Source organism: Diceros bicornis, chromosome 13, assembly GCF_020826845.1.
Source record: "Diceros bicornis minor isolate mBicDic1 chromosome 13, mDicBic1.mat.cur, whole genome shotgun sequence".
Classification (NCBI taxonomy): Eukaryota; Metazoa; Chordata; class Mammalia; order Perissodactyla; family Rhinocerotidae; genus Diceros; species Diceros bicornis.
In genome coordinates this window covers 52,395,850-52,467,938 of record NC_080752.1, presented here as the reverse complement: position 1 = coordinate 52,467,938, position 72,089 = coordinate 52,395,850, and positions in this window count along the sequence as shown.

Genomic DNA, 72,089 nt, shown 5'->3' with positions numbered 1-72,089 from the left:
CTCCCCACTCCGCAGCTCCTCCCTCCCTTTCCCCTGGAACCTGCTGACAGAGGCGTGTTCAGGCTGGGCAGGCCCAGGGCAGAGGCAGGGATGGAGGCAACGGATACTCCCTGAGCCTGCTGGCAGTGGCATCCTCCGAGGAGCTCACCTGGAAGTGACCTTCACCTGTCCTTCAGCACCAGATCACACGTGGGTTGCACTGGATTGCACACAGCATCTTTCTGATGTGCCACAGGCAGCTTCCAAACACACCAAAACAAAGGGGACAATATTTCAGGGTTTAGAGAACAAACACATATTTTTCCGCTTTCAAAACTGCTTTTCTGCTGAGTTTCTGGTGATGATGGTGCAGAAGTTGGACTCTGCAAAGAGGCTCTGCTAACTCCGGGCTCCCTGCACCTCCCCCGTGGAACCCTGGCTGGAGTTGGGCCGCGCAGAGCAGACCCCAGAGGAGATGTGCACTCCTGGGCACACGGACACCAGTGCGTAAATAAGCTGGTGCCCTTGCTTTCAAAACCACATCCTTCTGCAAGGGCAATCCTCAAGGTCACACACACCTGCACGCTCACACACACACACTGAGAAGGCGTACCTGCACCCCTGACACACACGTGTGGGTAGGCACAGCTACACTAACAAACCCATCCATATGCATGGACACATGTAAGCACACGCACCACTGCCTGCGTGCGCCTCTGCACGTATGAGAGGACACGCCTAAAGCCACAGCTGGATGCTCCTGTGTGCATATGTACACAAAAAGGAGATGCAAAGGCACTCAACAAAAGCCTCCCGAAAGGCAGACCTGCACACACACCTAAGTGTGTCCAAGCACACTGGTGCGCCTGCATGTCCACACCTACACACAGCCAGATACACAAATATACACGTGGTGCACTGTGTTCATGCACCTCTCTGCCTCTGCTTCCTTCCTTCCCTCCCTCCCTCCCTTCCACAAATGAGTGTCAGATGCAGCCAGGAGTACTGGTAAAGACCGTCTGGTTCAGATCTTGGGCCTGCCACTTTCTAGCTCTGTGTGACCTTGAGCAAGTTATTTAATGTCTCTATGTGTCAGTTTCTCATCTATAAAATGGAGATAATCATAGTATCTACCTCACCGGATTTTTATGTTACTATCCACAAAGCCCTGAGACAGTGCCCGGCATGTGCTCAGTTCTCTGGGGTTGGCTGTGACTGCTGTGCAAGCTGAGACAGAGGTGAGAGAGCACAGAGTTTGTGGCAAGAAGTCTCTTGTTTGATTCCTGGCATTGTCAGTTAGGCCTCTGTGACTCTGACCTCAAATTGTATTTCTCTGTGCCTCGGTTTCCTCCGTTGTGAATGGGGATGGCAGCCTCGCCCTGGCTGCCTCCCAGACTCAGGTGAGACACAGCTCTTCAGGACCTGTAAAGTAGTGGGGATGCTTGAGAGAATTTCACCTGGTAGAGACTCACAGGATCCAAGAGACTCTACTGGAGCCTGGCGATGGCTTAGGGGCGGCTGACATGCGTGGGCTGGAGCCACAGTGCCTGGTGATTTCGCCATCTGAATCATCCATGCAGATTTAGATCATTGTGTGTGCTGGAGGCCAGTGCTTTTGGAAGGAAAAACACTGCGGCTTCTATTGCACATGGAAGCCTGGGTTCTAGCAGGGAAGCCAGGACCACAGGGCCTCTTCCTCTTCTTTGGAGGATCCTCTTCTCTTCCCCCAAAAGTGCACCTTGGGGGAGGTGCCATGGTAAATGGGAAGGAGAGACTCATGTCCAGTCAGCCAGAGGAGCCAGCTCTACTTGGTGGTCACTGGGGCCATCAGAGAGACGACGTCGGATCATGTCACTCCCCTGAGGAAGATTCTAGAGTCTTCCAGTGTTCTTAGAGGAAGCTCCCAACCTCTTCCAGGCTGTCAAGCCCCTCCATAGCTGTCCCTTTCCACCTCTTCTCATCTGCCACCACCTCCCCTTTACTGCTCCTGTCAGGCAGCCTTCCTTCTGTTCCAAGCCTGCTCTTGTTTCTGGGTTTGTTCCTGCAGCTCTCTGCCTAGACTGCTCTTCTTCCAGAGGTGCACGGTCGACTCCTTGCCTTTAAGACTCAGCTCCAATCAACCTCCTCCAAGGGGTCTGCCCTGACGTGCCTCATACCGCTCTATCCCACTACTATGCTTTATTTTCCTCAAATGTATTGTACTTATCGCCTACTGAAATTATCTTTTAAAAGTGTATTTGTCTCCCGCTCCACTAGAATGTGGCCCTATGGGCCTGGCACACAAGAGATGGTCAACTAATACATGATGCCCAAATGACCAAGTAGCCAAATGACTTATCATCCTTACACCTGCCGTGAAATTCAGCTGTTCTCAGTGGCAGGACTGTGACATCATACCACGAGTGATTTGTGGTGAATAAGAAAGTAGCAGGGCTGTGAGTGATTCAGTTCTCACCATCATGACAGCAGTCTCACTTTCTCAAATTCCAACATGGTTTCTGAGTGAAAGAGACAGAGGTGTTGCAACCAGGAAAATGGGAATTGTGTCCTTAATCCCATCTCTGCCTCAGCTTTTCAGGAACAACAGCTACTGATGTACTGTTAACAAGGTTACAAACTCACATAATGTGTCAATATATTGAAAATGCTTTTGGTATCATCAGAACCCTGGTTTGCCTATGAGGTTTTAGTATCCAGGTGTTATAAGCTGATCCAGTATCCAGCTGTTATAAGCCATTGAAATGTTGGGGTTGTCTGTTATGCAGCATTATCATAGCAATAGCTGACTAACACTAGGCATGTGAGTCAGTGTTGTGTTAATAAGAAAGCTCTTGGCCAAATGTCTGTGATGTAACGTCTATGGGACAATTTTGGGTGGTATGACACTGATGGTCTTGGTGGTGTTGGACTCCTCTAATTTATCTGTCCTTTTGTTTATAGTTAAGTTCTAGTCCTAGTACAGGGTCTGGCACACTGTTGGTGCTAGAAAATGATTGCTGATATAATGAGTGATGAAATGAATGAGTAGCAGGCCTGAATCTTCATCCGTAAAGTCAGCTAAACAAGAAATACTATATTTTTTATTTTTTTAGAGGCAGATTAATTTCCAATCTGAGCCCCTCTCTTGTGAGTGTGCCTGGGAGGAGCCTTGGAGAAAGCCAAGCTCTATGAGAGAAACCTACGTTCACTTTCATTTAATTTCCTGCCTCCGAGGAGATAGGATGGCCCACTGGAAGGAACATGAAACTTGGGTAAGGATGATCTGAGTTCAGATCCTATTTCCGCACCTCCCAGTCATGTGACCTAGGGTACTTATCTGTTTGAATCTCAGTGGTCTCATCTGTAAGATGGGACTAATGATTCCCTCCTCCAAGGGTGGTTGTAAGGTTCAATGGGATGATACGAGCCTCCCAGAGCAGTGCCTATCATAGGAAAGGGGTCAGGAAATGGCTGCCCTGTGATCCCCTAAGGTGTCAACCAGGTCACATCATCTTACAAAAGCAGAAAGAGCTTCCAACTACAATGATCATCAGCTCATGGCCACTCTCGTTGGACATATGACCTCCCTTCCCCACCCCCCAATAATCCCATGATTATCTTCAAGCAAATCCCAGAATCAATATGTTTATTTTCTTCTGTGTATGTTTGAAACTTTACGTAACCAAAAAATAACAAAGTGGGGATAGCAGGAGATAATTTATGCAACGTGCCTGGTACTCAGCAGGGTCCTAACCCCATCCTGGGATGGGGAAGGACTTCCTAAAACAAAACAACAACATCAACAACCATAGAGAGAGCTAAAAATTTATATATTTCAAGAAGCAACATAAACACAATTAAAGGCAAACAAACTAAAAAACAAAGATTTTCAACAAGTATAACGAAAAGAGTTAATATCCCAATTATATACCAAAAGCTCTGAAAATTCATGAAGATAACACTAACACTTCAATTACAAAATGGGAAAATAAACAATTCACAGAAGATGAAATACAAGTAGTCAATAAATACGTGAAAAGATGTTCCACTTTATCAATAATCAAAGAAATGTAAATTAAGACAAAATAGCATTTTTATCTACCAAATCAGCAAAGATTTAGGAAATGGTAATGCCTAGTGCCAGGAAGGGTGAAGCGACATCGCACTGTCACAATCTATCATTGGTCATTTAAATTAGCATCTCTCTTCTGGAAAACAAGTTGGGACTATGTACTGAAAACTTAAAATACAAGTTTGGACTATGTATTAAAAACCTTAAAAAAAACACATATCCTTCAGGGCTTGGATTCCACCTCTAGGAAATACTCAGATATTCAGGCAAAAATTTACATACAATGACATTCATTATTTATAAATTGAAGTTAAAAAAAAAAGACAACATAAATCGTCCAGAGTAAGAGAGTGGTTAAATAAACTATGGTACCCTTATATGGTACCCTTATATGATATAACATTCCATAGCCATTAATAATTATATTTTCCAAGAATTTTTAATGACATGGAAAGATACTCTATAATGTTGAAGGAGAGAAACAGGATACTGAACTATATGTTGTCATGCTGTAAAATCTCAATTATGTGAATAAATAAATATACATGAAGAAGGGTGATCAGTGAGGCAGAACAGAAATATTGTAGAGAGATGCTGCGGTTTTTAAAAGTTGCTGGCAGATTTAAGTTCATCCCAGTCTCTGGTGTTAAAGGCAGAAGTCACCTTGGAAAAATGGTTCTTTGTTTCGGAGGTTCTTTAGTTACACAAATGTACGACAAATATCCATTCACTGTTCTTGGGTGTAACACTGAGTGTTGGTGAAATACGCAAAGGCAAATGATGAAACTGAGAAATAAAATATTCTATTATTATTCTTAATTTTTGGAAGAAAAGACTGTTTCGTGGTAGAGTAGTTACATCTCTAAGAGAGATCTTTTTGATAGTAAAGGATTTTTCCTTTTTGGGGCAGGAAGAACAGGGGAAAGAAGGGAAGGAGAGTTTGTTAGGAAGGGTCTCATTCATTCCTTCAATCAGGAATTCCTTCAGTCAATCATAGGGCACTGTTCTAGCCCTCAAAGTACTGTCAGTCCAGACTGAGTCCCAGTGCTCATGAGGCTTCCTCTAGTCGGGGGACAGACAGCAGACAGATACAAGTATAAGGTGTCAGGATATGATCAGTGTTAAGGAAAATAAAGAGGGCTAGGGAACTGTGGGATGGGAGTTATTTGGGGGGTGGGGGGCAGAGAAGGCCACTCTGGTAGGTTTTGAACAGAGATCTGAAGGAGGCGAAGGAGTGAGTCATGTGGACATCTGCAAGGAGAGCATTGCAGGCAATGGGGACAGCAAGGGACAGCCCTAGAGACGGGTATGTGCTTGGATGATGTGAAGAAGAACAGGGAGGCCCGTGTGGCCAGAATGGAGGGCAAGGGGGAGCATGGGAGGAGATAGAGGGTCGGATCATACAGGCATGATAAGCACTTTGGAATTTTTCTAAAGCAACCTTAACGAGATATAATTTCTATACCATAAAATCCACCCGTTTTAAGTGTCCATTTGATGGGTTTTGACAAATGTCTTCACCCATGTAACTGCCTTCGCAATCAAGATATAGAGCATTTCCATCATCCATGTTCTCCTTTGCCCTCAAGCCCTGCTCACCCCAGCCCTGGGCAGCCACTAATCTGCCGTCACTGTCATCACACAGTATGCCATCTTGTGTCTGGCTTCTTTTGCTCAGCATACTGGTTTTGAGCTTTACCCACATTGTGTGTATTAGTATTTTGCTCCTTTTTATTGCTGAGCAATTTCCCCTTGTAGTATATACCCAAGGTATTTATCCATTCACCTGCTGATGGACATTTGGAGTATTCTAGTTTGGGGCTCTAATGAATAAAGCTGCTATGAACATTCTTGTCCACTTGTTGTGGACATAGGTACTCATTTCTCTTGGGTAAAAACCTACGAGCGGAATAGTGGGTGGTAGGGTAAGTGTATGCCTAAATTATTTAGAAACTGCCAGTTTTCCAAAGTTCTTGTGTTATTTTACACTTTCACCAGCAGTGTATGAGAGTGCCAGTTGCCCAACACCCTCGCCAACACTTGGTATGGTGAGTCTTTCTAATTATACCATTCAGTGGGTGCATAACGGTTTATTGTGTTTTACTTTGCTAGCAGCGTGATCTCAGGCAACTTACTTGAGCTCCCTGAACTTTGGCTTCTTTGTCTGTAAAAAGAGAATAATAATAGTTCCCACCTCATAGTGGTGCTGTGAGGATTAAATGTGATCACACAGGTAAACCATTAGCTCAGTACCGGGTACATGGCCAGTGCTCAAGAGAGAGGAGCTAGTTATGTTGTCATCCCTTGGCAGAAGGGATGCTCTTTATGCCCCCAACCATAGGCCACCTCTCTTTTGTCATCAATCTCTTGTCATGTTGCCGGATCCACTGGTGCCCCTTGGTGAAGGTTCTTTCTCTTGTATCTCTTAATCCTTGTCCCCTGACCTCTAATCCCTGAAACAGGAAGCCTCTAAGTCACTTAACATCCTAATAATGTCTGTGCTGGGTCTCACCTTCTACACCAAGTACCTCTTCAAGGCATTTTCCCAATGAACCTGGTTTTTGCCTGAGAAGAATTCTGGAGACGGCCATTAGGATAATAAATAATTTTCAATTATCACCTCAAGCCCTGCCAGGGCTAATTCTTATGGGAGTGAGGGCTCTCCCGGGGACAGGTTGGGTAGCCAGTAGCTGAGGCCAGTTTCCAGGCAGGCCTCAAAGGAGAAAGACCTCTGTATGCCCCGCTGGCTGCCTCCACCCAGCAGCCGTGACGATCTCACCTCCCAGCTCTCTGTTCGTGCTTCCTCAAGGAGATCTTGAATATTTATTACGTATTAGGTGAAAAAGAAGTGGAACAGGAGGAAATTGTGTTACTGCATATGCAATTTGCCTGAAAAGTTTCCACTTTCCTCTAGTTGGAAAATAGTTTTGATTTGAAATAGGAAGCTTCTCTCCAACTTATTATCTCAGAGACAAGAATGGAAAATGATGCTCCTTGGGCTTCAGGTGGAGCCGCTGGAGGTGGTGGGCGTGTATGGGCACCAAGATTTGTCTGTAGAAATTGCCCCTTATGCATCAAAATTGCAAATTTCTTTTTGCTTCTCTTCCTGCTTCCCTCCACCCCCGCCCAAAATTTGCCTATGGCTAACAGATGGGAGGGAGCAGAGAGGAGAATCTAGCAGGAGGCAGCAGGGTCCCTGCATCAAACAGAACACCCAGGCTCATTTCATCCTGGACACACATTTGAATGCAGCAGGCTTTGCTCCATCGCATTCAGTTCCAGGCTGGAAGGGATCTCTGAGGCCACAGAGTCCAATTCCCTCTACAGCCCGTATTCTGCGCTTTTCTGGGTCACTGCTCCCTGTGAGACTCAGAAGACAGCTGTAGATCCACGCTCCAGAAAAGCACGTATTACACACCAACTTGTGCACACACTTTGAGGGGGTTTGTGGATTCCCTAAATTTAATCCATCAGACATCTCCAGGTCAAGAACACTCTACCTCGACGTTAGAAACACAACAAAATCATGACAGGAGCATTTATTGAGCACTTGGGTGCCAGTCACTACACTGAGCCACTTTAAAAGAGTTAACACAAGTAGTGGCGTTTAGCATGGCGCCTGGCACCTAGGAAGTACCCATACCATTGTCGTTCTCACGTAATCCTCACAACGTCCCTCAGTGCTGTTATTCTCCCCATATTATAGATGAGATTCCCGAGGCCCAGGAACTTGAAGTAATTGGCCAGTGGCACCAGCAGTGAGCAGCAGGGATAAGGTCTCTGACTCTGGGTTTGTGCTCTTAACGCTCACGTTGCACGTGGTCCCCGCCTCTCCTTGCACGCCGCCAGGGTCAGGGCCCCTGCAATCCCTCAAGCTGGGCACCTTTCCGTGTCTGGGTTGTTCTGACTCTTAGACTTTCCTGTACCTGAGGCCTCAATCTTAGCCCTGGCCTCTGTGCTGACACACAGTGAAGGTTCTGCTGCTGTCCTACAAAGACCCCGCAAAGATTTGACTCCCGTCACACTGTCTTCCGGCTCAGTTCCTTCCGCTGCATCCCAGAGACTTGCTCAAGGTCACGCCCCTCGAAACCGGTGGAGGCAGGATGCAAACTGAGTGTGCTTGTTTCCAAATGACCGTAAACTAGCTGGCTTAAAACAACAGAAACGCATTCTCTCACGGTTCTGGAAACCAGAACTCTGAGATCAAGGTGTTGGCAGGGTTAGTTCCTTCTAGAGACTCTAGGGGAAATTTGCCTCCTTGCCTTTTCCGGTTTCTGGTGACTGACAACGTTCCTTAGCTTATAGATGCATCAGTCCAATCCCTGCCTCTGTCTTCACATGGCCTTCCCTTCTGTGTGTCTAATTCTCTTCTTTTAAGGACACTTGTTACTAGATTTAGGGCCCACTCATATAATCCAGGATGATCTCATCTCTAGATCCTTAACTTAATTAAATCTGCAAAGACCCTTTTGCCAGCTTAGGTCACGTTCGTAAGTTCCGGGTGGACATGTCGTTTTTTTTTTTTTGGTGGGGGGCACCGTTCAATCTACTACACTGGGCTGGCTCTCTCCAAAGCTTTGTGCTTGATGACTGTGCCCTAATGAAGAAGTACTAGGCTGCCATACCATGGGCTGAATGTGACCCACAAATATATTTGATTTGGTCTAACAATCTTTAAAGAGAAATTTGAATTGATCACTATTATTTAGAAATTGGAAAAGACTTCTGATATGTGGCTATGAAAAACAGCACTTTCCCCTTCTCCTCCTGAAAAGCATTTCAAAACAACAACAAGACAAAGAACTCTGTAAATTTTCTTTTTAGTGAAATTAGAAGGCAGGTTTAATCCCCAGACTCTAATTTATGTGAAATCGGGGATTCTAAAGCCAGCTGAGACCAAGCAGGATCTCAATGAGGGAAGAGGAGACAAAAACTGAAAGGAAAAATCTTAGCAAGGAGAGGACTCATTGCTGGGGGATCTCAAAAAGTCTTCTGAAAAGAGGTCATTCTGGTGGGCCCTAATCCAATATGGCTGGTGTCCTTACAAAAGGGGGAAATCTGGACGCAGAGAGAGACACATACACAGGGAGGAAGATGCGAAGACACACAGGGAGAAGACAGCCATGTGACTGGAGTGATGCTTCTACAAGCCAAAGAAGCAAGGATTGCTAGTGAACACCAGAGACGAAGAGGCGAGCAAGGATTCTCCCCTGGAGCTGTCAGAGAGAGCATGGCGCTGCCAACATCTTGATTTCAGAGTTCTAGCCTCCAGAACCATAAGAGAATAAATTTCTGTTGTTTTAAGCCACTCAGGTTGGGGAACTTTGTTACTGCAGCCCTAGAAAACCAACATAGGTGGTAAGGCCTAGGTCCTGAGATTGCCATCTTATTATCAGCTAACGTGGAATTCAGGGTAAAAGTCATTAAAGAAGAGACCTTTCTCATTCTAATAATATAATACATGTTTATGTATATACTACTAATATTATATGTATGTTATTCACTTAATTACAATGAAAATATACTGGTTATGAACTATCTATGTACCCAATGAGGTAGCAGCCACATGCAAAACAACAACACTTATGAGAAATACAAGGAGACAGAGAAACATATTAATAGTAGAAGATTTTACTTTCTTTTCTATTTGACAGATTAAGTGGATAAAAAGTAAATATGAATAAATAACACCTCATTAGTATAATTAACAAGGTATGTCGTACATACGACAGGGAAAGATAGAGCGGGCTCCTCTTCTACAGCTTTCCTTTACGTGCCCAGGGGACATTTCCAAAAATCGACCATATATCAGGCAGCAAATTAAATTTCAATAAATCTCCCCCTCAAATAAAAATAACACAGACATCATTTTCAGATCGTAATTCAAAAAGGGGGAAAGGAACAACAAAATCAGAAAATCCTGCTGCATGGATGTGGAGGGCAGTGGGAACAGGCTAGAAGCACCAGAGGAAAATGCTGAGTCTTAAATGCTCCACCTTAAACTCAATAAACAAGAATGAGAGGGGCCGGTCCTGTGGAGTAGCAGTTAAGTGCTCGCGCTCCGCTGCTGGCGGCCCGGGGTTGGGATCCCGCGCGCACACTGATGCACTGCTTGTCAGGCCATGCTGTGGTGGCGTCCCACATAAAGTGGAGGAAGATGGGCACAGATGTTAGCCCAGGGCCAGTCTTCCTCAGCAAAACGAAGAGGATTGGCATGGAGTTTGCTCAGCGCTGATCTTCCTCACAAAAAAAAAAAAAAAGAGAGAGAAAAGAATGAGAACAAAGCATCCAACCCAGGAAGTTAGGAAAAGAATAACAAACTTAAGGAAAGCAAAAGGAAAAGGTAATAAAGTAACTTGAAAGCATAATTTCATGAGTTAGAAAATAGAAAAGCAGTAGAAATAAATAAAATACAAAAAAGGTTTAAAAGACAACAGTAAGATAGATAAATGTATAGCTCTAATAAGAAAAAATTTAGAAGGCAAATATACATAGAATAAGAAATAATAAAGAGGGAGTAACACAGAGACAAAATGAATCATAAAAACCATTTGCTCAACTCTATGAAAACAAATTTGAAAACCAGAATGACTAAGGAATTTTCTAAGAAAATGTAATTTACCCAAATGATTCTGGGAGACATAAAACATTTTAAATGTACTGAGATCCACGGAAAAATGGAGAATGCTGTCAAAGAGCTATATCTCAAAAGGCACTAGGCCAAATGGTTTCACAGAAGAATTTTTTCTGCTTTAAAAACAAATAATTCCAGTATTAATTATTCTGCTCTCGAAATCAGAAAAAAAGGAAAAAACCCGAACTATTTAAATGAATTAAGCAATACATTGATACCAAATCTCAGAGAAGATTGAACACAAAAAGGAAATGCCAGACTAGTTTCACTTATGAATATCAATTTTAAAATCTGAAATAAAACATTAGCAAACAGAATTTACCTATGTTGATACCTATTATTATACATCATTCATTCTAAATGCTTCATGATGCTTTTCCATTGTATGAAGACACTATAATTTATTAGTTCTCCTGTTGATGGATATTCATGTTGTTTCCTGGGTTGTGGAATGTCCTTAATGGTTTAAATCATCAAATCACCCTGTGTGCGTGTGTGTGAGAGAGAGCGAGAGAGATAGGGACAGAGACAGAGAGACAGAGGGAGACAGACAGCCTGGGGATACTGTACCTCCTACGGAATATAAATTCAGACCTACACACGACAGTCACCTGGGATTTTGAATTCTTGCAGATGGCTTAGTATTTGTTTCCTTCCATGGCTCTAGCAATTTGCCTGATGCTCCCTTGGGCTGAAGGAAAAAGTTTTTCTTGACCCTTTGTGAGAGCTTAATGCTCTCACCCTGCACAGGATGGAGGCCACAGCGCTGCCCCTGTGAGATTAAAATCTCAGCTCCCAAGTCATTAGGTCCTAGACCTGTGGGTCACCATAGTATCTGTTTCTGCTTACTGCTTCTGCTTTGAGGTCCCTTGTTTAATCTGACTGCTGGGAATTCCAGTTCCTTCTTTTAAGCTTGACTATGTATTTGTAATCTTTATGGTGTATTTTATTTAGAATTTCCATGTGGCTGTGGGTGGTGGGAGGCCCTTTGGTGTCAGCTCTGTTCACTGCGTTGCTGGAAGTCCAGGGCCCACCGTGGATCCCCAGTACATTCCATTTTGTCTGGTCGCTCCAGCCAGTGAGTTCTGTTTGTGTTACGATTCTGGCTTCTGGCCTTCTACTCTGTCAGCCCCAGACGTCTTTTCTAGGTCAAAGAGGGACGGAATCTGTGAAAGCGCTGTGCATAGCACCCAGCACAGAGGCTGCCCCAAAAAAGTGTACACTGATTTAGGATATTAAAAACAGACATTAGGAGAAGTCTTTAAACTATTCTCCAGGTTGACACTAACCCATTAGTCAGTATAGACAGTTGACTATTTCCAAAGCCCTGGGGTTATATTACCAACCAGTCCATCTGTGTGGTATCTACCCTGGGCATCTAGAACCTCAGTGTTGGGAGAGGGGGATAGAGGGTGTAGGGATAGGAGAGAAAACCTGAACAAGGCCTGTCCAAGGCTGGGGAAATTAACTCCCCTGTGGGTTTGCCCTGTAGGAGTCATAACTCACCAGCCAGAGGGAAAGCAGGTTTGATGTGACCCGACTTCTAAGGGCTCTAATTTGGAGTTCGGCCCACAGCCAGCGAGGTCCCTAGGCCAGTGTCCTTCCTATCACAAAAGATTTTGTAGAACAAGGTTCAGGGTGATCTATGTAAGTGAAGGACCTGTGGAGGTGACCTGTCCACCAGGCAGAGACTCAAGACAGGGCTCCACTCCCAGGGACCTGGGAGGAGAGTGCAGCTCAGTGGGCCCCTGGGGGCTGGCACAGGCCAAGCTCAGAGTGGTACAGTGACTTGCATCTTCTATCCACTGGCAGGTGGGGTGGGTGGGGCTCCTGGTGCCCAGCCAGGCAGTTCCCCAGGGCCTAGCAGTGGGCGGGATCAGGGCAAAATCTGTGAGTGATGGAGGTGGTTCTCTGCCCAAGGCCAGACCACTTCAGGCCCAAGGAATCATAAGTTCAAATCTGCCTATGACCCAAGCCCTCCCATTGAAGCCACCATTCTGCAATTCCAGACCTTTCTCTCTGAGGCCAGTGGAACCTCAGGCAAAGGTGTCCAGGCGAATGGACAGGTATATCAAACATAGAAATAACTATTATTTTTCAGTCATTCTGTGACCATTACTTGGCCATGTTCCTTTACAAATTCTGCAGCAGTGAGATCTCTGTGGCCCAAGTACAGAGAGTGACCGTGCCTGGGGTACATGGTGAGAGCCTAGGATTTCCCAAGGGGGTGGTGGGGGTCGAGGCGTTGTGACACCACTGTGGTGAAGCATCATCTCAGCACCTCTGGACAGAGTGGCCACCCACGGGGACCAAATCTCCCCTCAGTCTGGTGTTAACCTGCCCTTGCCAGTAACAGACAGGTAGCAGTGTCTTGCAGCCTCTCCACACATCCCCATTGCACCACATTTAGCAATGGGCAGATGAGGGGTAGGTCATCATTCAGTGGACAATGTGACCTTTCTTCTGGTGTTTACCATTACATAGAGGCTGGGAGGCAAGAGGACAACCTCTGACATGTTTCAGCTAACAGTCTCCTAGGGAATGAACCCGTTTTGACCTTGGATGACCCCACCACTTGAGGAATGGACAGAGAAGTTGAAGGGGAAGCCTCAAGCCAGGAGGAAGGGCGCGTTCTCTTCAAGAGCGGGCTGTGAAAGAAAGAACCCTTAGAAGAGAGTTACACGACCCTCTGAGAAAGCATTCTAGGAGGATCCCTTTGCGAACAAAAGGTGATTTAAGGGAGCATATTAAGGAACTGTTAGTTCATGGTATTATCTCCAAGTCCCAGAGTTCATCCGTGACTCCATCTATGGCTGTACATAAGAAATTTGGGGAGATAAAAATGTGTGTGCATTACAGGACACCGAACAAACCAAGAGTGAGGGAGACAGCGTGCCCTGAGTGTGGGATGCCTTAGACAGCTTGGCAGGAATCCAGGGATGTTCAGTTATTTATGAGGACTAGAATTACCAGACACTCCTGGTAGAAAAGGATAAAGAGAAAGTACCCTCCAACTGTCCAGTAGGATTTACCGGGTGGAAAGGACGCCTCTGGGATCTCTGGAGCCCAGCCACCTGCCAGCGGCTGTGGGGAAGTACTGATGTATTTGGATAACGTCACTTGCTCATAAGGACTCAGTGGAGCCGGAGATTCTGTAAAGGACTGGATCATCTTGAGGAGGCGGGGTTGGAATATCACTCACTCAGCAGTGTTAGTTCTCTTATTCTCAGTAGAGCACTACCTTCTGACAATGAGGGAGCAGAGATCCAGCAAAGATGTCAGTCTCTGTCAGAAGGTGCAGTATTGGAGGACTAAAGACATTTAGGGGATTCAGAGGATGTTTTAGGCAGTTTGTGAAAAGTTAAAAACCTAGTGTTAATCACCAAACTTCCCCCAGATATGATCTGAGGGAGTCTGGCTGCAGTAGGGCCTCCTGACAGCAAGGGGGCAGCCAAGAGCAGCTCCGGGCAGGGAGGGAGGAAAGGGATCTCCGTCCATGAATCCAGGCAGGGAAGATGGGGAAGCATGGAAGCAGGCATTCTGGACAGAGTGCGACTGAGGCGGCGACACCACAAATGCCTTCGGGGACTCCAAGACTCCCTTCCTTCTGCACACTGATGTCCCCTTGGGAGGCCTGGGGGCGATGCTACACCAGGAGGATGCTGGGAGAGGAGACCTATGGTTGTTACTGGTTGTGGCCTTTTGGCACAACAGGAAGGAGGAGGCAAGTGTTCCCTGCGGCTCATGAGACCTTGAAACATCCCCCCTTCCCAGCCTGGGGGAAGCTATCCACCCCCCAAGTTTGGCAATTTCCACAGGGCCCCTCCTTTATCTTCTTTAGCGGATAATCTAGAATAGTGATTCTCAGCCAGGGGCGATTTTGCCCCCCAGGGGACATTCGGCAATGTCTGGAGACATCTGGTCGTCACGACTTGTGGGGGTAGAGGGTGGGTAGTGCTACTGGCATCTACAGGCAAAGGATGCTGCTAAACACCCAAAATGTAACTGATGCTGAGGTTGAGAAACCCTGATCTAGGATAATCTTGCTGAGTTTATGTTTTCAAAGGCAAGTGCCAAGCTTCAGGCTACTTTTGCTTTCAGTCTAGCCGACGCCAACATGCCTGAGGCAAGAAGTCCTGGGTATTTTCTTAGAATTGGTGAGGAAAAATTACAGAGAATAAAATACACATAGTTCTCTGATTCTGCATCAGGGGAAACAAAATGTAAATTAAAATTTCAATCCATTATTCTGCCACACCTTCAACCTGCCAAGCTTTGAGGTGCCTAAGGACTTCCAACTCGACAATTTTACTTTTCTTCCATTTTTTTTTTTTTTCCACTTTTGGCTTCATGCATCAGTGTGGGGATGGAAGTTGAAAGTGTGGGAGTGGGTGAGATCACTCATGGAGCATTTTCTCTGCAGAGTGGGAAGAGCAGGGAACAAGGACAGAAGAAGCCCAAGGAATGCAAACATTTAATGGGGGGCCAAAGGGAGGAGGCAGAGAATGGACTTCAGTCAGGGGGCAGGGCAAGGAGCAATGAGAGAGGTGGGAGGAGAATTTAATTCAAACACATCATACATTTTAAAGCACTGACTATGTGCCAGGCACTGTGCTGGAATTCAGAGATGCTGGTGTGATTGTGATCCAAAGACTTTCAAGAAAATGAGCGATTCATTCATTCATTCATTCATTCAATAGCTATTTATTGAGTATCTGTTATGTGCCAGGCACTGTTCTGGATGCTGAGGTCAGTGGTGATCAAAACAGAGTCTCCCCACATGCAGCTCATGAGGAAGACACCCGGGTGAGGAAGACACATGAGAAAAGGGTGAAGAAATGTTGCCAAAGAGATGAATCTGGATGGGAATTGAAAGGGGGCCACTCAATCTGGCTTCCATGGGGGACCACAGAGAGTGGACTGATGGGTGCAAACCCTGACCACAAATGGTCCAGTGCAGGGGCCCAGGGCAGGGACAGCAGAAGGCCTGGCACATAGTAGCCTCACCAAATGTTGGACAGACAAGCCAGTTTCTGGGTCACTGCCTAGAAATAGTCTCAAACTCCTTCCCCAGTGATTTACTGAAGCTGCGGGTACAGCCTATGCGCTTTTTCTGAAAAGTTTTGCATTAAACAGGAAATAAAAAGTGTTGGAGTCCTAGATTTAGAAAGGAGGAAGGAGGTATTTATTATTCCTTTAGTATAAGACAAGGCACAGTACCAGGAAAGGAATAATCAAAGTTGACAGCTCAGAGGAGATGACAGGAAATGGTTTGGAGGAGTCTCCTTTGGTCACGGATGCTAAGAGAATTTGTGCCAAACCAGGGAGTTAACTGTGAGAGATTTTGCCTCAAAAACATGTCTAATTTCATTTTTTAAACCCTTCTAGTAGAGGTGAAGCGGGCTCGTATCTGTGGATTATACCACCCCGGGAGGGCTTCATAATAGACATGAAAATAAATGAGTTATGACAGTCACTTCCTGAAGTTGGCAATGCTAGTTCTCACTTGAGATCCAGTGGCCATCAGAGTTGTGGTGAAAGGAGTTTATGAAGGCTTTATGGGTGTGTTTTAAGGCCTGGAATCAGAGACTGTTGTAGAAAGTCCACAGCGATGCCAAGCCCTCCAAATATGATGAGAACAAGAATTGTTCCTCGAGCGCTTGCTTGAAGAAAAAGGATCTGGATACCAAACCCTAGTGAGACTTGACGTTCACACCAAATCTGGAGCCAGGAGGCCTGTGTCTGGTCCTTTGTGACCACAGGTGGAGCACTGGCCCTTTCTGAGCTTCTGCGACACCAGCGGATTGGACCTGCCATCTGTGAGGGTCTGAAGTGGCCTGTTCTTGTCTTTCCCTGTGCAGTATGCATTCTCCACTTGTCTGGGAATAGCGTGTCCTTTTCCCTGGGGCAGCCCCATCTCCCATCACGCACAGTGTTTGCGAGCTTGTCGGCTAAACTCTCCTCACTTCCCCTGGCCAAGGGGAGTCAGGCTGCTTCCCATCTTTTCTGAAGTCTGGTTCTTCATGTTTTCCTCCATCCTGTACACTGTCCCATTCCTTCCATTGAATTCCGTTTTTGTTTCCATTAGCACGCGTTGTTTCTGTTGCTTGCAACCAATGAATCCTAATGTAAAATGGCCCTTTGGGCCTTGAAATTTGAGGGGAATAATCCCACCTTGCAGCCTTGTTGTCGAGATTAAGTGAAACGACGTATATGAAGCCCCTGGCCCAGTGCTTGGCCAGCAGGTGCCCAGTCAGGGTGACTCCCCTCCCCTCCATGTCTCCATGCCTTGTCCATGAAACATGCCATTGTGATGGATCTTTCTCCACTATATCCTTCCATGAGAAGCCTTTGTAGGAATTAAATTGAGCAAGGGTTATTGTGGAGAATGAATGAGATAATTCATTTCCTCATGTGGCAAATATTTAACAAGCACCATGTGCCAGGCCCTTTGAGGCACTGGAGACGCAGCAGTGACTAAGACCAGGGTTCTGCTCACAAGGAGCTTACATTAGAGTGGGAGAGGCAGACAAAAACAAATAGACAGACATTAGGTTTAGATGGCTGGTCAGGGAATGTGCCTCTCTGGAGATGACAGATGGGCAGAAATATGATTGACGTGAGGGAGGGAGACCTGTCAATATCTAGCAGAAGAGCTTTCCAGGCAAAGGGGACAGCGAGTGCAAAGGCCCTGAGGTGGGGAGGTGCTTGGTGTGGCTGGGAAACAGCAAAGAGGCCAGCGTGGCTGAAGCACCGTGAGGAGGGAAGGGAATGGTAGAAAAGGAGGCTGGAGAAGTGGCAAGGCTCTACGGCATCCCTGCCAATTGGTCAGTCCTGCCTCTGCTTGCACGCTTCCAGGGGTGGGGAGCTTACTTCCACCTGAGACCATATCACCCATATTAGGACAGGCTTGACTTTCAGTATCTCTTCCTTACTATGAACTTCCAACCATCAGCCCTATTTTGCCCAGTGAAGTCACACAGAACCCAACTGTCCTTACGTGTCTCGGCCAAGCCCTTGGAGATCTGAAGCCGGCTCTTCTTCGTGTCTCATTCTTTTCCCTTGAAATGTTTCTCATATGATATCATTTGGAATTTCTTTGGAATTCATCAGGATATTTCCCCCCTTGTTCTAGGTACCATACCTCTAGTAATTCTGCCTAAGATGACTGTGGCTTTTCTGGCAGCTTGTCGAATACCTGTCAGCACCCATCGCACAGGCTTTTCTTTTACAGAAGGGGCTGCTCCAGCTGCTCTCTCACTGTCTCCTCTCCCCCGCTCCTATTCTGAGGTGTTTGGTTTGAAATATAAATGCAGGATATGACATTTATTCCTGTTACATGTCCTCTTGTTGGATTAAGCCCACTGATTTAGCAAGTCAGCCCTTCCGAGATCCCGATTCTGTCACCCAACATGTTTACTATTTTCCTACTTTGTGTCACCCAGCAGTCTCCCCCTAAAGCCACTCGTGTCTCATTGTGCATTTACAAGCCGGGCTTGGCCTCGGCTCTGTGCCGGCTTCTGGCCAACTGCGGCAGACACAGAGATTCCCCTGGGGAACCTACAGCTAGATTGGTGGAGGACATAAAACCAGGTGATTACAGCCCAGTGTGTAAGTTCTGTGGGAACCTGGTAGGACTGGGTGTCGGGAAATGCAAGCAGAGGTGACAGGGAGCAGGTACTTGCCAGGAGTCCGATTGGGAGGAAGGGCATTCCGGGAAGAAAGCACAACAGATGCAAAGGCGAGGAGACAGGAAAGTTAGTGTCATGTTCAGGATGCCACTCGTCGTGCGGTGTGTCTAGTGCGCACGGAAGCTCTGGCTGCCTGGAAAAGTGGGTGAAAGAGAACAGCAGTGTCTTGAGTGTTTCTCCAGGGCCAGCTGAATCCAGGGACCTCTCAGTGTAAACACAACCTGCGGGATTTCTGTGGGGCACTTGTGGGCGTACAACACTCATTCAGCAGGGCTACCATCTGAGATGTCCAGGAATCAGATGCTCCTCTCCTGGGGGTGTCCCTATGAGCCCCACCAGGGCCAGGACTGGCGTGGCCTCTGGGCTTGTGAGAGCCAGTCAGGAACACTCAATTCTCACCCAACACCCTGCCTGGTCTTGATCCAGACTTTCCTGAGTCCTTCCACCTTCCCCGTGGTGCTGGGCCTGTCTCTCTGAAGATCCTTGAAATTCCGGGGGGCCCAGAATGACTTATGTTCTGAATATAGCACCTTAGCCCAGCAGCGTTCTGCCTTGCAAACCACCACTCTGCCAGCTTTCTGTGAAGGGGCCATTTAATATGCAGCTGAGAAACAGCCCTACAAAGCAAAGAAGATAAGGTGGAAATGTTGAATATTCATTTTTGTGGCTAGAGGGTGTTTTTCCTATGATTCTGTTATTCAAATGAGCTTGGATTGTAACTTCCATTTCAACAACAAATGCTTAAAGAAACACAACAGGATACTCCCCAGTTTGGTCTCCTGAGAGCTCCTCCAGAGTGACTGGCTCCCCAGAAAACTCTGCCTTGAAGGCAGGGCCCACGGCGGATCATTTCTTCCATGCTCACAGACCTAACACAGCACAGCGGAGGATGAATGAGAGCTAGCTGGTCTCTGGTCCTGGGGTCAGTGCCCACAGTCCCAAGATGTGCCAGTTGATCTATAGCCTTTGACAGGGCTGTGGGCCAGCCTGACCCCCAACTCAGCTTAGGAAGCCACTGGGCAGGGAGGTCAGCTAAGGATCTCTGGGGGCCACTGCGCCGTGTTCCCAGTGGAACTGATGAAGCCCATCCTACTAGACCTGGAAACTGAGTTTGAGACCAGCTAGCACTGATCAGCGATGAAAAGGTGAGCAGCAGCTAGCATTTCCATTATAATAAAATATTTTTGCATCCATCTATGTCTTTCTATCTCCCCTAGCATCTCTTGGTTCAAGCCCAGATAAACACTCACCTCCTAACAACTTCCTGCCCTCACTCTTGCTCCTCTCCAGGCTCCACCTGGCAGCCAGAGTGATTTCTGAGAATGTAAATTGGATCATGTCACTCCTACTTAAAAGCTGTTCATGACCTCCCACTGAGTTTAGGATAAAATCCATGGCTTACACAGCCCTGTGGGCCAGACCCCTGCCTGCCTCCCTGAGCCCTCTTTTGGCACTGTCCTTCCCATTCACTGGGCTTCTGCTTCCAATTCCAAGAGCATGCCAAGCTCTTTTCTGCCTCAGTGCCTTTGCACTGGCTGTCCTCCCTCGTGGGACACGATTCCCAGCTCTTCTCCTGGTGAGCTCCATCTCATCTTTCAGTTTCAATACCACCTCCTCAGAGAGGCCTTCCCAGATCTCCTCTCTGAGCCAGTTTCCCTGTGTGAATCAATTCTAGCACTCTCTTCATTTTCTTCCTGGCATTCCTAGCGAGTTGTTTACTTTTTGTCTGTCTCTCCTATTTAAAGGCAAGTCCCTCCAGGGCAGGGGTCTTCTCTGTCTTAGTCATCACTTGTATCCTCAGGACCTAACAAAGTGCTTGATAAATATCGACCAAATGAATTTATTGAGCGCCAACTGTGTCAGGTTCCTCATATACTCTTTCTCATTTAATCTTTAGAATAACCTTGTGGAGTTGGTTAATGTTCCTTATCACAGAGCTAAATCAGCTCTCGCAACATCACACAATGGCAGAACAAGACATTGAACCTGAGTCTACCTGCGCCACAGTCCATCGTCTCCTTTGCACCCGAAAACCCAGGTCCTGGTTTAGCTACTTACCGCCTACGGGACAAAGGGCAAGGCCCCAACTTTTTGAACCTCCTTTCCCTCATCTGTAAAATGTGGGCATTAACAAAATGTGCCCCTATACTACAGCATAGCATGGACTCTGGATCCCAATTGTCAGGGTTCACTGCCCAGCTACTGTCTGTGTGTCCTTGGGTAAGTGCCTTAACCTCTCTGTGCCCCAGTTTTATAATCTGTAAAATGGGCATAAGTGGAGCTGTTGAGAGGATTACACAAGCAAACGTATGTAAAGCTTGTAAAAGGGAGCTATTATTATTATCCTCATTGTTGGTTAGCATTTATGAACTTCATGCTTTACAAACGCCTTTACATTTCAGCCTCACAAAAACCGTTTAAGGTAAACAAGAAAGGCTTTATTTTCCTACTTTCTTTACTTTAGACGAGGAACCTGAGGCGCAGGAGGTCTGGCTCAAAGTCTCCCACCCGGCAGGGGGAAGCCCCGGAATTCAAGCCCACATCCCAGCCCACCACTCTTTCCTCCGCGTCTATGCGGCTCTTTCTCTGACTTCATCCCGGTGCCCGCGCTCCCCCTCCGGCCCCACCTGCCTTGCTTCTGCTGATCTGTCTTTTGCTCCATTAGGCAGGGCCGGGCCCCTGGCCCTCGCAGGCGCTCTGCGCCCTCTGCGCGCTCCGGCGGCCGCGCCTGCCCGACCTCGCCCGGGGAGGTGACGGGCAAAGTGAATTAGCGCGCAGCCGAGGGCGCGGGGGCGCCGAGGTGCCCGGCAGCTCCGCGGGCGCAGCACTTCCCGGCCTGATATTTGCACAAAGTGCTCTCAGGGCCTCTTTACATTTGCACTTGCCCGTGGAGTTAGCGTCTCCGCCGAGCGCGACTTCTCCAAAGGGCGCTCGCATCCTGTGTTTGAGGAACCCAGGCGGTTACGAACTCGCTGTCTCACCGGCTTCCGGGGTCTCTGTTCTCGCCTGGCTGCCTCCCTCCTCCCCTCTGGCTCTCTCCATCCTGATTCTCTCTCCCTCTTGGTTCTTTGCATCTGTCTCCCTCCAATTCACTTAATCTCTTTCGTCCCTTTATCTCTTTCCATTTCTGCCTCTCTCCATCTCTCTCTTTCCCCAAGTCCAGCTCTCTCTCTCTCTCTCTCCCGGTCTCTGTCTTTATATCTCTGTTTCTGCTCTCTCCCTTCCTACTCAGTCCTCTTCTAGCATTCCTCCCCCCCTACCCTTTTCCCTCCTTGTCTCTCCCACTTCCTCTTCAACACAAACCTCACATTCCCATAGTTGATGCCTCCATGGTGGTTTGGACCTGGTCATTGGCCCCAATATACTTTCTATGTCCTGTCAGAGGGTCCTTGGAGACCTAGGAGAGTAGAGGGGAAGGGCTGGTGGATCCCACCTGGGCCAAGCCCCCATTATCCACGTGGCTTTGGGGACAACCAGTGTAGGCTGAATCTTCCAAGGGCCTTAGCTCTGGGCGCTAGCCCAGTTGTCTTTTTACTTTCTTCCCCTCTCCTGGGCTTCTTTCTGCCAGCCTCAGCCGTCTACCACTGTTCCAAAGCTGGCAGAGAATTCCTCCTGGGAAATTCCAGGCTTTCCTGGAAGTGGGACCTCTAAGCCAGAGCCGCTCACCTGATCTGCCAGGGAATACTATTCTCCACCCCCATCCACTCTCAGAGTAGCCAAGTGGTCCTGGGGTATCTGGAATTCATGGGCTGGTGGTCTCTGGCAGGGAGCAGCTTGGGCTGGGGTTCCTTGGAGGAGGTTGAAGGGGGGCACCCTGAGGTTCCTGCAAGTGGAGAGCAGGATGAGTGGCATCTGGCACTCCCTGCTCTGCTGAAATGGGCTGGGCATGGTCAAGGAAATGCTCTCCACCTGGACATCTACTACCTCAATTGATTTTGGAGTACACCACTGTCCATGGTGAACAAGGTGCCCCCCGGGGTGGCTGGAGTTTGTGTTCGAGGTGTCCAAGATGTCCCCAGCCCAGGGTGGGGCCAAGGAGGTGGGCGGCAGGGGAGTGGTGAAGCTCCAGCAGTGACCCTGGGTTTCCATTTCACATGCGTCTGTATATTTCTGTCCTTCCTTGCCTGCTTTGCCCTTTTAGAGGTTTCTAGGCTCTCTGCAGCCTCACTGCTGTAACAGCGCACGCCTGGTCTACAGATCAGAGCTGCATCATTTTGAAATACTTTGCGTGAAAAAGTTCAAATAGATCTACACCCATTTGCTTTAGCACACGAAATTCCAACATTACTTTTGTCAGTAAAGAACTATTCCTGTCTGTAAATATAATTGCAATTGTTGTGTTGAATACTGTGTTTAAAAATAATTTTAAATATTTTATCACTAACACGTGAGAACAAACTTTGTCGTTGATGGTACCTGTCAAGAATTTGAAAAGATCTTCATTAAAAATTTTGACTATTTGTGTGGATTCATTTGATCAATTGTGTGTAATCATTTCTACTATAAAACCTGATGCCGAAAAACTATGTTTCCACAAGCAAACTCCAGTTTCTCATTAAAACATTTGAAAGGATTTAATTTGGAAGTTATATAGAAACTCAGTATTTAATATCTTCCCTAGAACGTTGTATTTTATTTTTATCATAATTATATTTTATAAAGAAGATGTAATTAATTTTTAGATGCCTCCCAATGGATCTACAAGAGGTCTGCAGAGGGGAAGAATTTGCCTTTTGGTGAGATGGTGGTGGCAAATGGGAAATATCTAACTGAGGATCTTGCCGCTTCAAGGTCAGAGGGGTTTTTTCCAGGAACTAGGAGCTGTTCCCGGTCGTGAGCAGCCCCGGATTTGGGGGCCGCCGCTGTGCGTCTCCCTCCCGGAGGACAGTCCAAGAGGATAAATTCCCTGATTCCGCTCCAAGAGGCTGATTGCCTGCCTCTCAGCAGAATTGTGCCCTGCCTTCCTCCGGCGCCAGCAGCTCCCCCCCGCCCCCCTACCCCAGGCACCACGACAGTGGTTGACACGGTCCGTGGCAGACACGCTGCCTCATGTGGGCTTTGCATCTTCTTTGGAGTACACCTGAGCACTGCAGACTCCAGGCAGAAATGCCCGTCCCTAAAACTTGCCTTTCTGAGGATTGAACCACTTGGGTGCCTGGTTACCCCAGACGTCCTGTCTGATCTGTGAGCCAGGAGACTTGTATACACTATAGGAGGAGGACCCAGAAGGCTCTACTCTTTGCTAGCTGTGTGACCTTGACCTTGACCTCCTCCATTATTCTCTCTAGGCCCCAGTTTGCTCTCTGTTACTAGGAGGCGCTATACTTGCCTTGCAGGGTTGTAAGGAGACAATGAGGAAGTGTATGTAAAAATACTTCATAAACTGTAAAGTGCTGTATACGTGGAGGGGTTGTGAGTATTGCTGTCATGACTCCTACTGAACCATGAATGATCAGAGCAATCTCTTTGGGAGTAATTCTACAGTTAGAAGCTCCTCTGGGGTTCCAGTGACAGTGGATGGGTGGTGAGGGGGACTTGGCTGGCAGGAGACGACTTCTGTTCCAAGATCCAGCTCAAATTAGAGTCTCTGGTAACACACTAGAGCCCTGTTCTTTCATTCAGTAAACAAACATTTACTTATTTATTTTTAAATAGCTTTTCTCCTTTTTCCCATTCTGAAAGTAATACATGCTCATTCTAGAACATTTAGAAATACAGATGTGCTGAATGAAGAAAATAAGAGTCACCTGAATCCTGCCGCCGCGAACAAATGTCTTGGGCACACACACATCTCCCCACAGCCTTTCAAATACATTTTAGAAAAATGTTATATCATGTAATACTTGCTGTTTCGTGATTTGCTTTAAAAAAAAATCTAACAGTGATTTGTGAACACTGAGTTGGTCATAGACTATGCTTCTACAACACAATAAAAATCACTGCCTAGCTGCCCGTACCACTAAACATTCAGTGGTGCCTACTGTGTGCAGAGCCCTGAGGAAGCCCCTTGCAGGGAGAGAGGGGTGAGCAGAGTCATCCTTCTCTACCCCCTGGAAACTCAGCAACCTGCTGAGGAAATCAGATCTCCCCAGGGAGATGAGACCTGCTGAAACACAAGTCGGGAGGTGTTTAGCCCTGTAGGAGGGGTGCCAGGAAAGAGAGGACATTTCCAAAAGAGGGAGCAGGGATGGTATCCTGGAAACGAGGACTGGCCTAGAATGGTGGGCTGGATTCAAACATGTGAAAATCTGAAAGAATTCCAGATGGCAGGAAGAATGTGAGTTACAGGTGTGTGAGACCCACACATCTTCAGAAAAATGACAAAATCATGACATGCTTCCTGTGCTTTCATGGAAGCTAGGAAAGAGGGTGAGGTTTTGCATCAGGATTCAGGAGCTCAAACCTGTTATCCTACCCAAATGATGGGGAGCATTTACAGGAGGTTATATCGGTGACCTTGGGCAAGTTACATAACCTCAAAATGTTAAAGCAAGAAAGACTCAACGACTTCCTTCCAACTTGACATTTTATAGATGGAGAATTTAGGCCAGAACAGGGAGTAACTTACTTGAGATGACACAGCAATTATTGGGGGTGATGCTAGGAGCTGGTGGACCACTTCAAGGGCAAGGGCCAAGTTGTTCATAAAAGTTCACTCAGCACTTGGCACACACCTGCACAGGAACCTCCCAGGACAGGTTCATTAAACTGAACTGAGCTACCACGCTCTATAACCAGCCCAGCTTTCTAGCACTGTCTTGGAAAGATCAAGAGATGGAATGAATGTGCCATGCTTCCTAAGGCCCACAGTCAAGAGGTTAAGTATTACTTCCCGTCCCCGCCCCCCAACCTGGGAGAAAGGCTCGTATCTGAGTCAGGCTCTTTGGTTAGAAGAAACAGAGATCCACTCAAACTGCCTGAAATAGAAGGGAGTTTGTTGTAAAGATACATAACATTCTCTTGGGAATCCAAGGATGGGAACTATAGAGCAGTCAGACCTCATGGGAATTGGAGCTGGGACCTGAAAAACTATTAGAGGTCAAAGCAGCTGTGTCTTCTCCCTGGACGCCAATCTCTCAGGCTAAGGATCCACCTATCTAAGCATGCATCCAATCATCTATCCAACCTTCTATTCCATGATCCATCCATCCATCCATCCATTCATCCATCTATCCAACCGTCTATCCCATGAACCATCCATCCATCCATCCATCCATCTATCCAACCTTCTAGCCTGTGATCCATCCATCCATCCATCCATTCATCCATCCACCCATCTATCCATCCAATCAAAGTTTCCATGAACTTCTCCCTTCCAGTGAGCCTCTGCTATAGGCTAACGCATACTACGGTGGAGACAAAAATCAAAAAGCACAATCCTTGCTCTCAAGGACCTCACAGTCTAACAGAAAATTGCTGTCATATGTATTCATCTGCTGGTCCTCTAGTAAGCATTTCTGTGTGCCAGATTGGGGCTGGCACTGGGAATGCAAAGATGAATGAGGCACTCACATCTCTCTCCAAGAACTCACAATACAGGGAGGGGGACCCATGGATACAATCAGAATACAATCTGATTGGTGATAAAAGAGAAATTGATCAATTGATTAATTGATATTCTACCTTGTTCCATAAAAGATTTAAGATTTAAAGATATGTAGATTAAGACTCTGGGACGTGTATCAGTGTGGAACTATTTTGATTGTATCGTTGGGGTCACAGGGCCAGAGCATATCCTTATGAATGGGAACGGGGTTTTCACAAAAGGAAATGAAAATGTCCATTGTCAGTCTTCTAAGAAAGATGTCATTCGTGAAGCAGGAAATGAGGACTTGGGCAAGCAGGTATTAGGCGGGGCTGAGGAAAAGACTTTCTGCCTGTGGTGTGAGGGGCAGTTTGTTCTGGATTCTGAAGTGTGGCGATACCTAGAACATTTCTAGAGGTGGTGGGGTGGGGGTGAGGGTGGGAGGTGAGCTTCCTGGACCACACAGGAGTAGGCCAAGAGAAAGGCCGAGAGCCTGTCCTGAAAGGGACTCTGGGGCGGGTCTGGGCCTGTGCCGTCCTTCTCTCGAAGGTACTTTCTTCCTTTATTACAAGGTGACCATACAATTGATAGTCCAAACTGATACACTCTAGAGAGTAAAAGGGGGGCTATTAATAATTATGCTTAGATTGCAAGAATAAAAGGGAGCGTGTAACCACCTGCTTATCACTAATCTGTCAGTAAAGTCTTGTTCAAATTTATAGACTGGTCTCTGTCACCTGGGGAGAAACTGGGAAGGGCTTTGCTCATGCTTGAGGTCTATGATAATGTCTGAATTCTGAAACAATTATCATTGACTCCAAAATGAGAAAAGAAAACTGCAAGATAAAAAAGAATAGGTGTTCAATTAAATGTGTATAAAACATTAGGTCAACATTGTTCATTGCTAAATTCATAAAAGCTGCTTTACATTGGAAACCAGTTTGCAGATTCGATTTTCTCTTTTCTCAAGAATCCTCGAGAAGGACTGCTGAGGAATCATAGGCAAACATAAATCAGCTGCTCACAGCCAAATAACTTCAAAAGTCAAATTATAAAATTTTTTTCAAAATATTTTTACAGCAAGCAGTTATACTAACTGAAGTCTATGGGTGTGTTTTTATGTGGAGTGGGGCCTTCAAAAAGTCAGAGTATTCCGAATCAGTGAAAGTCTTTAAAAGGCCGTGAGCACAGACAGGGCCGCTGTGGCTTACAAGGGCATCATTCACATCATGCTCAACATGGAGTTGGCGAGCTATTCACATTCACATTCACCTCCATGTGAATGGCACACAGAGTTGTGCAGTGCACAGCCTACATGGCTGTATAAGGTGATCGTGGACACAAGGTTGGGCAGGATGCTCTTCCAGAGTCCAGAGAGGGGGTGGCAGTGAGTGGGGCTGTCTCCAGGGAGGATAGATGTGTCTGAGAAGCAGCGTGGTGACAAGACAAGGAAGACAGAGCCGAAAACTCTCCGTGCATTAGAGCCGAGTCTTGTTCTCTTTGCTCATGGTCCAGCGAGGGAGAAAGCCTTGCACACAGAGAACTGGGGTCAGAGTTGGTGACTATGACAAGGGCTACAGCAATAGCCAGGGAAAGCGTGATGGGGGGACATGGGGAAGAGGGATAAGGTAATCCCAGATGAAGGGACTGTGGAGGCTGTATAAATAAGGGCTGATTAGCCTTAGAACACAGCAAAGATTTATTCAGGCAGAGAGCTGTGGTGGCAAGCACAGAATATGGGGCACACTAGGGGTTCCTGGAGGGTTCTACCAGCCTGCTCCTCTGGCCCTTTCTCTGCTGAAAGATGTCAGCCATCAGATGCTGTTAAATTCCAGCTGGACAAAACCCTCTGGACAGGAGAGTGGGCGTGACTTGCTGGAAGCAAAGGTGTTCAGCAGGGTTCAGCCTTTCTTCCGACACCAGCTCCTGTCTTGGCAGAGCACGAGGCTGTGGGCGGAGTATCCTGGAATTGCCTCTTCCCTTCGCTCTGCTCTAGGGCCTCCCGGTCAAAGATGAATTTTTTTTTCTTTTTACCCTAAAACAGCTTCCGTGTTTACTGTAAATCTGTAAAACTGCTCCTGGCTGGGGGAGAAGTGTGAAGGTGATCTTTAGAAGCTACCCAAGGAGGACCGGTACTTGAATGCAGAATTGCCCACCCAGATTCAGAATTGGACAGGGCCAGCCTTCATCAGAGGGGTAAAGAAACTATTATCATCCCTTTTCTATCAAGGAGGAAACTAAGACAAAGAGTTAACTGCCTTGTCCATGGTCACCCAGCGAGTATTGGCACAAGCATCCCTGTCTCCGTCTGTCAGGCATAGGGAGTGAAGGTGGCACTTGAGCTAGATTTTAGCATTGAGAGCATCTGAACATGCAAGGATGGGAAGGGAAAGATTTCAGGCTAAGGGCTCAGCTGAACAAAGGTGGGAGGCAGACGACAGTGGTCGCCCTCCTGCATTAAAAAGACTTGACACTTTTTTGAGCCAGGTGGCATTTTTAAGTGCTTTGCTTTTATTAGTTCACTCACTCCTCACAAGAACAGTATCAAGTAGGTACAATGAATCCCATTTTATGGATGATAAAACCGAGGCACAGAGAGGGTAAGTGACCTGTCTAAGGTCACACACCTATTGAGTGTCAGAGCCAGGACTCGAACCTGGGCAGCCTTGCTCCAGGGCCCTCTGCTTAGCCACCAGGCAGTAGTGCCACTCACATGATGAACACCTGCTGTGTGCTGCCACCTCCTCCCTAAGTGCTTTTTAGGCATCCTTGGGCATCATCCTCATCACAACACTCAAGGTAAGGACGATGATTATTGCCATTTTCCAGATGCAGAAAGTGAAGTTCAGACGAGGCTAGTATCCCGCCCAAGGTCACGCTCTGCCTTCCACCCTGGGAGTTATTTCCCACCAGCTCCCACTTCATTGAGAAAAGCCTCACACTCCCCATCATTCCACATTCCCAGATCAATCGCTCCCTGGCTTGCCACGGAGGCCCGTGTCGCCACTAGATCAGTTTTAAGGTTTTCAATAATTCTGTGAAGAGAGAGAGCAGCATAAAGCAAAGCTAAAAATATCATTTTTCTGTAGCTGTCATAACAACATTTGGGCTAATTGATTCTCAATAGAATAATGACATCCAGTATGTAGTGAGAAATATTCATGAAGAGATCTGTGAAATCCTGGAGGTCCCGGGCCACGCTAGCAGCCCAGGACAACCTGGGAACGCGTCCGTGTAGGTGGTGCGGGTGCGCAGGGTGGGTGAAGCCTGACCGCCAGCCAGTGCCGCAGCCTCGGGCCTGAGTTTGGACATCAAAGCGTCTCAGTCACTGAGGATTGTGGCTCCCAACCCCCAGGCTGCTTTAATCAGAGAAAGGTGATGAAAAGATTAGAGGGTATGATTTATGGAGAGAGATTAGCATCAGAGGAGTCAAGGGGGAGAAGAGAGAACTCTCTTAAAGTAGTTGAGATAACAAAGACTGCCGAGGAGCAGGGGGGAAGGTGGGGAGGCAGCTGTGAGGCTGGAGTCTTGAATGAGTCCTGTTGGGATGGGCAGGAGGGGAGGGTCTGAGGCCGCCCAGCCCAGCCGTCATCAGCAGAGCTCTCCTGGGCAGTCTCTGGGTGACTCAGGCTCCGTGGGCATTCCTGGCAAAATTTCTTCTGTGGGGCCTTTCCATCGGGCAGCGGAGAGAAGGGAGGCCAGGTTGGGGTCTTTGGGGTGGTGTGTGTGGTAGTATCCTGGCCTGGTGGGATGGTCTTCCAGGCTAGACGCTGTGATGCCCAGGGCTGTGTGTGCCCATGTTTGCTGTGTGACCGGCAGCAGGCGCGGGACTCATTGTTCGTGGGGTGTAGGTGTGCACGTGTCTGTGGGTGGGGGGTAAGCAGGATACTCATATTTATTAAGCATCTGGTATGTGCCACGTACAGTGTTAAGGACTTGACATGCATGAGCTCATTTCATCCTCAGAGCAGCTTTGTGAGAGTCCTGCTTTACAGAAAAGAGAAACTGAGGCTTAACGACGTTAAGTAACTCTACCAAGTCAAACAGCTAGTTAAGTGGCAGAACTGGGATTGGGGACTGGGTCTGTCTGGCACCGAAGCCCACAGGATGCTAGAGAGAGGGGAGTGGGGAGCAAGGGCGGGAAATGAGTGGGAGAGGATTCTCTGGCATACGTAAGGCCCGTGACGTGCGTGGCTGCTGAGTGTGCTGGGCTGTGTGTCCCTGTGTACCCTCCGTGGGAGGCTCAATGTGGCTGGCTGTGTGTTTTAAACACACATGTGCAGAAGGAATGGTGGGTGGTGTTGTATCGAGTGAGTCTTTGGGAAGGCCCTGCAGGGGCATAAACCATCCCTTATTGAGGATGTAGCTAGCACCCCATTCCACACCTTCATTTCCCCAAGTTTCACCAGCCATTAGGTAACAGTGTGGCCTCTCAACCATCATAGCCCTAAATTCACCCTCCCATTCCTCTCCTGCAGAACGTGTACCCGTCCACAGTCTCACTCTGTTATTTCTGGGAGCCCCCTGGGGTACCCTGTGTGAGCTCCATAACTGTTCCCTGACGTCCTGCTCCTCCAAACTCCTCCCTGAATGTCTGAAGCCTGGGACTGGTCGAGGTGGGCACCTGCCTATGCTGCTGGGCCACCCAAGACCTCTCAGATTCACCTCCAGGGAGATTCCTCCAGATGGGCAGGCCCAGAAGCATCACTAGCCTGTGTGCTCCACAATGGCAGGGCTGTCTCCTGTTCACCACTCAATCCTCAGCACCCAGCAAGGCCCAGGAACATAGTGGCTGCTCAATAAATAGATATCTTAGATTCCCCGGAGACGCCACTGCTCTAAACCATCCCGTGTCGCACTTTGTAACCTGGGTACCTGAAAACGCCTCCTCCATCTTCATTCCACGTGCTGCCCGCTCCCTCAGGGCTCACACACCAGGCAGCCCGAGGATCTTGTTCCCCTCCCCATTCCTTTAGTCAAAACCTCGTGCAAATCAGCTCCTTCCAGACTTGCCCACCAGCCCCTAGGCACACTTAATAATGGCTAATAATTAATGGGTAACATTTATCGAGTACTGGTTCAGTGCCAGACCCTGTGCTAAGCTGTCAACGTGAATTACCTCCTTCCCCCACAAAGCAGCCTCACGAGTTAGGTATGATTTTTATCCCTCTTTTACTGGCAAGGAATCTGAAGCTCAGAGATGGTAAGTAACCTTCCCAGAGACACACAGTGGGTGAATAAGTGCAGGAGCTGGGAATGGAACCCCAGAGGTCTGACTTTGAACCTTGCCTTTGACTGCTGTGTGGCATGCCCTCCAGATGGACCTGAATTCCAGCTAAACGAGGTCTGAGCTGAGACCTCAGCTACGCATACCATTAACTTCATGTCAGCAAGGCTCTGATGTGGGTATCATGGTCCTGATTTTACAGATGAAGAAACTGAGCTCAGAGCAGTTAAGCGACTTGTCGACGGTCAGCCAAGTATTAAAGAGGCTGAGCTAGGATTTGAATCCAGATCTGCTAGCTCCAGAGCCTCATTCCTCATGCTGTGCCATCCCTCTGGGGACTGGAGATCGTCCTCGGTCACAGGGAAATGGATGGGAAGAAGGAGTAAGGAAAGGGGACCCAGGCAGTGGTGTGCAGTCCAAAGTGGGGTGTCAGGGTCCTAGAAGAAAACATAGAAATCCCAGACCCCCAAGCTGGGCAAGGGGGCAGGTAGGTGACCCGGCATCCATAAGGGAGCATTCGGTGTACTGCCACCCACATCACAGGCGTGTTTTGGGTTTCAATTCTTCAGCAGGCAGCCTTCAAAATTATTTCCCAACCGTGCACTCCCATGGGACAAGAGTACCAGGATACTGTCTGCTGGCCTCTCATTGGTCCGGGAGGGGTGGGGCTCCCCACAATCAAAGGACGCTCATTATGAACAGAATGACATCTGTATCCAGAGTTAGCATGTGACTACATAGAAAAAGAAGAAAAACCAGGTTTTTGTCTCACATAAATCCAGGCCCTGCTGTTCATTAGCCTTTTGACTGTGGGCCAGACACATGTCTCTTTGATCCTCAGTTTCTTTATGCATAAAATGGGGATATCAATGCTTGCCCTGCCTACCTGGCAGGGCTCTGGCGTGACGCTTCTGCTTTTGTCGCTGGGGCAGAGGTACTCCATATGGTGCATCAGAAGGGGAGGAATCTGGTAGGGAAGGCAGCTTGGAGGAGCAAGGGAGTGGAAGAGGCATGGAGAGACATTCTCCAAAGGCATATAACCTATGGGGTCAGGTCAAAATGGAAATCCTCACTCCAGCCTGTCTGAGTCCAGGAATATAGTACTTCTGTATCAGCAAAGTTGAGATGTTTTCATTTCCCAAGACGAGCCATTTTTGTAGTTCATTCTTTGAATCAACGTTTATTGATAAGGGATGTATGGGAAACACTTGACCAAGTACTCTGGGGCCCCTAGAGGTGAAATAGACAAGGACTTGTCTTCAAGGACTTCATGGCATATTTGGGGAGATAAAACATACACATAGTTACTATGATATGAGGCACGGGGTGGCATTGGCCATCAGATGGGTACAGATAAGGTACTGTGGAAGTTCATAGTTGGGGACACCGCTTCCAGACAAGTAGTCAGGGAATGCCTCTTGGAAGAAGTGGCATTTAGAATGCGGAAGTAGCCTTGAAGGTTATAAACATACTGTAATGCGGGGAATGAGTCTTCCAGGGAGATCGTACTTCATGTGTTTGAATTCAACTACGTATATGTACACAGCATAATAATAACAACGGCAACGACAAAGAGTGTGTATGGAAATAAGTAGGGGTTCTGACCCCCATTTCACTCAAGGAGCTACACCTCGGAGCAAGAGAGACCGATCCTGCTGTTTCCGCAATGGCTTCAGTTCCTTGCGCCTCTTTTCTTGTGAGTATCACCCTGAGGGTGATTCTAGTGTTAAAGACATGCATTTTTCATGTAATGTGGACCCTCAAATCAAGCCAATAACTTCATCTGATGCTTAAAAGGAAAAGCGATTTGTTCCAACACTGAAGGAAAACCCACAGCACTGGACTTACTGAGATGGCGTTTTGGTCTCCCTCCTAAGGGATTTGTAAGGGTAATTTTGACCATGCCTGGTTTTTCCCTTTATACGCTGACTTGAAACGCCATCTCTACATCACACAGACTACCGTCGTGGGAGCCGCACAGAGGCATGGCAGTGGGTACGGCGGTGTGCACAGAGCGTAATTAGAAAGCCCCACGACTGCTGAGGACCCACCGGATTCCAAGAGCTCCTGAGTCGGCTGTGATCTTTGCAATCCTCATTAGAAATTCTCTCCAGAGCCCGGGGCATATGCTTTTGCTCGTCTTTAATAATGGCAAATCTTCATGCTTTGAGGTTGGATTTGATTTCGGGAAACAACCACAAGAGGCATTTGGAGCCCAGCCTGGTGGAAGAACAAGCTGGAAAATGTGCTTCTGGTTAAATGGGAAGTGTGACTCTAATTGGCACATGGGGATGCCAAGTTCAGGTAGAAGCCAGAGCAGGAAACTCCAGGGAAAACTCCCGAGTTGCTGCAGGGAATGCCAGGCAGGGTGGGGGCAGGCGGGAAATGGGGGCAGGCAGGGAGGGAATTCTGCTGGCCTTGGCTTGGCCATATTGGGTACCCCACCAACTTGACTGGACTTCCTCTCCCTCCCACGGCTCAGTTATAGACTCAGTGTTATGAATGGTGTAGGGCCGTTTTCAGGGTATCTGAACCCAGTGGAAGCCTACAAGTATACTGTGAAGGCAGAGTCTGCTGTGTGTCTCAGAGACCATGACAGGGGGCAGAGGGGGACCTCCAGGCCTCTCTGTGAGCTGACTGTGGCACTACAAGGCGTCGGGGGCTACCCAGTGAGGAGGTCTCTCTGGACTTCATCAGCCAACTCTCTGGAAGTTGGCTAGAGGAAGACTTGGGGGACTACCTACCCTATCTTCAGATGGTAGGCAAACCACCAGAGCCCATCCAGGGCTCGACCTGCCAGGGACAAATGATCCTCAGGAGCTCTGATGAGCTGCCTATGTCCCTGCAAATATCCCCATGACTCCTGGGCAGCGACAGGAGAGGGTGGGTCCAACAGGAATTTGCACGGCTGCTCCTCCCTCCCTCCAACTCTGCCTTCTGGGGCTATGGACCTAATTCCACAGTGACCTTTCTGTGCCCACATCCGACACATACAGATGACGGGTCTCCTTTTCCAGGTGACTTGCTCATTGACTCCAAAGGCACTGCCTGGAGACCAACTCCAAAAACTCAGGGCTCGTCCTGAGCTCGCAGGGGGAGCCTTATTTAAGGGGACTGGGCATGTTTGTTAAAGTGTGTGTTTTATAGTCATCCTCAAACAGTCTGCAAATCGTGATCTCTTTGGTCTTCTCGTCCTAAGAGGCTGAACTCACAGGCTCTGGGCTCTGAAGGTGAAGTGCAGAGTGATCCACCCGGGGAGGAAGCCGACCAGAGGCTCACACCACATGCACACACACTCCCACACCCTGCACGCCCCCACAGGTACGCTTTCACACCCTCCTTACACTCCACACGTTCATACTCCCCCACCAACCCACTCCCTCATACACATGCACACTCAGCCTACACAGAGACACGTACCCACACTCTCAAATACTCCACACATAGTTATTCACACCTCTCCCTAGCACAAATGCACAAAACCACATGCCGTTCCCTGCACGCTCCTGGAGGACACTGGAACTAGGGGGACATCTGAAAGCACCTTACCTAAAAGCCCCTCTCCCCACATGAGCTTTTAAGCAAAATGATAGAAGAGAAAAAGTACAGTCTCACAGTAGGATGAATTGGGCTCATGGGATGGAATTGACACATGTGAATCACACAATCTTGGGCAAGTCACTTCTCAGTGCCTTACTCTCCACATCTGTAAAGTGGGTGTTATAGCCCCCCTCACACAAGGTCGTTGTGAGGATAGTATTAGCTAATGGGGGAGCGCTCTTTGCTTTGTATCCTGCAAAGTACAAAAAAATGTTCATCACCAGAATCATCATTATTATGTCCAACTGAGGAACAGGCCATATTCGGATTAAATGGACCTTCCTCAACCAGCCAGTCCAAAGTAGAGTGGGCCATGCAAGTCCACCTCAGATGGGTAGAGCCATTTGTCCCCGCCACAAGCAAGGCCATCTGGGGCTGCACTCCCTCCCCCAGCCTCTGGATCAGGTGGTTTGGCATCCCGACCCGGGAGATCCGAGATGTGCGCTGGAGGTGGAACTGGTCAGTGAGGACCCAGAAACGGCCAGGCGATTCCCAAAAGAACTTTACATAATCAATGCAGCATCTATTACAAAACATCTATATGCGAAGATGACTCTTGCCCCAGCAGATGAAAAAGTGACTATTGGCAAATCCTTGACAAATGTTTCTGGGATGTGAGGGCTTTGGGGAAGGTAAAGAGAGGAACGAAAGGGGGAGACCCACAGCCCCTTCAGCTTGTGAGGAAAGGGTGGGGATCAGGGCCTGGTGGTCTAGGGATAAGAGGAGTTGTGGAGGGCCCCGAGGAGCAGCTGAGCAGGACGCTCACTTCAGAAAGGCTCCAGGAAGGTGACATGGGGTCACCGGTGGCTGGAGGGACATCCACTTGAATGATGCGTAGATTATGCTGCAAAGGAGTGGAGTGGACCCTCAATGTGCCATGGGCTTCCTGTAACTACTTGAGAAGCAGACAGTTCCAATAAAACAGTTGGGGTAAGGAGAAGGGGTGGGTGGGGTGATGCGCATACAGTGGTAGGAAACTCGAAGAGAAAAACAGTTCTGCCTTCCAACGACATGAACTTTCCAAATGGGAGTGAGCGGAGGAGATTGGGAGGCAGGACTTGGGTATCTGCAATTGACACAGATGGTAGGAGAGCCATGGGCCCTTGGGGGTGGGACCTCCCAGTCCTCTGTCCTTACAGGAGAGACTGAGGTCCAGAGGGGGAAGGGCCATGCCTCAGTTTCACAGAGAGGTAGTGGGCGTGAGGTTCTCAGGATAAATGGGGGTGAAGGTGCGTGCGTCTGCGCATGCTGAAATTGTGTGGCAAGTATGTATAGATACGCACATTTTCCCAAGGAGAGGGACCATAGCTTTCGTCATTTTCCAAAGAATTTTAAGACTTCAAACACATGAAGAAGTATCATTAAAGGCTAGAACACTAAGGTTCAAATCCTAGCTCTGAACCTTCCTAACCGTGTGACTTTGGGCAAGTTACCAGCCCTCTTGCATCTCACTTTCCTCATCTGTAAAATGGGGATAATAAAATCCCCACTCCATAGGGTTGTTGAGAGGACCAATTAAATAAAATCATGTCAAGTGTTTAGCAAATTGCCTCACATACAGTCAGTCCAGAAACAGTAGCTGTTAGGATTTACGCTACTATAACAATCATAGTATTATCTTGAAGATAAGGAAAAAAAGCAAGCACCTCTTGCTTGCACTTGGTTGCAGTGCACACTGGTGGATGAGGGTGAGCCCAGTCGGGTCTGGTCCATGGACGGGAATTGGGGTGCAGAGCCAGGGGCGGTTGGCAGGAGGGCTAGGAGGCAGCCCCACACCCGCCAGGCGGTTTGTATGCAGCAGCTGTTGTGAGAGTGTATCCCAGGGAGGGGGTGCTGCTCCATAAGACTGATTTGTTGCTGCTGAACCTCATTAATCAAATCTTACCGGAGAGAGCCTCCTGCAGCTGCTGGCAGGTCAGCGTCGGGGAGATAAGTGATGTAGCCAGACCCAGCAAGGGGGAGAGATGAGGCAGCCATAAGTCTTGACTGTGGCAGGCTCTGAAGCAGGAGCCCTGAGCAGGCGTGTCCTCGGTGCCTGGGGCAAATCTCCTAGTCAGGACAAAGTTCTTCCTCCCAAGAGATGCTCTGGAGACACAGGGTGCTGGAATGAGTTGTGTCTGGGCGCAGCTCCTGGGAAGCAGGGGAGTTCAGTGTGTTTGGGGACAATCGAGTCAGAGGTGACCCATGACATCACAGGGGTCACGGTTCTTCAGACCACTGGATTACCTGCACAGACACCCCAGCACACCTACTGCCCCTCTTACTGCCCTGCTGACCAAGCAGTGTTCAAACTCAACATTTTTGGTATCGGCCTCATCTGCTGCTGCTCCATTAGAAAGCCACTCCACTGCTCTGAATCCCAGCTTCCTCGCTGGCAACAGCAACAATAGCACTGAGGACGCTGTGCCAGGTACAGCTCTAGCCGCTTGACTTAATCCTCATTTCCCATCATATGATGTGAGTGCTGTGATCTTCCCATTTTACAGGACAGGAAACTGAGGTCACACAGAGATGCTGAGCCACTCTGTCGCTCTGCTTGGACCAGCCACACAGCCAGGAAGTGATGGTCCGGGAATGGGCTCTCACGGCTGGGTCAGGTGGCTTGCTCTGACTGTCAGGGGGCTGTGCGAGGAGTCCCGAGCAGGTCTTAGGGGCCTCTGCCCCTAGTGAGCTGGTAGGAGGCTTGCAGCTGACTTAATTGTCTACTTGAACCACAGGAGCCGTTTCTGCTCTCCCTCTGGGTACAATTCTTTCTTCTCGGTTACAGGATGCCCCCTGGTGCCAAGACCGGTGCTAGTAGAGGCAGTAAATCCAGCAGGGCTCTGGAACCTGACTGCCTGGGTTGATGACAGCCCCATCACTCACCATCTAGCTGTGTGACCTTGACCTTTCACTTCTCCGAGCCTCCGTTTCCTATTGAAAAATAATAACCACTTCAAAGAGCCGTTTTGAGGCTTACATGGGGAAAAAAAACCCCAAAACTTGCAAAGCGTTTAAAATAGTGCCAGGCACATAGTATGCACATAATAATTGTTGTTGTTACTGGGGACCCAGAGAGGAATTGACTTGTGGCTCCCCCTAGGAGCCGTGTTACTCCATTTCTGCCCATAGTGAGCTAAGCCCTGTGCCTCCTGGAGACCCCCTTCCTTCTCTCCAGGCTCTGTTCTCTCCTCCTGCCACCCCAGGCCTATCTCCCTACTCTGCTCACCACCTTCCTGGGACCACAGTTTATCTTTAACCTCTTGCAAGAGATGGGTTGGACCCCCAGTTCCATGGACAGCATCGTCTGTAACCTCAGAACCTAAAAAATGAGGAAATTAATCCCCACTGCCCCAGTCGATGTGCAGATATTAACCACAGTTTTTTGGATACTAAGTATGTACCGAGCATCATGCTATATGTGTTACAGCATCAGCTCACGTCATCCTTACAATATCCTTTGAGTTAGGTCCTATTTGGGTCCTGTTTTACAGCTGAAGCTCAGAGAGGGTGAGTAACGTATCCAAGGTCACCCTGTTAGCGAGTGGCAGAGCTGGGGATTACTGAGTGCCCTTACCCTAACCCTGACCCTAAGGCTCAGTCCCCAGCATGAAAAGCTAGGCCAGCATTAGGTACTTAGAAAATGCTGGTCCCTTCCCTCCTCACCCCACACTGCCTTGGAGAAGCCTCCACATTTAGAGGGTTGGCTGGGCCCAAGTTCGGGAGTTGTTAACTTCTCAGTAGTTCTCTCTTTGCCTCGTTATGGGGTAAAACCGCATTTGGTTTTTAAAATTCCCTTTTTATTTAGTCGCTGTGAATGTTAAGAACTGCCAGTACTGGAAGCTGAGATCCCATCCATATGCCAGGTTTTAAATAGCAGACTAGAAACAAGTTTACACAGGAAGATCAGACTCATCCCAAACATGCTACTGCACTGTTCAGACGAGAAACCCGTGCCCCCCGCCCCGCCCCGCCCGCGCGCCCCGGTCTTCCCACCTCAAATGATTTCGGAGGGTGATCTTTCTTGTCTTCGAAAAACATTGCTGAATACCGTCTGCTGTTCTTCGTGCAAGGGGTGACCCAGTCACAGCAAGGTGTGCACTTGGTTTGGTTTTTTCTGGGCAGTGGGGAGGGTCTCAGATAATCCATCCACGTTCACCCCTGGAAGTCGTTTCCACCCGTTTGGACTCAGAGGTGCGCCATCCCGGCCCTGAGCAGCGGGGCGAAGCTGCATGCAGAGGAAACCCAGTGGAGTTGACTTTCCTGCTCTGCCCTGTGATCTTGGGCAATGACCTCACCCCTCTAAGCCTCAGTTTCCTCCTCTGCAAAACGGACATAGCAGACGGAGCACGGTGGTGAATTGCCCGGACTCTGGCAGTATACTGCCGGTGTTCAAAAACCTCAGTACTGCATCTTCCTGACTTGAGCAAGTCCTCTTGGAGCCTCAGTTTCCCTCCCTGTAAAGTGGAGGTCATAGGCGTGCCTGCCTCCTAGGGTGCGTTGTGAGGGTTAAGAGCCACGGGGCTGAGAAGCACTGAATGCAGGGCAGGGCCCGGCATGCGGTGAGTGGCAGTAAATGCCAGTTAGGGTCATGGGAGCCCTGGACCGCCTGCCTCACATGGTTCTTGTGGGCTGGTGGAGATTCTGTGCGTGAAGGCCTCAAGCCCAGGCCCTGGTACTTGCTCCCAAAACTCATCCCTGCATTCTAATCTGAAGTGGATCTCAACAGAAGATCTGGGCCTCACCCACCCATTTTTTACCAGCCTGACTGCCCTCAGGCCTGTCCAGGCTGCAGGGAGGGGGCGGGGTTGATCTATGGGCTTGGTAACCTGCCTGGGGGAAGGGAGGGGGCCTCTGACCTGAGGGGTAAATCATGGACTTCCCTAAGGGCCCGTCAGTTCCCCAGGAAAGAAGCCCTGGGCATTTGTTATCTCAATGTTTCCCCTGAGGGGCTGACCACATGATTCATTTCACTCACACTAATTGGATGTAAATTAGATGAGAAATCAGTAATTTGTCCAAAGATTTGTCATTCCAGTGGCTTTCCAGGCGGAGCAAAGTGTTGGTCCGGTGAAGACGCCTCCAGCTGTAAGGGAGGCAGGCACAGACCCACGGTTTTAGGAGAGGAGAAGATTTTCCTTGGTGACTTCTGTGTGTGCATTTTTAAAAAGAATGGAGCTAAGGTGGAGATAGAAGGTGGGGGGGGGGGGGGAGAAAGAAAGAGATAGGACAGAGAGAAGGAGAGAGAGGGAGGGAGAGAGAGAAGGAGTAAGAAGGGGAGATGGAGAGAGAGAGGGGGAGAGGGAGAGGGAGAGGGGGAGGGCGGGGGGGGGGAGGAAAGGAAGCAAAGAGGGAGGAAGGAGTTGGGGATGAAGGAGAGAAGAGGAGAGGAGCATCAGAGGGGAGAGGAGGTGAGGAGGGTGAGAGCAGGAAAAAAGAGGGGAAAGAACAGAAAGGAGAAGAGGAGATGACAGGATTTCAGGGAAAGAGGTGAGGAGGGGCAAGAAGAGAGAAGAGTGGTTCTCGTTTCTCTGTCTGCCTTCGGCCGGAAGGAGGGGTGGGGAGCCTTCAGGTAACGTTATTTAGTGTCAACAGGAAAAAGGATCACTCTAGACGTCTCTCCCTACAACACTGTGCTAATCACCCCCTTGGGCCTGCTCTGGTCTGGGAAGCCAGACAGCAGCCTCTGTGGTGTCTGCAGGAGCCTGGCGGTCTCTGATTTAATGAGGGGGAGAGCACAGAATGGGCCGGCTCCAGAGCGGGGGTCGCGGCAGCAGGAAAGGGCTGTCTGATGGGGGAGCCAGTGGAGAGGAATGGAGCGGCGGGGCTCACTGAGACCCCCGGTGCTGCTCCAGGGCTGGGCACCCGTATCAGCTCATGTTCTATTTATTAGAGAGACAGACAGAGTCTCTTGAAAAAAGCAGAAATGTAAATATTTTTTCGAGGGAATCTGAGGCCTGAGTAACAGGTGTAAGGAAAAAGGGAAAGCGCTGAGGGTAGCAGGCAGAAAAAGGAAAAGGGGTCACCGTCCTACTTGTGATAGACACGAAGACCCCAGCCGGAGCTGGGAGTGCCAAGGCGGGGTCCCTGCCCACGCTTCCAGGAGAGAGGCCCGGAGTGTCGCTGCTGGGGAAGGAGGCAGCTGTTCTGGACCCCAGGGAGGCCACGGAGCAGAGGGAGCCAGAGGGCCGTGGCCCTGGATGCGGAGCGGAGGCTGCGGCTGGGGTATCCTGCAAGGTCAAGGGCCCTACCTACCATGAGGCGTCTGAGATGTTGCGACCTTGTGTTTGACAAGACTCATTGTTCTGTGCTCGCCCATTCATGTCAACATTCGACACATATTTATGAAACTTTTACTAAACGCCAGGCGTGGTGCAAGGTGCAGGATGAGCCCGACAGCCGTGGTCCCCAAGCTCTAAAGCAGCAGGTCTAGGAAGGGAGGCAGACACCGATGAAGTAACCGCGCACATGCCTGTGTGATGATGACCTCTGCTAAGTGCCAAGCAGGAAAGGAGCTTGGGTCTTTGACAGCTTGTATCAGAGGAACTGGACCTAGTCTGGGGGCTGGGGAGGTTAGGGGAAAATAATGCTAAGATAATCAATTCAAAGTGATAAACGGGTAACTGCTTTTGATTCCCGCAAGGAGAAGCGCTGACCTTGGCCGCTCCGACCTTGTTGGGTATGCAGAAGGGTGTGCAAGTGAGCGTCTGAAAATGCCTCGTGGGTGTGCGTGCCCATGCGGGTCTCAAGTGCGGTGGGATGCGCTCCTCCACAGGATCCTTACTGATTGTTCTGGGGTGTATTTCAAAGCAACATAAATGGCAGCAACTGGAATCTGGGGGTAGCCTAAAGGGGGGTCCCCATCTCTGCTTCTTGACTTCATGCTACTGGATTTGAAAAAGAGAAAGCAGCCTTGTCTCTCAGTTTCCATGACAAACTTTTCTGTGATTCTGTGTATGTTCCACGTGGTTATGTTGATGGAAATGCCTGGTCCCTGCTTCGTGGGGGTTCCATCAGGGTTTCCCTCCCCTCTTCCCACAATCTTCTTTCATTTCTTTCTTCTTTTCTCTCTCCCTCTTTGCTTAACACCTTTTGTTTTACTGAGTGCTTATTAAGTGCCCAGCAAAGTGCTGAGCCCTTCAAATACGTTATTAAGAATCTTAAGCAAATACATTATTTCATCTAGTCCTGTTTAAAACAAGACAACTGGCCCAAAATGGAGTCACTTATGCTAAGCCCCAGACTTAATTACTGTTTTTGGCTCTCCCAGAAATGGACTCTTAAACCAGTTAACCAGGAATTGCCTGATCAGCACTAGTTAGGTGATCTGCCTGATAGACCCCCGCCATTCCCTAAAGGAAAGTAACCCTGCAATAACCAACCCGCTTTTTGGCCTAGTATAACTTCCTGTTCCTGCTCCCTTCTGCCTATAGAAGTCTTTCATTGTGTACAGCTCCTCGAGGCTCCCTTCTGTCTGCTAGATTGGATGCTGCCCCATTCATGAGTCATTGAATAAAGCCAATAAGATCTTTAAAATTTATTCAGTTGAATTTTGTTTTTAACAGTCTCATATTAACCCTGTGAGGTAGGTATTTTCATCCCCATTTTACAGATAGAAAATTGAAGCCAAGGGAGGTCAAGTTCATGCTGTTTGGGAGGGGAAGAGCAAACTCAAACTTACCACTTCTGACTCCACAGTGTCTCGTAACCACTTCCATACCTTTTTGTGTGTGAGGAGGACTAGCTCTAAGCTAACATCTGATGCCAATCCTCCCCTGTTTTCTTGAGGAAGATCGGCCCTGAAGTAACATCCGTGCCCATCTTCCTCCACTCCTTATGGGATGCAGCCACAGCATGGCTTAACAAGCGGTGCGTTGGTGCACCCCAGGGATCCGAACCGGCGAACCCCGGGCCGCCGCAGCGGAGCGTGCACACATAACCGCTTGCGCCACCGGGCCGTCCCCCTGTACTTCCATTCTTTATCCACCCCTCTCACTTCTTTCCTCTCTTCCTCCCTCTCTCCCTCTTTCTCCCTTCCTGACTTCTATAAACCTCTACAAGTCCACCACGAATTAGAGGCTGGTTGTTCATTCTGCCGTTACCTCTGCTTTCCGCACGTGTGGTTTCATAGCAGGATCTGCCTGATTCACGCACAACTTTGGAGGACACCTATATCCGTATACCGTTGCCAAGCTCCTCGGCAAATGTTAAGGTGTTGAGGGAGAATCAGCGACATTTCAAAGCTGGAAGCGCACCCTCCTCTTTCCACACAGATGAAACGAGTCCCTGTGAGGAGAGAAGGCTTGTGAAGGAGGAGGTGGCTCGCCAGCAGAAGAGTGAAGACCAGGAGCCACAACGCCCCCTTCCGACCCCTACGTGCTGCAGCCAGCACACCGGGCCCGCTCTGGGAAATCAGGGCATCCTTTAGAAGACCACAGCACCCCAGTGAATGCAATGGAAAGCGTCCCTTAAATCGATGCAGAACCTGGACCACTGGGGCAAAGGCACCACTAGTCATTCTTAAAGTTCTGACACACAACTTCGGGGCTTTAGGCTGCCAAGGGAAGTTTTCTCTCTCAGATGAATAAACTGCTATCCCAACTGTGGTGGAGGATGACATTTATACTTAAAGGGGCCATATTTCTACCCTGTTGATTAGAGCACAGGGAAAGGGGAGCCCAAGAGAGGTAAACATGGCTGAGCAACAAAAAGGGCCCCTCTTCCTGTCTTCTCTCTCCCCCAGGGCCCATGCTGGTGCGGCTGTAAGTAAGAGCACTGGCTATGATTTCCACTGGTACCCTCAGGGACACCTGCTGATATGAGAGTCTGAGGCTCCAGAGAAGGCAGACTTGGGTTCCAAACCAGGTCCCGATACCTTAAGAGTCTCAGTTTCCCCATCTGTAAAATGGGAATAATAACTCTACCATATGTTTCTCAGGGTTGTTGGGAGAATCAACCAGAGTTGCAATAAGTACAAAGCAAGTGGTACCCTACAGGACAAAGTGCAAGAATTGAAGGAAATAAGTAAGTAAAAGACCCACCACTGCTTCTGGAACATCTGAGGAGTTAATAATGGTAAGTTCCTCCTTCCTCTCCCTTCCCAGGGCTAGGCCCTGGACCTTGGTGATTAGGAAAAGAAACTGAGGGTCACCTCCTACCTCCACTTTTGAGTGGAGCTCTGAGTTTCTTGTAAATAGCTGAAGTCATTCTTCTAAAACAAATAAAACTCAAAAATACCCAGAGTGTGGAATGGCTTTTTTAAAAATTGAAGTGAAATTCACATAACATAAAATTAACTATTTTAAAGTGTAAAACTGAGTGGCATTTAGTGCATTCACAATGCTGTGCAGCCCCCATCTATATTAAGTTCCAAAACATTTTTATCACCCCAAAAGAAATCCTGTACCCATCAAGCAGTCACTCTTATCCCTCCCTTACCCCTAGATTCTGGCAACCACCAATCTGCTTTTTTGTCTCTGTGGATTTAACTCTTCTGGATATTTCATATAAATGGAATCAGACAATATGTGACCATTTGTGTCTGGCTTCATTCACTTAGCATAATGTTTTCAAGGTTCATCCACCTTGTAGCATGGGTCAGTACTTCATTCCCTTTTTATGACTGAATAATATTCCATTATATGGATATGTCACATTTTGTTTGTCCATTCATATGCTGATGGACATTTGGGTTGTTTCCATCTTCTGCTATTCTGAATAGTGCTGCTACAAACATTTGTGCACAAGTATTTGTGTGCCTGTTTTCAATTGTTTTGGATATACACTTAGTAGTAGAATTGCTGGGCTTTATGGAAATTCTGTTGAATGTTTCGCAGGGTTGTTGGGAGAATCCGCCAGAGTTGGGATGGACACAGGCGTGTGGCTCCATGCCTGGAAACTAGGAGATGCTTAAGAAATGGGCAATCCCTCCCTCCCTTCTGACTTTTCCTCTCATCCAGTTTCCCTTTTCCTCACCTTATTCCTTACCAAAGCTCATGCGTATTTAAGGAGGTCAATGGGGCTGGGTGGGGAGGCAGCCACATCAAGCTGCAGATGTTATCTGGGGAGGGCTCATCTGGAAACTGGAAGGATAGATACCCAGAGTCTGACTCTCAGTGTGGGGAATGGCACATCCTGGAATTACAGGTAAGAGAAGCAGGAAGTTCTCCAGGCCATTCTGCTGGTCCAGTTATCAGCCATGGGTTCACAAAAGGGGATGAAACCAACGGCACAGTAAATGTTGCCCTTCAGATTTCTAACTCTAAACTGAGCATTTGCCCAGAGGACTACGCAATATCCAGGTGCAGAGCTTTTAGACCAACAGTGGGATTGAACTGACCATCACACCTGGACATTTGTTGGTCCACGGTGGGTCTTAGGTTCTTGCAAGAAAATTGAATTCTAGGCTTACAAAATTTGTGCCAAAGTTACTTTTCTTTTCCTTCTTTTGGTCTTATCTTTGATTCTGTGGTTCAAAATCAAATTGACTATCATCTTTAAAAATATATACATATGTAAAATTTATATATATATATATATATGTATATATATACACACACACACACACACACAATAATAACCAATACTTATTGGGTGTTTTCCATGTATCTGACATGTTGCATACATTAACTCAATCCTTATAACAACCCTATAGCTATGGACTGAATTGTGTCCCCCCAAAATTCATAAATTGAAGCCCTAACCCCCCATGTGACTGTACAGGAGATAGGGGCTTTAAGAGGGTGATTAAGGTTAAGTGAGGTCATAAGGGTACAGCCCTGATCCTATAGAAATGGTTCCCATTATAAGAAGAAGAGACACCACAGCTCTCTCTTCAACACGTGAGAACACAGTGAGAAGGTGGCCATCTGCTAAACCAGGAAGAGAGCCCTCCCCAAAACCTGGCCACGCTGGCACCTTGGTCTCAAACTTCCAGCCTTCCAGAACTGAGAAAATAAATTTCTGTTATTTAGATCACCTAGTCTATAATATTTTGTTATGGTGCCCCAAGCTGACTAATATGCCTATGAAGAAGGTACGTGTACTATCCCCAATTTACATCTTTTGCAGGGAGGTTATCTCATTTGACCAAGGCCACACACCTGGTAAGTGGCAGGGCCAGAATTTGAACCCTGGATGTCTGGCTCAAGAGTCTGTGCCCTTAACCTTGAGGCCATGGTCACCTCAAGAGCCACATTGCAGAGGAACTATTCAAAGGATCAGTCATTCTCTTTGTTACCTGCAACAGTGGTGTTGGCCCCTACATAAAATCTTTTGACCAGGGGAAGTGGAGGAGAAGAGAAAGGGAGGTGACTTACCAGTTACTTCCAACATATACCACGAGTGGTATGCTACAGTCAATAGTAGTGCCAGCTTATGAGTGCTGACTATCTGTGTCTGTTCCCAACTCTATATTCAGTGACATCGTGTTGGTAGGTTGAAATCCACCATAGTGGGAGCATTTACACCACAGAAATTGGCAACACTACAAATCAGAGCTTTTTCACTGGAGAGCCAGTGGTTAAACACTTACCAGGACACTGCTTCATACTACACCAAAACACAGAGAAAGCGAACTGGGGGCTAGGCTCCCCGGCAGCATGGGGCAAGGCCTGGTTCTGCAGGAGCTTGTTTGGTGACCATCCTTTTTGGTTTTCTTTTGATAGAATCATAGATCCGCAGGATGTTGAAGCTAGAAAGGCCCTTAGAGATATTCAAGCCCAACTTCTCATTTCACAGACAGAAAGCCAGGGCCCAGAATGGGGAAGTGACTTGCCTAAGGTCACACAGCACATGTCACAACAATTCATGTCAGTTTACGTCATTATAGTCCAAGCCTGTAGATCTAACGGAGGGAAGATGCCAGAGGTTTTCTGGCGTAGACTAGACATAGATGCTGCTATTTGGGGAACTCTTCCATGAGGATGGGGTAGTGTTTTCCGGATTTCCTGGCTGTTCCCTTTTCCTGCGCTTCCACACCCCACAGGGTGTAGTAGAGAGATAAGCAAGACGCGTACACTGTCATCAATAATGCAGCTTCTTCTGTCTCTGAGTGGAGGCCGCAGAAGCCGATGCAAATAGCACAGCTTGTAAATGTGCAGATTGGATCGGAGCCCTAAAGTGCACCCTAGAAAACACGGCGGCGTGTTCTTCATCTACAGCTAATTATAACTTTATTCATTACAGTCTGGCTCATAAGATTATAGACCTAAATCAGGAATAGAATATGTGTTACATATATATTTTTGTAATACTTTCTCTCCGTCAGAAGTGAGTCTCTGCCTCTATCGGGAGGCGTGAAGTCAGAGTCCCATCCCCAAGTCAGGCATCTGCAATGTGGCATTTTCTGTCGCCGCCCCACACTTTGCTCAAAGCAACGTGGAGGTGTTAATCAACTCAGAAAGCGCCCGCCCCACCCATCCCGCCTGACAAATCAGAGCGACTGTCAAAGGAAGATGTAAAAGGAGTTATTAATCTTTGGGGCCAAATGTTTTTAATTATGTACATACAGTATTCAAATTAGGTTTAAAATGGTCCTACGGGTTCGGTTTTCCCCTCTGCGACTTATCCTGCAGTGCAGTGGGGCATGCGAGTGTGAAGGGAAAAGGCACATTTAAGATTTTTCTTGTTCCAGAGGGCTTGACCTGTACGTGTCAGAATCCTAAGGTTCAGCTCTTGGACCTCTTCTATTCTGTCTATTTCTCTCCTTAGGAGATGATCCAGTCCTTGGCTTTAAATATCATCATACGCTAAAGACATCAGATTTTGTATCTGGAGCCCTTTCCTGCGCACCCAACTCCACTGTCATAGAACGATACCCTGCTTGATGTTTCTACTTGTATATTTCATAGACATCTCAAACCTTACATGCTCAAAATAAAACTCTGGTTTTTTTCTCTATCAAAACGTGGGCTCTTCTGAGTTGCCCCCAGTAATAGCACTCTCCACTGTTACTCACTAAATAGCACTATCCATCTGCTTGCTCAACCTGCAAACCTAGGAGTCATGCTGGATTCTTCTTTCCCTCACCTTTCACATCAATGAGCAAGTCCAACGGACATTACCCGTAAATTCTATCCCGGATCTATCTCCTTCTCTCCAATGTCGCTGATATTCCCATGGACCCAGCTGTCACCATCTCCCCCCTGGGCTGCAGCAATAGCCCCCTAGCTGGTTTCTCTGCTTCTTGTGTTGCCTCTCCACAGACCATTCTCCAGCAGCCAGAGGGATACTTGAAAGAATAAGCAATTGCATCCCACCCTCCGACATAACTCTCTCATGGCTTAGGAATAAACTCCAATCCCCTTGCGAGGGCCTCAAGGCCTTACAGGATCTGGCCCCAGCCCACTCTTCCGCTGTCATCTCTACTATTCATACTATACTCTGGGTTCCTTGAATTTGTCAAACTCATTCCTACCTCAGGGCTTTGACTTGCTGTTTCTTCATGCTGGAAGACTCTTCCTGCTCTTAACCTGGTTGGAATCTTTCAAATGTCACCTCCTCAGTGAGGCCTTTCCAGAGGGGCTGAGCCTGGGCAGGGAGAGGGGTGATGAAGCACCCCCTACGTCCTTGAAGAGAGTGGTGTCCCCTCCCCAAACAAGTCCTCATACAAGAGGGAATTCTCATAGGAAACCCAGGAGCTGAAAGGAAAGGAGGACTGAATGTTGATAGCCCCGGAATGTCAGGAGTGGCCTGCAGTGGCTATTCGATCAGTGGTAGGTAAGGACTCACTGAGCAGTCAACGATTACAACCTGCTGATCAGACATTGCCTTGTGACTTTGGGTCCTGGTCCCTAGGCAGCAAGCATTGCCATGTGCTGAATTTTGCCATTCTTTTAAGACTTTTCCAAAAACTCTTCTCTGGCTCCCAGTGAGATGCTCTCTCTCATTCCACTGAGTTCTTAAAGCACTTGGGCTCTGAGCTTCCTGAGGATAGGAAGTGTGCCTTCTCGCTTTTCTCTCCTCCATGCTTAGCACCGTGCCTGGCACGAAGTAGGGGCTCTGTAAAGGAGTGGTGAAAGACTATTGATTGCAAGCATGATTGTCTTGAGTCAATAAAGAGTTGCCTTGCCTTCATGGACTTGTCTTTTTTCCCACACTATTAGATGCTGAGTGCACTGAGGTCAAGACGGGGTCTTACTCACCTTCCTAGGCATCCTCATGGTGCCTGGAACAGTGCTAAGCATTTAATGGGTTCTCAGTACATTTCTGTAAAACTGAATTCATCACAGAGGGGACCAATCCATAGTCATCTCAGTTTAAAGAAAAGGACCAATGGTGATAAATGCCCTGTCTCCCAGCAACCTGGCATCCCAATGAGTAAAGGGGTAGGTGTGGTCTTCTGACATTTTGGGAGGAGCAAAGGAGACAGTTGATATGGTGGTGAGGTCTCCTTTGGGGGTTTCCTCTGGGCAAAAGAGAGTTTTCCCCTTTTACTGAAGATGCCAAATGAGGCCTGGCATGAAACACGGATTCATACGATTTTTGTGTGTGCAAACAATATATCTATTGTAGAACAGTTTTATATTTCCTCATCTGACTTGAAAGGGTGGCGCTTTGTATAAACCACATTGTTTGAACTGAAAATTGTATTCTACAGATTTCATTTTGATAAGAGAATTCTGGCTTTGTCGCCAACTAACATTTTAAGAAGTCACATAAAGAAGCAATGCCTTGAAAATGCATTTTCTTAGCACGCTAATTCTGGTAGGTATCGTTCTCCACAGATACTTAACTTGTTGCATCTTAAACATTCTTTGTTTAATCAGAAGTGTGTGCTGGCCAAGGCAATAGACTTGGAGTAAATACTGTTTCCCTTCTTTTGTGGCAGCTTCCATGGGTGTATCACAGAGGTTTCACACAGGCTATGTAAATGATGCCAGAACAATGATCATCATCATCACCACTATCGTCATCATCATCATCATCATCATCAACATTCACATTCATTGAGATTTCTCTATGTGCCAAGCATCTTGCTGAGCACTTCATATGCGTTATCTTGTTTAATCCTCACAACAGCCTTATGGGGTTGATCCTATTTTTATCTCCATTTTACAGGAGCTCAGAGAGGTTAAATAGCTTGTCCAAGGTCATAGGGTCCGTAAAATGTGGAGCTGCCTGGGCAATGCAAATCCTACACTCTCCCAATAGGTAATACAGTGATGAACACCACCCATTCCCTGGTCTTTGATCTTCTGAATTAGCTTTGAAAGACACCTCGGCATGGTAGAAAGAGCATCAATGTTCAAGTCAGACCTCAGTCCTAACCCTGGCACTAGTACTTCTCATTAGGTGACCTTGGGCAAATTGTTTAATTTATCTGAGCTTCACTCTCCTTATCCTTGAAAGGGAGATAAGAATAACATTTGTGAAGTACTGAGCAAATGCCCGCCATACAGTAGGTGCTCAATAATAATATTCTAACAGTTATTGGGCATGTGCCAATACCGTGTGCCAGACTAAGAACTTTATCTTCATGGATTATCTCATTTAATCTTCAAAACAACTCTAAGAGATGGGTACTTTCGTTCTATCGCCATTTTATAGATGGGCAAATTGTGGCTTAGAGAGATTAAGTTACTCAACAAACACTGGTTTTGGAGTCAGAGGAAGCTGTCTGTGAAATGTAGCTCTTCCAACTGACTGTTTCTTGACCTTGAAAAAATCCCTTATTATCTCTGAAGCTCAGTGTCCACACCTAATACATGAATTACCACCTCATTAGCGTATGGTAGAAGCGGGGTGACAAAAGGTAGGTAAAAGATAGTCAAAAATGTTCATTTCTTTCTCTTTCCTCTCATGGACCCCCTGCCACATCACCTTCCTCTCAATTCCCATAGTATGTTGTCTCTCTCTTCTGTATTACCGAATGCTTCAACTGTCGGGTTACAGCCTCCTAAGAGGCAGGAGTTATGTCATCTTTGTCTTTGGGTCTCTCACCACACCTCTCACGGAAACGGGCTCATTCCAGGCATTGACAAATGCATGTGTAAATAACGGAACTCAGAAACAAAGGAATAAGGTGGCTCCCCCAACAGGAGGCTCCATGGCTGAGCCTTCAGTGTGGTGTCATTGGAAACTTCATTCCAACTGGCAACCTTGACTCATCACATGGGCAGTGCAGTGGACAGAAACCTGTCTCTCCATCGCCATGGCTGTCCCCTTACAGCAAGGGGAAATTCTAACGAGTCGCTCTCTGATATGAAAGCAGTCATAAAGCCTGGGAGTCCATGTGCCAGAGGAGAAATGATTCACAGTCATCGCACTGTGTAGGAAGGACGAACTGGGAGGCAAACTGCTAGCATGCTCCAGGGTTTGCCTCTCGGTAATGTGAGCTTTGCAGTCTGGCCAGGAGTGAGCTTTTTACCATAAACATTCAGGGCATGCTGCTTATGTTTTAAAAGTGACGTGTTTTAATTTCCAGCCAAAAATACTATATGTTTGGATTGCAGTTTCTCAAGTTGCTAAAAAATTATTCAGAGGAGATGAAAACCTGCCATGCGGTAGAGGAAGCAGCCTGATGTTTAATGCAAAGGCTAAATCAGTTCTCTGGGAAGCATGGTCTTCTCTTTAAGCCAGACCATGACACTGGACAATGCACAGCTAGGATATTTTCAATCTCCCAAGAATTGGTGTCATCCATGGCCAACTTGGATTTTTTAGGGTATAAACATCAAGACAATTGGTATGAATTTTTTCATTTGTTAGGAGTATATCAGATGAAATAGGCTAGGTTTAGCTGCAGTAACAAACAATACCCAGATTCTAATGTCTTATGACAACAAAGGTTACTTTCTTGCTCACCTACCTGTTACTCATAGGTCAGCAGGAGGCTCTGCTTCATGTCTCCTCGTACAGGCCCTCGTCTGCATGGTGGAGCAGCCACCGTCTTGAACATTGCCAGTCACCACAGCAGGGTAGGGCTCTGAAACCATTAAACAGTTACATCTCCAGCCCAGAAGCAACACATGTCACCTCTTCTGGCCACTCATTGATCTGGACTGGTGACCTTGCTGCATCCAGCCACAAGGAGCCAGGAAATGCAATCCTATTCTACGCCTGGAAGGACAACCAGATATCAGCAAGCAGCACCAACAAGTTCCACATTGGGTATTTAATGCACATGAAACCATTGAGGAAAAAGAAGAGAGAAATCCTAATCATACCTCAGGGGAAGAGAAAGCTTGACTCTTAAAGGGTTTTTTTTTTAAATCCATTCTGAGAAGGATATAAGATTTTTTTTCCTCTCTCCTTTAACTTCTAAGGAATTGTTTATAAATTCTCTCTGTACTTGAAAAACAACTAAGCCATTAGAGTTGAGATGGATTCTCTGGTGTGTGTGTGTGTGCGCGCACGTGTGTGTAGTGCAGTAGCATAGTAGACCAGAAGACAGAGATAGAAAGTGCTTTAGTCTAGTGTGGTGCAAAACCTTCCCTGAGCCACCCAAGGTCTTAGAGGTTGTTGGAAAGATGGAGAATCTGCAATGTCCACTCCTCTGGTTTGGTCTTGAACAGGATCATGATGGACGTTCTAAAACAGAGAGGATTCAACAGACCTTATGGTTGGAAGTTGCCTCCTTTCTTCAAGTAGTTCAGTGATGCCTGGGCCTCTGATGATGTCCAGGTTAGACTTCAAGGGAGGAAGCCTCACTCATTGCACTCTCCCTCTCAAGAAGAATGCCAAGACCAGGTGACTTCAGAAATAATGACAATGACAGATACAACCCCTCCCATCTGTCCATACCCAAGCTCAAATTTGGTCCTCCCAACAACCCTCTGCAGTGGACTGAGCATCATTATCCCCATTCCTCAGAGGACAGACATGAGGCCTGGAGGGATAAGAAGGTTTGCTCAAGGTTGCTTGGTTAGTAAGCGGCAGAGGCAGGATTCAAACTTAGGCATCTGGACACTAGGTCCAGGGCTCTTTTCATTGTGGTCTCCATAGAACTAGGAGCCTATCTATCCCAAGTTCACTGTTATGAGCAAAATTCATATATTGAGGCCCTAACCCCGAATGTGATGGTATCAGGAGGTGGGGCCTTTGAGAGGTAATTAGATTTAGATGAGCTCATGAGGGTGGAGCCCTCGTGATGGGATTATTGCCCTTATAAGAAGAGGAAGAGACACCAGAGAGAGAGCTCTCTCTATATATATACCATGTGAGCACACAGCAAGACGGCAGCTGTCTATAAGACAGCAAAAGAGCTCTCACCGGAAACTGAATCTGCTGGCACCTTGATCTTGGACTTCCCAGCCTCCAGAATAATGAGAAATAATCATCTGTTGTTTAAGTCACTCAGTCGATGGCAGTTTGTTATAACAATCTGAGCAGACTAAGACATTCACCTTCTTTTTATTAACAGCTTAAAACTTGGGCACACGTACCAGGCATTGAGAGAGCCTCCCTTCCCTTTGTCCCATGTTCTTACAAGCAGAGATGTCAGCAGAAGTAACACTCTGGTCTTCATGCACCTTCACTCACCGGTCCCCAGAGGACGAGTGATTTATCTGATGGATGAGTTTCAGAAAAGGAACTGAGCATGCTCAGCTCAGCCTTCTCTGTATTTTCTCAGATCCCCCTTCAGGAATGACACATTCAGGACCTAGCACCAGGTGGTAAGTTTCCCAGGGTAGGCTCCCCCTGCCCTGCACAGCAGGCACATTATTGTCAGCCTATTTACAGGCTGGGTAAATTGCCATCTGAAGTGAGGTGCTGGGAAGACCAATGTGGCCATAAGTCTAAAGCCATGTTCTTCAAATCACCTTCAAAGATGATATTTTGATTTCCATCTGTATCCTATGTCTTATATTTTGGTTGGTCCCAAACTTACTTGTGGAAGGGCAGAAAAGGGTGGGATTAATGATCATTCCAAAAATCCAACTTCAGAAAACGATCAGTCACATATGAATGGAAGAAGGTTAGTGTTGGATTGCCCATTCCTTCTGTTTTCTTGCTTTCTTATAATTAACAAAGCTGACTGATTTCCAGGGCTCTGTGAAAAGGCCTGTGTTTCGTTTCTGTCTGAATTCCTCATGCCTAATATAGTTCCTGGTTCAGGATTGGTCCATAAAGTGTTTGCAGAATAAATAAAGTCCACTGTTGGCCCAGAAAGGCAGGTCAGGACAATGAACAGAGAACATGAGGCGGCCTGAGAAGTCCTGACACGTGGGCTTCAGAGATTTGGCAGGAGACTAGGACATCACCTCTTGCAATGGCTTTATGCACCAGAGGCAATGAAGACCTAACTCACCAACAGACCCACACAGGTTTGGCCCCAAGCTCAGGTCTATTCCGGGGTTCATGGGGGTGTCCTTATCAAACAGAAAGAGTAAGGTAGCCTTCTCAAACATAAAGAAACCCTCACACATCTTGGCTGGGGATCCCTGCTCTAGTCTTGTCTGCAGAGGAGCATTTGTGGCCCAAAAGCAGCATTCTCCCTACATGGGCTCTGTCTGATGGGTCACATGATCCCAAGACTCCACCAGGGCTAAAGCCCATAATTCTGTTTTGGTGAAAGACTCAATTCCTAAAGAAACCTAAAAACACTGTATGTGTCTGTATTTGCGTGAATGTTATCTATACATATTCCGTGCACGTACAAAAGACACGCATATACAAACATTCTATGTCAGCACCTTTTCTCATTCTTCTCTGAAAATCCAGACCTGTGGTCTTCACTTTCCTTAAAGGGGGTGTATAGTGTTGGGGTTTGTGCATAGGATATGGCATTTGATCACCTAGATTCAGTTCCCAGCTACACCCACACAAACACACACACACGTGCGTGCGCACTCGCATGTGTGTGCACACGCGAGAGTTTCCCCAGGCTATAGCACTCTGGGGTTTTAAATGCAATCGCATCAGGAGTAATTAACTTGTCCGTCACTAGCTCTGGCCTTTGCCTCTTATTTTAGGATCCCAGCCTCTTGATCATCCCTACCCCTCAAACTATTTCTGGACGCCTTACGTGTGCTCAAGAACAACTTTAGTCACTTGGTTGTGGTGTCCACCTATTTCTTTCTTCTCTGATGTCCACTGCTAAAAGAGATTCTTACTGAAGCTTTTTGAGCACAGAGCAGAGTGCCTGACACATAACAGGTGTATTAGGGTTCTCTAGAGAAACAGAACCAATGGATGGATATATATATAAAAACTTATTGTAAAGAATTGCCCACACTATTAAGGAGGCTGAGAAGCACCAAGATCTACAGTCGGCAAGCTGGAGACCCAGGAGAGTCAGTGGTGTACGTTCCAGTCTGAGGGCAGAGACCGACGCCCCAGGTCCTGCAGTCAGGCAGGGGAAGTTCCCTCCTACTCAGCCTTTTTGTTCTATTTAGGTCTTCAGGTAATTGGATGAGGTCCTCCCATCCTGGGGAGAGCAATCTGCTTTGCTCAGTCTACCAATTCAAATATTAATTTCATCCAAAAACACCCTCACAGACACACCCAGAATAATGTCTGACCAAATGTCTGGGCACCTGGTGGCCCAGTCAAGTCGACACATAAAATTAACACTCACAATAGGTAGTCAACAAATATCATTTCATTAATTAACTAGTTAATTTATTAATGAGCGAAAATGTTATTGCTGCAAGGTCACTTATGACCATAGGTGCAGACTCCTGTTGGTGGCCCTGAAGTTGTCCTAGGCCAGCCTCACACTGCGCAGAAGCTGCCCTGATACCGTGAGGAGCATCCTCTCTCCCCCACAGTCCATGGCACACACCACGTGCAGCCAGTTGCATTGTTTGTGATGAGCCCGAAGAGGACTGCCCTGGGCTCCCATCGTCACGCTGAGATCCTCTCCACAAACCATATTTTAGCTTCTTTCTGCTGCCTGTCTCTCCAGGACTGAGACCTGCGTGGTTGAGGGCTGGCTGGGCACACATCTACAAGCCTGGTCCAGAGAAACTGCCCTCCCCAATCCCTCCCACTTGTGGTACACATTCCCTCCATGCACCCCATCCTGCTCCTTGTTAAACCACCCCCTCCTGGATTCTGCAATGAGCCCCTTGGACGTTAAACTTGTGCTAACCCCCGAGCTCTCCATAGCTACCCATGGAACATATGAATCCAGTGCCAACGGGGCCTTCAGCAGCCAGATCGTTTTGCCTGATACTTCTGTCTGCATTTGCTTCAATGCACTCTGAAGGTGTTTATGGGCTCATTGTCGCACCTTGTGTGGGCAGAGTGACAGCCCTTACTGAGCACTTTGTTCTCATCACCTCTGGAGGTCACTGCCAGTGAATGAGCCGTCTCTGCTCATCTCCACTGGACCAAGGCCAGGCTGTTCCTAGCCGCTGGCTTAGTGACTGTCATCGGAAACAGCATCATTAGGCAAGTGAGGCTGCTCCCCAGACTCCAGAAATGGGGGTGGGGGTGCTATAGACATGTTTGTGTGGCCCCCAAATTCATATATTGAAACCTAATCCCCAGTGTGATGGTATTTGGAGGTAGGGCCTTTGCGGGGTGATTAGGTCATGAGGACAGAGCCCTCATGAATGGGATTAGTGTCCTTATAAAAGAGACCCCAGAGAGCTCTCTCACTCCTTCCATCATATGAGGACACAGCAAGATGGCTGTCTATGAAACAGGCAGAGGGCTCTCACCAGATCCCGATTCTGCTGGTGCCTTGATTTTGGACTTCCAGCCTCCAGAACTGTGAGAAATAAATTTCTGTTGCTTATAAGCCACCCAGCCTGCAGTCCTTTTGTTACAGCAGTCTGAACGGACTAAGATGGGCTATTTCTCTGAAGGGCACTCTGGCTCATGGCAGAAAGAGGCAGAAGCCAGGGCCCCTGAAGATTCGTTAGCTCTCCCTGCACCTCAAGGCTTGAATCTACTTTACAGCATCTTTACCATGTAGTAATTCCTTGAAGCTCTGTTTACACACGTCCAGGGTAGGGGCACTTGTTACCACCTAAGGCAGCACGTCTCACTGCTAAATAGCCCTGGCAATAATAGTAACAGTACCACTCTGATACTAACAATGATTACAGAGAGCATTTATAGAGCACTTCTATATGCCAAGTGCTAAGCACTTCACCTGGATTATCTCATTTAATCCTCTCAAGAACTCTGTGAGGTAGATGCTATTATTATTCCTATTTTACAGACAAGGAAGCCGATGCACAGAGGGATTAAGTAACAGCTAAGTGGTGGTTCAAATCCAGGCTGTCTAACTCCAAGGCTTGAGCATTTAAATACCTTATTTGGTTTCTCTCTCTCTCTCTCTCTCTCTCTCTCTCTCTCTCTCTCTCTCTCTCCTACCTCTTGGCTCCAGGCTTGCTCTTTTAGAGCCCGCAGGTCAAGTCTTCCCATTCTTTTTCATGACAGCCCTTCAGAGTTTTGCAAACAGCAGTCATGTCCCCTGAACTAGGTACTTTTTCATTCTTAAGAGCCCCAGTTCAGATCCTTCCCTGTTTTCCTACGACATGCCTTTCAACCCTCTCCCTGCACACCTCCTCAAGGGCTCTCACTAGGTGTGCCCCCTTTGAAGTATTGAGTCTAGAAGCGAGCACGGGCTCAGGTGACAGGCTTGTGTTGATACAGCCCCAGAGCCTCTGGGAACCCACATCTAGAATGCTGACTCATTCTTAGCTCCATGTCAGTGGAAATCCCCACTGGGAATTTTCTCATTGGCTGTGGCTGCTAAGGCTCTCCTTCCCTGTCTTGTACCGGAGTGGTTATCTTTTTGAACCTGAGAGCTGAACCTGACAATCGTGTCTACTCAGAATCTTAAGCACTGACTGTCCCACCAGGGATTAGACTCACAAATCAGAGCAAAGCTTTCCCAGACGTTGAGTGGGAGCTTTGCACTGGCCTTGGTTGGCAAAATCATCAGCTTTGTCAATCTCAAAAAGCAGAGATGCAAAGGAAAGAGATGAGATTTGGAGTCCGAAGACCTGGGCTCTAGTCTCAGGTTTAAATCTGCTAAACTAGCTGAGTGACACTTGGCAAGACGCTTCATCTCTCACTGCCGAATAACAGATTAAGTTTAACAATGGCTGGAGATGCATAGACCCTGTGGCCCGACTCCTGGGTCTGAATCCTGGCACTGGTACTAATGAGCTGTGTGACTTCCAGCAGGTTACATAATCTCGCTTGGACTCAGTTTTCCCATCTACAAAGTGGGAATACTAGGAGCACCTACTTTAAGAGTTGTTTTGAGCATTAATGACGCAAAGCACCAAGAACATTACCTGGTATGTAGGAAAAGCAGTAGTAAATTACCACTTACACTTATTATTTCACAATAATAATAATATAATAATTGTGCAAGATAAAGGTACAGTGAGAATGAACTCTCGTTTTCTGTGTTGATTTGCTTATTTATTTAAGTTAAATAACTCAATATTATGTGTAATAGGACATGTAACACAGCATATCACCAGAGAACGAGTCAAATCATTGAGGTTATATTTACAAAAACAAAAAATGATTTAGACGCATATGTGATTGATCAGAGTCCATTTTTTTCTTTATCCTGCACACACCCCTCCTCGACTAGATAAGATTTGCTGGACTGAAGCGGTGAGGAGGCAGCAGAGAGCAAAGGGGAAGTGGAACAAAGAGAAGAGAGAAAAAGCAAAAGCAGTAAATGACCTCCAGGTCGATGGAACCCTATGCCTTGCCCTTCACCCCACCCAGGCCCCCAGACAGAGCGCTGGAGTGGCAGGGTGACGGCAACTTCTGATGGGCTTGGGGGACGCAAAGACACAGAGAGCTCTCGTCAGGCCTCTGAGCAGAGCCCGGGAGGAGGCAAGTCTTGCAGAATTTTCCTGTATTGTGGGGAGCAGTTGACTAGAAGTGGATGCGCAGAGAGACATGTCAGGGGGGCCTGAGAGAGCCTCCCCGAGTTCTCCCTGGTCCAGCAGGGCATCGAGGAAGACACTATGAGAGCCAGCTCTGGGGGGCCCTTGTGGGCCAGGCAACAAGCATGCAGAAGTGACCAGTGTGGATAGAAGGTGACAAGGGTGAACCAGAAGCCTCCCACTCGCTGAGGGCTTGGCACTTTGTAAGCCCCCGGTAACCTGATTTGAATAAGATTATGTTTCTGCCACAAAGAGTAATAGGGGCTAGAAGTAGGAATTAAACTCACTTATGGGAAAATTAAGAAAGCAGCATTTCTCAAACACCTGAATTTGTTGATCGAAATTTATACTACCAGTATGCTCAGTGTAAAAAAAAATTAGAAAATGCTGGCAAGTCAAAAAAGAAAAAAATAATTTAAATCACCCATAATCCAAAATAATTTAAATCACCCACAGAAAACCACTGCTAATGTCTTCACACACACATACACAGACACACAGATTAGATATCTAGAAGGTTCAGAATCTGACTTATTTTACATTAACAGTATTTCTGGGATTTACATTCTTAACTTCAAGGGAGCACAGTGATGGAAAAATACTTAAGGATAGACGATATGGTATGTAGCATGTGCTAAGAAATAATTAAATGTAAAAAACTTTATTTAATGTAATTACGTCCTGTGAACGTACTGAAGTATGGATTACAAATGTCATCTTACTGTATCCATCAAAAATGTCTCTTTTTATGTGAAAATGGGAAAAAAAACTCACATAAAACCTACATATTTAGTGATATAAATACAATACTACCTTTTGTTCATGAATTTTCACACTGAATTCTTTAGGAAAATATTTTTTTAAAAAGCAATATATAATAATAAAAATGCATATTAAATTTTTATTTACCCGGAAATCCTTCTCGATTTAGAGATGGGGTTGTGGCAAAGCATCACTCGTCATCAGGATTTTTTGCGACAACTTTTGAGAAACTGCAGCTCTTTTGAACAGCTCCACTGGCGGCAACTCCTTGATCTTAACACACTTTTCCTCTCAAACTTCCTTTTAGTCTGGGTATGTGGAGATCCTTCAGCGTGGTGGAGAAGAGTGGTGGAAGAGAGTCCTTCCCCAAGACAGGACTCTCACTGTACAAAATGGCCTCTGTCGGGGTTGTGTCTGATCTACCTGTGATGACCTGCTCCACCCTGTCACATACAGGCTGTGCATCAACCTCTGGGCACCACAGTAACTTGTCATTAATTACTACAGGAGTAGGATTTTAAAAAGTAATTGTAAAAAACCCTTTTAGAACAAAACTTTCTATTCTAAAGATTTTAGATCTTCCATCTGTGTCCTACGTTCCAGTGTTTAGAAGCTTCCGGTTTTAGACTCACAGATAAAATAACTTTCACTATTGGGGCCGGCCCGGTGGCGTAGCAGTTAAGTTCGTGCACTCCACTCTGGCGGCCCGGGTTTCACAGGTTCGGATCCCGTGCGCAGACTGACGCACCGCTTGTCAAGCCATGCCGTGGCGGCGTCCCATATAAAGCAGAGGAAGATGGGCACATTAGCCCAGAGCCAATCTTCCTCAGCAAAAAGAGGAGGATTGGCAACAGATGTTAGCACAGGGCTAATCTTCCTCAGAAAAAACAAAACAAACAAAAAAATCTTTCACCATTTCTACATATATGTATATCATATATGTAATGTGTATATTTTTTTCTCTTGTAAACTGCTTTTATAATTAAGCAGTATATTGCTCATTTTTTATACATCTATATTGTCTTTATTTGCTGCAGGGAACTCCATTATACGGAACTGCCACAATTTATTTACCCAATCACCTACTGTTGCATATTTTGATTGTTTTTAATTTTTATTATTATAAAAAAAGTGCAACGAATATCCTTGAACATATAACTTAGTCTGCAATTTGAATTATTTCCTTAGACTAAATTTTAAGAAGAGAAGTGGGTGAATTAAGTGATATACATATTTGAAAAATTGTGATACTTACTGCTAAATTATCCCCCAGGGAGGGGGTACCAATTTACACTTAATCCAGCAGGGCATGGGTGTGTGAATTTTTACACACTCTCTCTAACCTTGTGCACTATCATGCGTCTGTTCCTTACCCATCTGATAGGTAAAATCAGGTTATCACACTGTTGGTATAAATTTGTTAATTACCATTTCTCTTTCTTTTGGTTTAAGAAATGCCTGTTCATATCCTTAGCTCATTTCTTTTCTATAGAGGTGCTACTTATTTCTCTTATTAATTTATACAAGTTTATGGATATATGCTTCTTAATTATCAAACGGGCTGCAAATATGTTTTCTGGTTTGTTGCGCAATCTTTAACTGTATTTATATTGTGTTTTGGAGGATTTTAATTCATTTAAAGAATTTTATTAGCCAAATCTATACATTTTTTTCATTTATGAATTTTGGGGTAGTTTTGTCATATTTACTTGGTGAATACCTAAGAAGTTTAGGATGATAACTGTAAGCTGCAAAAATCTCAGTCACTCTCAGACACCTTACAAATTAGTTAAGATGTTCTCATTTGCAAGGAAGTAAACTAACTTCAACATTAAAGAGGATCCCTTGACTCACATAAATGAGAAACTGAGAGGCAGGTTGTGTAAACTCCAGGCATTGTTTCTCAGGGCCCCACCTCTGTTTCTCAGCTCTTTTCTCACCTCTGTTCTATTCCGTGTGTTGGCTCCGCTCGCAGGCTGGCTTTCTTCCTCACTGCAAGATGGCTGCCAAGAAAACCAGGGCCTCACGCTCTCCCGCTTACAATTACAAAGGAAGAAAGAATGACCCCAATGATCAGGAGAGTCCAGAGATTCTTTAGATTAGATCACCTGAACCAATCCATGCACACGTGTGCATGTCATGTGCTGATTGGCTTAAATCCGGTATGTGAACCAACCACCGTGGAAGAGGATGAGGTAATCCCAGTTGGTTTAGACCAATCACCCCTGGAGATAAGGGTAGAGTCAACTCACAGGCTATTGCTCCGTGGATGGGCTGAATGTCGGCTTGGTAACCACAGATGTCCACTTAGCTTGGTTCTGCAGCCAGAGGTGGGGATCGAGTATGATTTAGTGGTTGAGGATATGGGCTTAGGAGTTAGGCAAACCTACGTTCGAATCCTGGTCTCACCCAACTTTGACCTCAGGGGCAATAATTCGAACCTCGGTAAGGGTTGTTGGAAGAAGACAATGGTCTTGGGTATGGGAAGCCTTGAACACTGTGCCCGACCCACAGCAAGGGCTTAAAAATGGTAGCTATGAACCTTTTGGTTCCTAGCTGTAACCTAGTTGAAGGCAGGGATTGAATGCAGCGTTGAGTCCTCAGAGCTCAGCCAGGTGCCTGGCATGGAGGAGGTCTTTAGAAAATGTGTGTTTGATGACTGGGTCAACAGCTGCAACCTCTCTGTTATTCAGGAGGGCAGCACTAACAAAACGAAACCCTTCTATCTCAGGCGTTTTGACCCTCATGCTGTTTCAGAGCAGAGGGTCCTTCATGGGTCTCGATCCTCGAAGCTTCCAGAAAAAATAGCTCTGAGCACAGGTAGACTATTGTGTAGGAAATGGGTATAATAACAAACGTCTACATCATACGGTTATTGTGAAGATTAAATGAGTCCATACATATAAAGGGCTTAGAACAGTGCCCGGCTTAGGGTGAGCCCGGAGTGGGGGTTAGCTATTCGTGTCATTACCCAGGGGCAGTGGTAGTTAAGGACATAGACTCTAGCCAGTCAGCCTGGATTCAAATCTCAGATCTGACACTTTAGCCACAAGAATTTGGGCAAATCACTTAATCCCTTTGTGCCTCGGTTTTTTAATTCTTAAAATGGGGATAATGATAATAGGCTCTATCTCATAGTGCTGTGAAAATTAAATGAGTGAAGATGTTTAAAGCAACTCAAATGATACCTGGCATCTAGTAAATGCTATACATTTAAAACAATTTTTTACTACTGAAATTGTTTTTGTAACTATAGCAACCTAGAAAATGTCCTCACCAGGAATTAAAATGCCTCTGATAACTGAGGCCTGTTGAGTGAAGGAGAGCCCTCTATGGGCAGGCTCAGGGGCTGGAAAATCCCCTCTCGTTCAGGGTTTCCAGGATAGGGTATGAGTTGTCGGGTCCCAATTTGCCACTCAAGTCACTTGGACAGTTTCTCTCTCTTCTTAGTGTCTCATTGGCCCAGTCGTAAAAGAGTTAGTTAAAGCCAAGGTTTCTTTCAGCCGACCAGCCTGCAAGGCTGTGGCCGAGGTTCCTCCAGGGAAATCGACTCTAACACAGGCTGGGAGCGAGCCAAGTCCTAATGCGGTGTCCTTTGAAGGAGCGCCCAGCTTCACCATTTCAAAGGCAATATGCTTATTGCCAGTCTGATTTTTATTGGGAAAAAGCAGTGGTGTACTTTCCAGGTCCCTGGGGTCTGAATTAAAATAAAGGAAGTACTTTAAAAGATCAAATCCAAATAGAGGGACTTGGAAGCATGCTGTTAAGCAAGGGTATCACAGACCCCGGAGGCTGCTTCCACCTCAAGCCCTGAGACAAAGCCCATGGTAATTGCATTTGGAGGTCCTAAAGGCATTGGTAATGGGGGCAAGCTTCTCTCGGAGTCCTGTCTGCGTCGCAAACAGATCAATTACAAAAGCCACAGCTTATGGAGTAGCTACCGAGCGCCGAGTCCCGTGCCATGTCATGTATATGTACAGGCAAGATGGCCACCGTCTTCATTTTATAGATGAGGAAACTGAAGATCAGATTTTTTAAAAAAGCAAATAAACAAACAAAACTCTCCTCTAGTTACACAGGTAGTAAATGGCAGAAGTGAGATCTGATCCCAGGATTTTTTTTTTACACCAAAATCTATGTGCTTTCCGTTGGGCTGGTGTTTTCCAAATTGCCAACTGAGACCCAATAGTGTCATGAAATCACTTTAGTGGGTTGCAACCAGCCTTTTCAAAAATGAAATAAAATAGAATGGAAAATATGACTGCATTGCCTGAGTAAGGATAACTAGTGTTTAATGAAATATATACACATAGATATGTAAATATATATGTACTTATGTATGTATAACTATACCATATGTATTTGTATGTTCTGGGTGATGATGCAAAATATATTTCTTTCTTTCTTCCTTTCTTTTTTGGTGAGGAAGATCGGCCCTGAGCTAACATCTGTTGCCAATCTTCCTCTTTTTGCTTGAGGAGTCTTGTCCCTGAGCTAACATCTGTGCCAGTCTTCCTCTATTTTTTTTGTACATGGGACACCGCCTCAGCATGGCCTGACCAGTGGTGTGTAAGTCTGTGCCTGAGATCTGAACCTGTGAACCCAGGGCCACAAAAGCAGAGCGTGTGAAATTAACCACTATGCCACAGGGCCAACCCCACAAAATATATTTCTTACTCTGACATATAGTCAAAAAATTTGAGAAAGCCACTGCTCTAGGACATACTCTTTCCAGCTGGTAAGAGCTAACATTTACTCAGATTTAACTATGTGTTTGGAATGTTTTACATATATGGGTTTAATTAATCATTACAACAACACTATGAGGTTGGCACCCTTAGTGTCATCCCTGTTTACAGATAAGAAGACTGAGGTTCAGAGAGATTAAATAATTTGCCCAAGGTCACAAGCATCAAAGCCTACATTTGAATCTACATCGTCTGGCCCTAGCATCTGTGTACTCAGTCTCTCCGCTGCCAAGAGGCCTCTTGACCACCAGCACCACACAGTCAAGTGGACAAGACCTAGGAAATCTGATGCCCATTGGAGTAACTGGCTCTGTTACCATCTTCAGTCGCCTCAGTCTCACACCTCTCTCCATTTTCATTAGCAAGACAGGCTTGCAGACTTCTCTGTTGAATCTGTAGCTTCAAATTTCTCTCATCCTTCTATATTTTAGATTAATTAACCTTCTAATTATTTAGACATTCATTCATCAACTTGTGTGCAATTCAAATCTATTATACTTCAGGGGACGTGTCTATATCGTGGGTGTTCCGCTGCAAATCCCACGTGGTCAGGAGAGACGTGGGGGGTGGAGATTTGTAGAATCAATTTTTTAAAATTCCAACGCATTTCTGAGGCATCTGAAGTGTTGATGAGATTGCTGGGGTTCTTGGGTGCTTGACTTTTAAATTCACATTTCTGAAAAGCAAGATACAAAATTGATTATACAGTATGATCTCAACTGTGTTAAAAATGTATATAGAAAGGATTGGAAGGAAGTGAACAGTGGTTGCCTCTGGGTGGTGGGGTGATGGGTGATTTTTATTTTCTCCCTTCGTTCCCACCCCCCCCCCCGTAAATTTCCTGCAATTGATAAAGAGTGTGGCTTTAGAAATTCACTAAGTGAGACAATTTCCTAGGTATAATATAGCATTGTATGTAATTTTAAGGAATGAGTACAGTTGTAAGCCAAATGCATCATGCTTTCAGTACAGATTAGGCAGTGTCAGAACAGCTGGCCAGTAGGGCCTGAGTTACGTGGCAGATCATGTGGCAACATGACTCTGCCCACGTGGCTGCTACCCACTCTTTTCCTGCTGCCTCACCCTGACGTGGGGAGCAGCCAGGCCAGAGCCCAGATTCTGCATCTGACAGTCCCATGGGTAGCGTAGGACCAGCTGCTCAAAAGCAAGCCATTGCAGAGTCTGACTTCCCACTAGCCCGTGCCGTTGCTCCTGGGCTGACCTCTTGCTTTCTTCCTCTTTGTACTTCTTCGGGCCATACATGGGACCTGGCCTGGGAGGGACAAAGATGTTTGAGGAATGAACGTGTGTGTTCATCAACTTCTTTGGGAAGCACATATTTGAGGCTTGGCTTAGTTTAGAAGGACGATGAGGGTTTGGTTTCTGTATTTATTTTAAATAATGGGACTAAGTAACTCTGAGTATCTTGTTCCAGTGCTGCTCGTGAGCTGCCTTTTGGGGAAGTGCCAATCTCCCTCCCACCAACAGTCAGGAGGCAGTGTAAAGGGTAAACAAATGGACTTTGCAGTTAGAATGCCTTTAGTTTCCTAATAGAAAAGATAATAGTGCTTACTACCCGGGGTTGTTGTGAAGATTAAATGAGATAATACATGGAAATCTTTTAGAATAGTGCCTGGCACATGCTAAGTGCTCAGAAAATGTAGGTGGTGATGATGATGATGATTCCCGAATGATTTCTGGAGGGTACAATGTTGTGACTGGCAGGGCCTGAGTCATATGTGTACCCCTGATGTGCAGGTGGTAACAATATCTGAGCCTGTAGACTGAGAATGGTGGAGAAGTGGTTTCCTGAGGAAAACCAGAATGGCCTCACTAGAAGATGGGTGAAATGGTTGTGTGTGGAGGGATGGAGAGGTGAGGTGGATAAACAAGTTGATTCTCACGGAAAGAAGAGAACATAGGATTTAAAGCAGCAGAAGACCAGCCTTTGAGTCCCAACTCTTCCATTTCCTGCCTAAGTCACTTATAATTCTGAGCCTCAATACCTTCTGATCAAGCTTAACATTAACCAATGTCCCCATTTCCTAAAGAATTCACTTTCATCCCTCATCCTGGTGTACAAGGCTTTTACCCATCTGAGCCTGGGCTTTCCCTACCTCACAGGAAATCTGTAATCTAGCCACGAGTGGTTACTTTCAGTTTCCCTAACATTTCTTGTACTTGCACACCATTGTGCCTCTGTATATGCTGATTCTTTCTAATAGGATGACTTTTATTCTTTGTACATCTGAAGTCCTTGCTCTTCAAGATAATGATGGTTAACACTTATTGAGGACTTCTATATGCCAGGCTCATTTTTTATTTTTTTTAATGTTTTTATTTATTTATTTATTTTGAGGAAGACTGGCACTGAGCTAACATCTGTTGCCAATCCTCCTCCTTTTTTTTTCCTTTTTTCTCCCCAAAGCCCCAGTAGATAGTTGTATGTCATAGTTGTACATCATTCCAGTTGCTCTATGTGGGACGCCGCCTCAACATGGCTTGATGAGCAGTGCGTAAGTCCGTGCCCAGGATCCGAACCGGCGAACCCCGGGCTGCCGAAGCAGAGCGCATGAACTTAACCACTACACCACTGGGCCAGCCCCTGCCAGGCTCATTTTTAAGCACTTTACATGTGTTAACTTATTTACTCTTCACAGCAAACCTAGGAGGTGGGTACTATTATTACCCTTATTTTATGGATGGGGAAACTGAGGCAAAGATCATTTAAGTAATTTTCCCATGATCACACATGTAGTAAGCAACAGAACTGAGACTCAAACCCATGCAATATTGCTATAGAATGTCCTTTTTAGCCATCACACTGCACTGTCACTTCAGCTTTAAGACATTACTGAACTTCAAGGCTAGTCACAGGAGACCCAGAAGGCTATTTGGCTCCCAGACCCTTAATCACAGAGGACGACAAATTTAAATTTTTGACATTATCTTCAAGTGAAAACTTTCATCCAATCACAGAGATACATTGACAGGACTGAAAGAAGATGTTTGTTATGCAGACTTAGTCTGTATCCTGTTACCGGACCATCCTACCTGAAATGCACAATGAATCAATATGTTTTCATAATCTTGGAATTATCTTGTGACTAGCACAATTACATTGCATTCTATCACATATGCATTACAATAATTCATTAAGTAAAAACATTTAAAATGTACCAAAATTCTGCAACTTGACTTTATATATTTATTTTCATATACCAAAGCTTTAAAAATAGAAATGGTTTGGGCCTTTGGGGCTCTGGGAAAGCCCTGTTTAAATTACCTCCTGCCCTGGATTCTCCATTCTTTTGCCTTACCCATTCTCCTTCACTACAAGACCAATGTGGACATTTCTAAGTTGGTACTTAACACGTCACATTGAGCTTGATTATCTATAGTGCCTATGGGCGTAGACTTGCAGCCAGACTGCTTGGGTTCAAATCCCACCTCTGCCATTTGCTAGCTGTGAGAACTTGGGGAATTTAATTAACCTTTCTGGGCCTCAGTTTTCTTATCTGTAAAATAAGGATAATCACCGTGCCTACCTCACAGAATTGCTGTGAGGATTAAATGAGTTATTACTCATGAAGTTCTCAGACAGTGCCTGGTATGTGGGAGAGCTCAGTAATGTTAGCTGTTATTAGGATGAGCATGATCACTCCTCTCTTGGAGTTTATGTTCTTTGAGAGCAAGAGCCACATTTTATTTATCTCTCTACCCCTAGAACTTCCCGAGAGTTGGACCTAGAGTAGGTGCTCCCAAAGTGTCTGTGAAATAAATGAATGAATACCTCTGTAAAAGTGGGCACAAGGTTGTGGTGAAGATCAAAAGAAAGAAACCATGCTAAAATACCCCATAAACTGTGAAGTGTGGGATGGATGTTCCTTTCCTCTCTTACCCAATGCTTATTCCAGACCCAGGCCTCCTTGACAAATGTGCTTACTCAGTTCACAGGCCTGCTTAGGGACAGCACCTGACCAATAGGACCAAGCAGGACCAACTACCACTAGGCAAGCAGGTGCTGACCAATCATTACCAAGCAGGTGAGTGCTGACCAATCACCACTAGGCAGGAAAATGGGTGCTGACCAATCACCACCAAGCAGGTGGGTGCTGACCAATAACCACCAGGCAGGCAAGTGGGTGCTGACCAATCACTACCAAGCAGGCAAGTGGGTGCTGACCAATCACTACCAAGCAGGTAGGTGCTAACCAATCACCACCAAGCAGGTGGGCGCTGACCAATCCCCAGCCTGCATGAGTTATTCTGATCAGTTATAAGCACAGGTGGATGCCTTTGAGGTGAGGGCACCTGAAGCAGCGAGGCCCAGGCCCAGAACTGCCTGCGGCTCACTGGGTGCCTCAGGGAGGCATAGGCCCTGTGTTCAGGAACTTGGGGCTCTGGGGGTGGAGAGGTCTAGTCTTCCATCCACCCGGGACTTGGCCATCCTCAAGTTGAGATTGTCCTCAGGGAGGAGGGGTTGGCAAGGTGACAGGCATTCTCTTAACCAGCATGAGTTGGTGAGTTATTGCCCCTCTTCATCTTCGTTAATGGCCTAATGCTGTCAGAGCAGCATCGCTGACACAGCCCCTTCCCCACCTGTTTATGGCATCTTCAACTGCCCTTGCCCTGTTGCACAAGAAGGAAGCTAGGAGAACTGTGAAATCACCAGAGGCTTTTGTCCTTTTTAGCACTGAACTGCGTTCTGTGTGGAGGTCCAATTCCTGTAGGACCTGGGTCCTGATGAATGGTGTATTGGCTCAGGGAGGGGGGCAGGGAAACGTGGGTTGGCCTTTGACTTGGGTAATGAATTCCAGGAGTTCTTGTTTATTGTACCCTCCTCGATTATGTTTCTAACAATGTCTGTCTGTGACCTCTTACCTAGTCTTCCTTTCATTGTGGGTGCAATGCTCTTTGTCCTGGGGATGGCACCAGCAGGGATCCACAGCAAGCTTGGAAAAGAAACCTGCGAAATCCCACAAGCTCTGCAGACTTGGTTGGGTTGGAGGTGACTTGTGGCTCCCTGTGGCTTTGAAAAAATCTGCTACAACTTGTGACCTGTCCTCTGAGTTTTTCCCCCTTGTCTTGTTCTCAGAGATTCTTTTATTCAAATCTCAGAGAGTTGTTTGAAATAATTTACTCCTTCAGTCACTGGTTCTGAGAACCCACTACAAACTTGGGGTGGGCACTGTAGCTCACAAGGGTGAAGAAGGGGCAGATTGCCCCTGCTGGTCTGGAGGCTGCCATCTAGAGGGAGAGACAGCTACAACACACCAATTCTAATAAAGAGCCAGGTAAGACAGTACTAATTGGAGGAACCAATAGTTTGTTACAAGAATCATAGAAGGAGTGAATATTATTGAAAAAAGAGCTAGAAGTCAGGGAGACCGTGTAGAGAAGAACATCTGTGAGCCGGACTTTGAAAGAGGAGGAGGATTTCAACAGGAAAAGAGTGGGAAGAAAAACCTTACCAGAATGATTTTTAAAATGGAAGGAAGAACAATTATGGGCTATTCTTGTTATCATTATTTGCAATGTATGGTGTTAGGCACAGCAATGCATTAAGAAAACGAAGGCATGGCCCCTATCTTTCAGGACAGGAGAAGGGAGAAGGGGACAAATGCATAGCATACGGCCAGCCGTGCTCGTGCTATAATCATGGCACAAATGAAATATTTTGGGACTATGGAGAAGGGAGATGATCATATGTCACAAAATAGTTGGCATTTGGCTCTATTTCTCTTTTTAGTTTCTGCTTAGTTCATGATTTCCTGGAAAATGCCATCTCCTTCCCTCCCTCCATCCCCCAAGCTTCGTGTCACCATCTTTCCAACAAGTGGATTGGAAGGCAATTAATCCATCTCATACTAAGGATAATAGCGACCACTTATGGACCAGCTGTTGTACATGGTACCTTATTAAATCCCAAATACCACTGTATTAGTTATCTATTGCTGCATAAGAAGTTACCCCAAAACTTAGTGGTTTAAAACAATAAGCACTTACAATCTCATAGTTTCTGTGAGTGGGGAATCTTTGTGCAGCTAGCTTAGCTGGGCCCCCTGACTCACGTCCCTCACAAGAGGCAATCGATGTGTTGGCCGGGCTGCAGTCATATTAAGGCTTGACTTGGGGAAGGATCTGCTTCTGAGCTCATTCATAGGGTTGGTGGCTGAAGGCTGCCCTCACTTCCTTGCCTCGTGGACCTCTCCATAGGGTGGCTCACAGTGAGGGAAACAATGCAGAGAGGGAGTGCAAGCAAGACGAGGCCACAGTCTCTTGCAACCTAATCTTGGAAGCGACATCCCATCACTTTTGCCATGATCTGTTCCTTAGAGGCCAGTCAGTTGGCACAGCTTACACTCAAGTGGAGGAGATTACATGAGGGCGTGAATACCAGCAGGCGGGATCATTGGGAGCCATTTTGGAAGCTCACTGCCACAACCACTCTATATAATAGGGGTTCTCTCCTTTTTCAGAGAAAGCATCTGAAACTCAGAGACCTTGCTCAGGCTCACACACTATTTAAGTGACAGAACCAGGATTTGAACTGGTCTTTTGCCCAAGCCTGCCTCTTCCCACTGCATCACACCTGCCTCTGGTGACTGGTTAAAAGTCTCTTGGGACAGACAAGATGACATCCCATCCCCAGAGTCACCTGTTAGGTGGCTTCAGTCTCACAGTGAGGCTTATACAGCCAAGCCTGCATAACTTTTCTACTCTCCTTGATCCTGAAGGCATTTCTTTCCGTTCCGGTTTGAGACAGCAGTGTGGTACAGGAAAGGCCAAATATTGGATGCCCTCTGAGCACTCCTTTCCTGAAAGCCTCTGCACTGACTGCCCAGAGTCTTGTTGAAAGCACTTGAGTGAGAACATGCACCTTACAGTAATGTACTTTTTCCACAGATGATTAATCAGGAGTGTCCCTGGATGGTTTGGCACAGATGGAGGTAAGGGAGAGAGCCAGATCATAAATCCAAATAAATTTATAGCCTCTCTATCCATCCCATTATTACATCAGGAAGGCTGTGTTTCCCTTTAGTGCTTGAAGATCTGGAAGAGGTTTTGTGTATCAAGGGCTCAGTCCAGAGAGACTAAATCCGCCAAGCAGGTTTTTGATCAAGAGTAACCAATGGGACGTTGTTTTAAATGAACTCAAGGATCTTGCCTTTGTTGATAGGAGCAGCATTATAGAATTTTCACGAGAAACTCATAAGGCACTTAATCATGCTGTCTTAAATTGTAATTCTTTCTTGTTTCCTATTTTTCCCTGTGTTTTGAAACTTCTCAAAGAATCCTATCTTTATATCTGCACACCTCCTAACGCATTGTGTCCATGGTAGATACCTATAACTTTCTTTTCAGAGAATGTGTAACCATCTTCTAAATTATTAAACAGCCATTTTTACATCAGTTTCAGCTCAGCCTTTTCTTTTTCCAAAGCCTGGAGTGCTAACCAGCTCCCTGCTCTTGTAGCAGTTCATGTCTACAGTGCTTTACTCGGTCTATCTGGCCAGGAGGTGGTGTGCATGAATTTGCTATTTCACATTTAAGGCTTTTATAATTACTGCAGAAATGTTCTGATGAGACTGTAGTAGTTCTGAATCTCTTCCTAGTTCTTGCCCTGATTTCTGGGTCTGCCCTCCCTAGAACTCTTACGTTTTCTGTGCCAACTTTTCCCTTTTTGTTCAAGGTAGAGAACAGTAAACCATCACTATTTTAGGATGAGTGAGGACAGACAGGTTTCTCAGTAAGAGGGACATTGGCCCAGGGACCAGACCTCTGTGTAAAAGTTGCTTTGTTTCTGATATTGTCCCGTTTATGGAGTGTGGAAAAAACACTTACTTTGTGTTCCCACTTCCTTGCCATGTGGTGTCAATCCAGGAAAATACATTCTGAACCTAAGTTTACTTATGTCTGTAATGAGACTGTTATTACTGTTCTGTTTACCTCATGGGGCTAAGGTGGGAATCACAAGACATAAAGGATATAAACCATTCCATGATATGATATTAGTGATGACAATAATGATGCAATAGCTATCATGTATCACCCAGTTACTATGTGTTGGGAA